General features: G+C 39.2%; 1 protein-coding gene across 2 annotated transcripts; it reads left to right on the top strand.

The window, feature by feature from the left end:
* The first annotated feature begins 8,749 nt into the window (after nt 1–8,749).
* On the top strand, nt 8,750–58,989 carry ppargc1b (peroxisome proliferator-activated receptor gamma, coactivator 1 beta). 2 transcript variants are annotated; one of them, XM_056250337.1, is made up of 12 exons: nt 8,752–9,008; nt 39,830–40,015; nt 41,519–41,713; nt 44,686–44,808; nt 49,086–49,998; nt 51,093–51,138; nt 51,531–51,595; nt 52,666–53,206; nt 54,439–54,514; nt 54,644–54,762; nt 54,864–54,994; nt 56,647–58,989. In XM_056250337.1, the coding sequence occupies exons 1-12, from the start codon at nt 8,928–8,930 to the stop codon at nt 56,736–56,738; spliced, it is 2,568 nt and encodes an 855-aa protein (XP_056106312.1). In that variant the 5' UTR covers nt 8,752–8,927; the 3' UTR covers nt 56,739–58,989. The 2 variants fall into 2 exon arrangements, with proteins under 2 accessions (XP_056106313.1, XP_056106312.1); XM_056250338.1 differs by lacking the exon at nt 44,686–44,808 and having other exon boundaries at nt 8,750–9,008.
* The last annotated feature ends 2,248 nt before the right edge of the window (nt 58,990–61,237 follow it).

Consider the following 61,237-nt stretch of genomic DNA (forward strand, 5'->3'; position numbering starts at 1 on the left):
CCATCGAAAAAAGAATGCCTCTCTCTAACCTCTCTAATTCGCTAGAGTAGTAGCGAATTATCAATCTGGTAGCTAGTAAACGATATTCTAGTTTTTGATGGTTAGCTATCGCTAGTATTCTCGTTCTGATTTGAACTTTGCAATCGATGAAATGCAAATAGCAAATGTTTGACCTAAAAAGTGTAGTCTACTCAACATGTACAAAGAAAGGAGGAAGATTATTAATAAAATCATATTTTAGGATACCTAACATGTCTGTGATATTTGTTTATTTGTCTTGCCTCAAGCTATAATGCAAATCGATTTGTAAAATTTGCAGATTCATTTATGGTAGCTTGATATTATAATATTGACGATATATGGTTATTATCAACCACTCAAACATTGCATTGAAGTATCATATAGATTCAGTAAAACGGTAACCAATAGACTAGGCTACTATAATGACGCTGGCTTGTAAACGCGATCATTTGTCGTTATAAAAAAAATAAAACACATGAAATTATATTCATATGACATGCTGAAATATATGCCACTGTACCTGGGATGAAGACATTTCACACACGCGAGAACACCTGCATGTGACCTCCTCCTACAGTGTTCAGGGCTATCATGGTTGTCAACAAATGCACGTGCATGTAGGATGACAGTTTACGACAGTAGTAGAGGACAATACTGTTTCCCAACTGTAGGGGGAGCCCGAGAGCAAAAAACGACCTGTTGTTACTTTAAGTACTGAGTAATATTAAGTAACGACATGTACTTAGTTTGGTTTAGGGTTAGTTGTAATTATGCATAATTTATAGGCTAGTTATTACTATATTAACTGCATGTAACAATGACACTGCAAAATAAAGTGTTACTAACACTTGTGGAGTGTGTAGTCTAAAAGAAACAACAGCAAAAAACATAATTGTAAATATTTTTCTGATGCAAGAATTTTATTTTGAAAGACGTGTCCTTCTGTCGTACACAGTTAAAGTAAAGTGTTGTCCTAATTCAGTATCCGCAGTCGGATGAGACGTTGTGAGGCTATATGTCAGTCTCACTCTGACTTTATTTTTATAAAGAAATAAAAAGTCTCTCACCTCAGAAAAATTTAATTCGCTATGTTGGAAAATTTAAAAAAATAACCAAATCTACGATGGAACCCAGTATGCATTCTCCAATTTGGCATAACCCTAACTTTTATTTTAACAAAAATATTCTTTATTTCTGAAAATGGAGTCAAAGGGGTATTACTCACCTTCATCATTTATTTTATTATAACAAGTTTATCTCCTTTAAAGATTTTATTTCTAAATGTGATATCCCTAAACGAGAATTCATTCATTATTTACATATAAAGAAGGTAATTGAAGATACAATAAATATTAATTATTAATACACTTCAACCGTCTTCATTTGTTACTCAGATTAAAGTTATTTCACCTTCGAAAAAACATTATCTAAGTTATATAGACTCATACTTAGCATACTTAATACTGAGGCTTTGTAAACCCTACATTATGGGATGGAATTTTTTTTTGGTTAAGCAAGTTAAGCAAACATTTCTTCATTTTAATACAAGTTACAACAACACAAAACTACATCAGAGGGCGTGTTAAAAAATACAGTACATCTTACAATCATGTGTGGTTATAAAAAGTCTACACACCCAGTTTGGTTTTGTGATGTAAAAAAATGAATGAAAGAAAGATAACTAAAATCAGAACTTTTTGCACCTTTTCAACCATAATTTTATTTGCAGTGCCAATAATTGTTTCACTTATATACATTATGTGCTGGTATTACCTTATGAACTGTACATTATAAGTTGCTACAGTGTTTTCATAATGTAATACATTTCTCATACGATAACCTATTACATTATATGAAAAATCTTTATTACATTGGAAAATCATTATTACTTTATGAGCTCAAGATTATTACATTTTGACAAAATTATTACATTATAAACATTCTTATTACATTAATAATGTAATACCTATTACTTTATGTTTAGTTATTACATTATGCTTTGTTATTACATTATGAGTTGCTACAGAGCTCTGGAGTCTAATTGGAAATAGATCCTCCTGTTTGTGAAAACCCTATTATTTCCTATTATTATTATTAATAAATAATAATTATTATTATTGAAATAAATTGTATTTCATTGCATTTCATTTTTTTTCAACCGAAGTAGATTATATATAATTTATGTATTTATAATTTAGATATAGCCTACCTGTTATATAGTAGGCATATTTTAAGGCATGACTTTATATTCATTTCTGTATTTTTGAATGTGTGCACTGTAGATACATTGAGTAATTGGCAGCATGTTTTTCTGCATTTCTCTCTCTCTTTGTTTTCTTGTCTTTTTTTCTTCTATTGTATTGTTGTAAAATAAAAATAAAAACACTTGGAACTGTTATTCAATAGCCTTAACTTATATGGTTTATTCATCAGTGTTGGTGATATTTTTACAGTTTATGTGTAAAGAGGGACAGCATTTGTGTGCCTGCTATGTCATCCATTTTTGAGAAATAAATGTGCCTGGTTAAAATTCCTAAAAATTTGGGTCGCAACTTCATGGCCATGGGAAAATGTGTGTCCCATGGCCAAACCAGTTGAGAACCACTGCACTAAAACACTATATTTTAATTGTGCTAATGAAGAGATTAATCATTTATTGGTATAAACATATGCTGTAGTAGAGGTTTTTGTGTGTGTGCGTGTGTGCGTGCGTGCCCAAGATCAATGTTTTAGGTCAATATTTCAAACATATTTCACTCACTCAACCAAGGTTCAGTTAATCAAATAATTAGTTAACATAATGGTATTTGATGCTGCTTTAAAGTCTCCAGATACATCCACCACACCAGTGCACAGTTGCTTTATTATTTCTAATATTTTGTTATAAATCCTATGAATTCTATTTATATAATTATGTTTCCCATTCAATATAATGCTTTTTTAAAATGAAGATGCATGGCAAAATAAATATTTTTACTGTTGGCAAGTAGAATATAATTCTACATATTAAAATAATTTCCTGTTTTTAGGTCACTTCATTTTGGCATGCTTTCCCTATTCCTTATATGTCTCAAATTAATATTTAGGAGGGAGACATGGCAATAGCCTGCTCAAATTGTTTGTCACCTTTGCTCCTGAGTGTTGGTGTAAGATTTGACAGTTTTCCTTTCAACTTTCACCTGTGCAATCATCCTTGTCTTTTCATCTAACCAACATGCCAAGCGTAAGCACTATGCATGGTCAGGCGCCGCAATGGAAAAAGGAGTCATGTGACAAGCAGGCACGTGTTTGTTCGTGGAAGCAAGTCTCTAGTGCAGCCTGCTTTACTCCACTCACTCCTTCTCCTACTATGCACAGAGACAGGAGGAGCCCAAGCCAATCACAGCGTGTCCTGCCTTGCATGCTTTGCATATCTGTAGTATGCCGGGCATTTCCTCCAATCACGACTTGGCTTCTTTTGAACTATGCCTTGTAGTTCAGATTGCTTGTAACTGCTGCGTACACAGTGCACATTTTGATCCGGTCGTTCTGCGAGTTAGACTTCACCCTTCAGGATATAATGAAGTCACATATTTCTGTAGTTAAATGCTCCAGTAGTTCTAAAGCAGGATCAGCTTGCTCTTCTGAGGGGCTGATAGCTTATCCTAGCAATGCTCAAGGTTAGAATGAGCATTCCCCATCAATTAGCAAAAGAACATGCATAAGTAATATACAAAACATCACAACTTTAAACAAAACGATTGTTGGTTTAACTTAAAAAAGTAAGTTACCTGGTTGCCTTAAAAGTATGAGTTCATTGAAATTATAAATTTGAGTTAATACAATGAAGGAGATTGGTTTAATCAACAGAAACTCAAAATATTATGTTATCTGAACCACCTGATTTGACAAAAGGAAAAAAGTTGTGATATCAAATCATGAAAATAATATAATAATAATAATATATAAAACAAATAATATTATAATTATATAATATATGATTAAGTCATTTGAGTTCCAGTATTATTGCAAATATGGATAATCCAAGGCTATGTGCATTAAACGATTTGAATGCGCAACATGGCACAGAACCACCCGACGTGAAGTGGATTAACGCACACCTTACAGCCAATCCGAATCGAGTATTCAGATAGACCGTGGTATAATTTTTATATATGTAATACAAATAAATGGATAATGCAATGGATCTTCAGTAGCTAACCACTAAATACTGAGCAATGGATTCTGTTGACAAGAATGAATAAACACTGCATTTTTTGTCTCTATCACTCTTGCAGTGCAAGTGAAGTGCAACATCATTTCAGCAGGATGTCTGCTGTGACATGTCTGACCAGCTGATGATCGACGTTCTCACATAAGGTGTGAGTATATGGGCCATTTGTTTACGTGGACACAACTGTTAAGATACTAAAATAGCTCAGTCTGAACAGAATTAAGCGTTTAATGTTGTCTTCAGACATTACATGCTGTCAGGTAACATGCTGACTTCAGTTGCCAGCATTTTCTTTTCCAAGGTTTTTCAAAGTATTTATTTGAATTGAAAAAACTAACTGATCCCTGAAATGCAGATTTCTTCAAGTAAACATTAATGAGATTTGGCATAAGAAGGCCAGTAAACACTGATGCAAGATGCCGTTAAAATTGAGTGTGCAGAATATACTTCACAATGAACATCTAGTACATGTATTAAGTCAATCAGTCTAAGGCTATGTTTACACGGAAACGATCTGAAGAGAAAACGCAAAAGTGGCGTTGCGTTGTCACTTTTTATTCTACGTTTAGACAAGCGTTTTGGTTGGGAAATCCGCGTGCATATGGTGACGCTAAAGTGTGTGAAATTCGATGTAGTATGCACTCCAGGCGGCTAGGTGGCAATGTGAAGCAATGCCACACAACAACACCAATATCTTAGAATATTTTGTACAACTGCTGAAAAGACTCTTGTATGTCTTTCAGAGCTGCTAGGGCAACTTAAAGGTCCGACGTATGGAAATAATCTGACATGTTGGTTGTTATTTTCCTGTACTGGCGCATGCCTGTGACGTAAATCCGTACGCGGCGAGAGCCACCGTGAGCAGATTTGCGTTTTTACCGTTTAGACGGGAACGCGACGGTGGAGCGTTTTTAAGATTTCCACTCTGGAGGGTGGTTTCACTTTTTTGCGTTTTTAAGCCCCCAAAACGCCGTTGCCGTGTAAACGAAAGGCACATCCGATAAAATATTTTTACGTTTTCACCCGGAATCGTTCTCGTGTAAACGGGGCCTAAGGCCCCGTCCACACTACTGCGTTTTCGTTTAAAAACGGAGACCTTTTGCTACGTTTGCACCTCCCGTCCACACTAAAATGGCAAAAACGGAGACCCAAAACGGAGAAGTTTAGAAACGCTGCCGATCCGTTTTTCGTTTTGAATCTCCAGAGGGCGTTTTAGTGTAGACGTGTCAAAAAGGAGGACTTTAGAAAACGATGACGTAGTAGAGGCTCACGCTCGGCTCTATGATTGGGTGTCATCAGTCATGGCGTATATCTTTGCTAGCAGCTGTTGCACAAGTAAATTCCGCATTTTACAACGCTATAACTGCCTACATGCGCCGGAGTCAAGCTATTATTCGAGCGATCTGTGACAATTCCCGTGTGCAGCGGCGGCGTTGACCGTACATGGAGCGTCGGTTTGGGGTTAACCCAGAGCATGGTGGGATAATTTTATCAATGAAGTTGTTTACACCGGCACGCGCAGGCCCAGTGTTGGTGAATGGTCACTTGATCCGCGTTTTCAGTCGTTTTAATGTGGACGGAGATCAATTCTAATACGCAGCTAAAACGCTGGTGTGGACGGAGATCGTATTCGTTTTAATTGTCCGTTTCTAAACTAAAACGCAGTAGTGTGGATGGGGCCTAATATGGATTCCCCAGCAGGGCATTTCACAACATCGGGACTCTGAAAGTGTCATTCTGAAATTGAAACCAATGTTCCAACGTGACAATCTTCATAAATTTATTGCAACAGCCCTTGGTGCATAAGCAAGTGTGCTCTTTGATTTGTCTCCTCTCAGTGCCCTGTCCATTCACACGGAGGCCCCCATTAAATCACCTTCCAGTCATAAAGCACGGTGACAGATGTCTGCAGTATGCATGCATAGACTCTAACACCAGCACCTGCAACATGCTGTCTCATTGATCAAGGCAAACAAAAAACATGAAAAAACGTCATGCATGCATGCTTCAGGATCAGAAAACAATGTGTGAATTCTATCGATTGCTGTCCTCGGACAACTGCAGCTGAAGGGACAATGTTGTTGACCTCCATACATTGGGGCATAATCAATGAAATGATATGACTGATGCAGGGCCTGAAGTTAACTTTTTTGGCCACCAGCCACTGTGGCAGGTGGATATCAAAATTCACCTGCCACAGAGACTTTTTACCAGCCTTTTTTTTTTTTTGCCTCATTTTCATAGGTGAAAAACGGGAATTTCACAAAATTGTTCTTTAACTTGTACACATTTAAGTGCTGTCAAGTTATTAACGAAATCAATATAAGTAATAATAACTCTTAGAATATACATTTAAAAAAAATCTTTTTATTCATTGATTTTGACACACACACGCACAACAGATCTATAGACCTACCGCAGCTCGTATGTAACGTTAAACAAATCACCCGCGGCTGTGTTGATGGCTGATTTAGTCACGTAGACAGCTAGGTCCTGACAGCTTTTAGTTACAGCGTTCAGGAACCGTTAAGCAGAACTAAATTAATATTATTACTGGTAAAGTTACCGGGTACCGGACATTTTCTCACCGGTTCCCAACTCCCAACATGTACTACAGTTGCACACGCACACATCTGTGCAACTGTCATTGTTCTGGAGCCTACGTCAGCGTTACATTATCTCATCCCATCTCACCAACAGTTCAATACTGGCACATCCAAACGTAGTCAGAAAAGGGCCTCATCTTCTTTCTGATCGCATGAACGTTACGAAACAACAGTCGCTGTCATAAATCAGCCGTTCACGAACCTTGCCGTTGTCGCCAATTGACCACTTTGTTTTAAAATGTCTTCTTTTACTTTTCTTTGACTCATCCTCATCTTTTTGTTGGTTGCTTGTTTCAGCTGGCCTTTTTACCCCAGTAATGTGCCGCCACATTACAGCTAAGGTCCAACGCAATGAAAATGAAAACGTAAAAAAAAAACCTAATGAATCACTCAATTCTCATTGGCTACCCGCCAATGTGGCAGGTAGATTGACAGTGTTACCCGCCAATAGCAAAATTCACCCGCATTTGGCAGGTGGTCGGGTGTTAATTTCAGGCCCTGGACTGATGAAATGAACTCTTCTCTTGACTGATAACTCCAACAGACAACAAACTCCTCCAGCCTGACAGCTGTCAGACACCTTCCAGACGCTGAGGGCTGTCAAATCCCCCCAGTGACCTTTCACACTCTTATGGAAGGTAGGCTTGTTGGCTTAAGTAACAATCTTGAAGTCCCACTCTAAATCCAGTCTCAAATGTCACTGAACGTTTGGTTTTCGTTGCCTCTGTTGTCCCATTTGTTTTCTTTTTTTGCTCTAACAATTAGCACCACCTACGTTTTGTCAATCAAGCGTCTAAGAGCATAATATGTTGTATACAGTGTGTTTTCAAAGAGGCATGGTTGGAATCAAACTTTTGCTTTGACCTCAAACATTCAAACAGCATGTGTTTGGTCGATAGCCGGCCAGTCAGCACACAGTTCAATAGACTGATGGGGCCTTGGGGTAATTTCTGATTTGACTGAGAAGTTGTAATAGTCCTTCGAGGGCTTGTCAATTCAGATTTATTAGTTTGCCTTGTAAACAGTTTATCTTAATATCTGTAAGATTTATGTGTTAGATGCAAATCATTTATATGGCAGTTGACTCTTAAACTTCTCTTGAGTAAGAGTCAACTGGTGATCTTTGGGATGTCACACTGTAAATGACTCAAGCAATTAAGTAGCTCGATTCATGATAAATAATATTGAGGTTACTTGAAGCTGTCAAAATCCCCAAATCATAGAGAAAGCTTGTGAGTGACTGTGAAACTGCACTTGACATGAGCAGCCAATCAATGAGTCTGATTACAGGGTAATTACCCTAATTGTTTACATAGATTTGAATGCTCTACTCATATATCAAACTTTATCACCTTAAACTCTGGGACCAGGCTTACAGTAGGCAGTTCAACTTCTTTTTATCTATCATTTGTATTTCATTATTTTACTTATTAGTAGGCTACTAGGGTCAAAGATAAGTGCCTCAAATATAAAGTCAAAAGACTCTCTAGTAGGCTACAGTTAAATAATAATAATGAATTTATAATAATATGAAATAATAATAATGCTAATATTTACAGTGGACCAAGGCCAATTATATAATGCAAGTGTATAATGATTAATTCAATGTAATGATGGCTAATGAGATGTACATTTTGTTAAATCAAACAAGAACTCTAAAGGCCCAAAATGTTATGTTGTGTATACTGCATTGTCTATGCGTAGGCCTATATTAAAGGATGCATACAAATACATCCTTTGGTGGGTTGTGTGGTAGCAAGCTTTATATTATATGCACAAAGCTAAAATGGACTTTGGACATAAACTAGCATCATAAATGAGTCATAGACACTGAAATGTAAGCAGCATAAGCAGCTTCAGTTGCAGTTAAGAACATGCATCCTTCTTCAGCCACCAACCTGTGTTAAACCCACCTGCACCTTCAAATAATTCAAATCTCTGCGGTTTTATTTAATCCAGCAATGTTTGGGAAGCAGCACAGTGAGCTCAGCACACTGCCCTCGGTCGGTTAGAGATCATTACTGCATGCGGGGAGGGAGAGCAGTATAGCAGTGCTCTCTGGCTCCTCTCCCTTCATTCTCTAGAAGATGGCGGACTGCGCTTCACTGTTAGATGAGGAGCTCTCTTCATTTGTCTTCAATTATTTGACTGAAAACTCCGGAAGCCAGGTAAGCCATGGACAATTTCTGGTACAACGGAATCGTGGCTGTTATTCCCCGGGTGTATTTTTGCATGTTACTGTCTGTGGCGCGATACACTTCCATCATTTCATCGATGCTGTCACAGCGTCTCAGCCGGCGTCTGGAGTCCCTGACGTCTGCGCTTCACGTGGAGTTCACAGGAAATAATGCATGCATGCGAAAAGTGTCTTATAGACGAATGATGTACAAATAAGCGCTCTTTTTAAGTCTACTTTCGAGGATTAGCGATTAGGGCAAGGTTAATGACTTCACAAGTGTAATGACACAAGTTCAAGTGTGTTCGACAGTTTGCCAAAAATCACACCAATTTCCCGGTCTCTCTGTGTGTGTGTGTGTGAGACACGTGGGAACTCTGAACTTGACTAAGTTTCTTGATGGGATCTTGTAGTTTCAATAACGAAAGCGCATTGATTCGATACGAGTTCATTGTGAGAGATGTAAAGTAAACACAGATCAGGAGAACTGTTGTTTTTTATGTTTATTGTTTTTTGTCTTTTTTGTTTAATGCATCACGTGTAATTTTTAGTCGGTACAGGTACTAATATTGATGCAGTTATTTCAGGATAAAATTGAATAATTGCACAATATCCATAACTGACCTGTTTTGCTTGAGCTAAGATAGCCTATTAAACAAACGCAGTGTGCCAGTATAAAGTTGCCAAACTAATGCAGAAGGATACAAAATGTTTACAAAAAGTTGTGATATAGTAGTATATTTGTACAATATAGTGTAGAGATCGGAACTCTTTGCTCATTTGACATTATGTATTGTTTTCGTAAGCGTTTGCGTAACTGTTACAAAACGAGCTTGGTGCCATAGTAGTCAAACGATCCGGTCACCATGTGCTAGTAGCCTATGGCTGTCGATATTAATAAATTAACGCTGTGCATTTTGCACTTTCGTGCTTGTCATGTCAAACAGGCTGTTGTCGCACTGCATAATGTTTATTTATAGATACAATACACGCAGAATAGGGAGTTACAATATAACGCTTAGAATGCTTACTTTGAAACATACGGACACTTTTACGTTACATCACTGAAATTATATACGCATAGCATAGTGATGTTTAGACATGGATGAGGCGCAGAATACGGCCATTAATTCATCTTAAATTCTGAAAGCGGCACGCGCTGATCAAGTAGGCTATGCTATGATTTTCGTATTGTGAATTAAATCGAATTGAATTGTGCATGTTTACAACAAATCGCGCGCTACGTATGCTACTGTGTGTCAGGTGTCACCGACTCGTTTTCGGACTCCTTGAAACATTTGAACGCTGTGAGAAAGCGCTCGGTGGTGTTTGTCCTTTGTCCTTGTGTCAGCGGGAATAGTGTAAGCGTTGTAAATGTGCTCATTTCGGGTTATTGGCGTGAGCGCGCAGTCTGGTCAGTGTAATAATAGTACTCCATCCTCGTGACTGGAGTTATAGAACACAGTTACTGCAGTCATGTGCTCGCTCGCCGCCTTTAGACGTAGTAGAATGAGAAAGGGGCGGGACCACTGACGCGGGTCCACGAAAGCCACACACTCCCTCCTCCGGGCGTGCACGTGACTGACTGACTGACTGCTGCCGCTGCGCAAAGTGGAGCTGTTCAGATCACGACTAATAATTCATTCACCATCCACTCTAGGAGGATCTGAAGAGCATAAGCTTCGCACCTTTTTTGATTTATAAACACTATTAGTATCCATGCAGATAAGTGATGCATGCAGGAACGTCTTCTAGGGATAAACTAAATTGGATTTACGCTTTATTTTGAATCTTCAAAATTCTCAGTCCTGTAGCCTACAATTTATAGGCTACCATGTTTTGCTCTATTTGGGAAAAAAATGTAAAAGACCTGCTCCCAATCTTTCATAGAAAAAAAATTAAATAGAGTATTATTTAAGTCGACTTAAATTATTATAGCCTATGTAATGTATCATAATTGAGTAACTATTCCAGAGAGCCACATATTAATTCGCAATAATGACCAGTTTAACTCATGTTGTCGTGCATATTACATGGCTGCTTAAAATTTTGATTAGAAAATATTTACTATGATTAAGAGTAATATGAATCGAGGGAAGCGGGGTTGAGAGACGGCATTCAAATAGGCACACATATAGGAATAATAGCTCCCAATTTGTTTTTTGATACTTCAAATTCATTCAAAATTGATGCAAAGAATTGTGCATTGTCCAAGATGAAACTTGATGATGCTGATGCTGATAATCTCAAAATGGCCCAATATCAGCTGATTTATCGGCCTGGCAGATATGTCGTTCTATCATTAATGCCATGGGAAAAAAGACCTTCAGTCCAGTTTGTTTCTCCGCCTCGCTGCATCTTTATATTCCGCTGGTGACATTTACACATTCACTGCATAAAATCTGAACATTTTAAGGTTTTGAAATACATTATACTGCACCAGTTCTCATGCAGGCGAGCTCGCAGTTGTCGTGATGTGCAGCACTGCAGTGCTATGTGTTCAGCTTCCGTGATATGGGCTGAGTCACCTAACTTGACAGAGTCAGGCAAATGTATTTATTTACACCATGAAATGACTTCCCACACCCACCAGCTTGTGTCAGTCAGCTGTGCCTCCTCTCATTTCCACTCATAATTTTATGCTCATTCGAAATCATAAATATGCAGGGTTGACATGGTCTTTACAGCGAGTTTAGACAATTGGCCCTGTGTCTGCTTGCTTACTGAAACATTTTCTCTATCATTTGCCTTATCGCTGTGAAGTTGAACCATAAAATCAAATCAGCGGCAATGAAATTATGTTTTAGATGTTCTGGTTGGAGTTTGCTGGTTCGAATTCACTTGACAACCGATTTGAAGAAACTGCACATTTTTAGTCTATTAATTTGAAATCCACTGAGAGAGAGAGAGAGTAAAATGAGATAGCATAAAACATCACAGGAATATAATTTGATTTGTTTTTTACAGAAACGCTTTAGCTCTGAATGTGGCTCAAGAAATTGGCTGCAGCTTCAAGATCGTCAGTTTATGTTTTGCTCTTTTCACTCCAATTACTTTATAGCGCTGTCTTTTGCCTTGCTCAGGGCACACTTGTATTTTTTAGAAGGGCTGTTTCCTCTCCTGAAGCCCCAGAGGTCCTTCATCTGGCTCCTCCATCTCTCTTTGGGGACGCAAGGAAGTCTGGGAATGCTCTGTAACAGATCAATGTCAATTTTGGACTGAAAGGGGATAGACTGTGGAAAGAAGGGGTCTTGATATCAGTGATGTACCCATACTAATCCATCATCAGCAAGCATCGAATGTTAAAAACCCTTTCATTGAGTTGTCTGGTAATATGGGACCAAGGATAGGATGTATGCTATTTAGAATGCTATTTTCTGTAACTATAGTCCTCAGTCTGCTGTAACATAAACTCTCTTTTATAGATTATCTGGAGGACAATCTATAGATGTACATTCACTTTAGTGTGTTCTGTAAATGACGCCTGTGTTCATTACGTTAGCAATCATTTACTGTTCTGCTGTAATATCGTTCCAAACCTGCATGACTGCATTTCTTCTGTGTAGCACACAAGGAGAAATATTGAACAATGTGCTGGTCACTCATTTCCACGAATGGGTCCTGGAGTTTTCGTTACACATCATTGACCCAGTTCATGGTCTTTTAGATGTGATGATTGAGTAACTGCCTGAGATAAGATGTTTTTTGTTGTGTCATGCTCTTAATACATGTTGGAATGTTAAAATGTTAGTTTTAGAAGAGAATGCTGTGCAACAGGACTTGAAGACAAACTCATTGTGATTTGCAGTGTTGCGTGAATAAGCGTTTGAAGAGTCTCACAGCAATTAAAAGATAGCCATGTTTGTTACTACAAAAAATCTTTCATTCACTCATAAGAGAGTAAAGGCCAATTTACACCATGAGCAACAACTAAAGATAACTATGGCCTGTTTTAGCCTACTTCACATCAAGGGAAAATATTATTCTGTTTATTATAAGCATGCTGCAGTTAAACTTATTTGCTCGACTCTTAAATTCTGATATTCTGAATGGCTGTCAATGTTTTTATCATTTGTCAGGTGGCCGTTCCTTTGCGTTTTCATTATAACTGTGATGCGGACTTCTCAATTCTCATAGAATTATTCTCAGAGAATCCCTGGAATAGAGAAATTTACACAGGTTCGAAACAACTTATAAATGATCAGATTTTTCATTTTTGGATGAACTATCCTTTTTGAAATGGAAGTGGCCATTTCGTTTTATGCTGTCCACTGTTATCACCTTGGATATGTGTTGGTTAATAGCTCTCATTTTTTAGAGACAGATTTAAGCTTTCACTAGATTTTTTTAAGGTATCCTGGAGAAATGCTTCATGCTAGCATTATCATTTTGCTGTTGTTTTATATTAAGGCATTAAGATGTAGCAGGTTGCACACACGTATTAAAGCTCATGTGTCCTAAATTGACCTCAGCAGAAAAAAGAAGTGGATGCAACCTTTGTATTCTGGGACATAGTTATATCTTAATCTCTGAAGCACTCACATGGCACAGTATAGTGTGATATGGTTGTTTGGTCTCAATTAAAGTGGTGTAAATCAATGTAGTATGCATGAGTTTAGTAGGGCAACTGCAGGAACCATTTGCATGGTTGCAGGTTGGCCTGTATATTTGCAAGCTAAACAAAGTTGCAGGTGTGTTATTCTAATATCACATCATCCCCCATAACAATAAAAGTGCAGAAAGCTCTTGGTGTTAGATTCAGCCTCTCCTCTGGCGAGTACATTTGAGGATTATATAACGCACACAGTGTACTTTAGATCGAATGTACCTGACTATAACATTTTGGATGTTCATTATTATTTGGTTCTGGTCTTTAGATCTTGTAGATGAAACACACATCCTAATTGGGAGTGAATTGGCTCAATATTTTTTAGCCTTTTGACGATGTTTGATATTTTTATGCATTCTCTGAAAATGCTCTGAAATGGGTTAAAAGTTTATGTATTTTTTTATTATTAGGTGGATCAAATGAATGAGAGTTTTGAATCAGATTCACACATAAATTGATCAATCCTACCAGCTCAAGTCTAATGATATGGTCTTGGTCTTATCAGGAAACTTACCGGCCAAAGAAAAAGGTAATTAAAATCAGTGTGATAATCACAATTTTACTTTTATATTGCAAGTAAAATAATTTCAAATATGTGACCCTGGACCACAAAACCAGTTACATGGGTAAAAAAAAATTAAATTGAGATTTATACATCATCTGAAAGCTGAATAAATATGTGGCCGAGATACAACTCTTTTCAAATCTGGCATCTGAGGGTGCAAAAAATCGAAACATTGAGAAAATCGCCTTTAAAGTTGTCCATTTATGTTCGCGATTGTGCTGCATTCACTCACAAAAATAAATGTTTTATATATTTACGGTAGGACATTTATGAAATAACTTCATGGAACATGATCTTTACTTAATATCCTAATGAATTTTGGCATAAAAGAAAAATCGATAATTTTGACCCATACAATGTATTGTTGGCTATTGCCACAAATATACCCTTGCTACTTGTGACTGGTTTTGTGATCCAGGGTCACATATATGATAGCCTATTTGATCGCTGAAATTATTTATTTATAATTAGTCATTATATTTCCGAACTAATTTCTGAAATCTCAGATTATGCAATTAGTGAGATTCTTGTTCATATTCAGCCACATTGTTGTTCTGAAACTGAGTGTTAAGTCCTTTGTCTTATATCATACACAACAGGTAAAGCAGCTGAGGGTAAGGAAAGGAAATTTCCGCATGTTTTAAATGAGAAGGGAGCGTACCAGGCTTACCATAGAAACATGACATCAGGGGAGGGCAAGCTCAGACTGGCAGGGACTTACAGTGGGCAAATGGGAACATGTAAACTAAAGCATCATAAAATACAAGTCTATGGCGCAACAGCAGGTACATAGACCGTACAAACATAGACCTGCCAAAGGTGTGCCCTATAGCTTCCAGCCTATACATTTTAAATATGGCATATACTCTGTTTCTTTATGTAGTTTTTGACTTGTTATTGTTTGACTTACTTTGGTGGACACTAATTGGTGTTCCTGTTAATTAAAATATGATAATAAATAAGATCTGTTATTAAGCGGCACCTAGTGACACGAGTAAACAAAAGAATAAGCTGGATTATTGTAACCCAGGAGAAATCTAGTGCTCTATCTTTAGATCTGTGCTCCACCTATATATTGTAAAGGCTTTTTTTCAGTTTAGATGCTTGTATTGTGGATTTAAACAGTCCATACTAGGGATGCACAATATATCTGCCACCATATCGGTATCGGCCGATACGTTAATTTTAAAGTTATCATTTTCGGCCCGATAAGAACATTTTTGCACTGTTCGACATGATGGTTTTGAATTGATTGACATATGATTGGAATCACTTTGAAAGTAAAAAATATAATTAAGTCCAACATTCTCAGCGCAAGTCTGTCATATAGGTTATAATGAAAACATCATTATAATTGTGTGCTTGGGACATGGTGAGACTTTTGTTTTTGTAATCAGGCTCTCAAAAATTCTCAAAAAATTGGATTTAGATTTATCGGCCAAAATATCGGTAATTGGCTTTCAAATATAAAGAATTATCATATAGGCCAAAATTTGCATATCAGTGCATCCTTAGTCCACACTGTATGACTTGTGTTATACATACAAATCTTATGAATGAATCCATAAGACAGTTTTGTATTAGGCACAGACCGAATTGTGATATAATTCATTTGAATCAAGGATCTTAAATATAAATGCGAAAACTGCAGTCAAGTTTTAATTACAAGTCTGGGTCAAGTGTTGTCAGTGATTACACATCAGGAATCACACCAGAATCGTATGGACTGAATTGACCCATTTCCTGGCCTTTTAAGTGTTACTGTGATGGTTGAGTAACTGTCTTGAGATTTGTCTGTGTCATACTGTAGTTACTTGTTTTATGGAATGTTACAGCAGTGTTTTTTCTAGAAGAGAATCTTGCACAACAGGACTGTAAGACAAACCCATCATGAATTGCAGAATTGCTGTGGTGTGCGTGAATAAGTATTTGACATAACAGCCGTTGGAAAATCTTCTAGCAATTCAAAAAAAAAAACTGTTACTACAAAGATCTTTTATTCAGCTGTAAGAGATGTCTGAGAAGACTATTGGCTCCTATGTCAACAACGACAATACACAGTGTTCCTGTACAGAACGTTATTGCTAGGGACAGTAACCACACCAAAAGAGACTATGAATCGACTCTATGTCTCTCTTGTAATTCAGCGAGCACCTGATTCTCTTACCCTCTCGAAAACTCCATCAGAAAACCTGAGTTTCACCAGCATCTCCAAACGTACACTCGTGTGACCTAATTCAACAATGAACCTTTGATTTGGCAAGCTTTGCCAACATTTGACTGCTGTTCTGGAGATTGTCAGTCTTGGGCAATTTCAACTGACTGTGTTAGTAGTTTGCTCTTGGACTGAATGACCTTTATACACTGTCTAATTCATTCACCTTTCCATTCTTGTTCTGTTAACTGAATTGAATCTTGAACTGGGTCTAAATCTTCTTCTGATGCCGGAGTAATTGTTAGCACTCCTCCCTGTTGTTTCACTGTATTAAAAGAACCTGTATCCAGCCTCCGCCACATTCCAGTTTCTTTTGAACGTGTCAAACGTGGGTACAAAATCTGTTTTGAAACACTAGCATTCCTTTCGCTAGTGAGAACCTGCACATGATTGGGTTGTCGACACTCCCAAATAGGTGTCGAAAATGTCTAAATAAGGAAGGAGTGTTATGATGTAATCTGGGAAATATATGTGAAAGTATATTCTTAAAGGGGTCATATAATGGCATTTTTGTACAAGCTAATATGATTCTTTAGGGTCTAAATTAAAACTTTGTAATATACTTTAATTAAAAATTCTCATTAGTATTGTAAGAAAACACTTATTTTACCTGGTCAAAAACAGCTCTGTTTTCAGCACGCCGTTTCAGTGCATATGCCTTTAAATGATCATGAGCTTCGCTCACTCCGCCCCTCTGTTCTGTGCGTACACCGTTTGTAACACAATAACACAATAATCATAACGCGTTGTTCATTATAAATGTGGGATTATGAATTATATTGAGAACGTCGTACATAGAAAACATGCCGTAATGTACCCTGAGTGTAAACCTTAGACGCATTCATCGTGAAGCGTGCAAGCGATTTGCAAAGATATGAATATTAATATAAAGGTTAATAAAACGTTACACTCACTTCAGTTCTTCTGGAGGTTCAGCAGGAACACGAATAGTTGGTACCGATCCTTTATTCAGGAGCAGCTTCTTAGCAAAACCAGCTTTATACTGAGCCTCCTTTATAAAGCAGTCTGGTGAGAAATGATTCGCGCAAACATGAACGCATTGACGTTGCTCGTGGGGAATATTACCTTCGAAAACAAAACTCAGCCACTGCGTCTTCAGCGGTTCGGATTTAGGAACATTAAAATGACTGCTGTGTTCATTATTGCACCCAAGAACAGAACACCACAATCGCTTAGACGCCATTCTGCTCATAGACAGTGCTCCAGCATATCAACAATGACCGCGCCGGTCCGCGCGGACTATGATTGACAGCTCGCTCACGAGCGAGGGCGGGTCTGTGTTGAAACGCTGCTGTCAATCAACAATCTTGGGATGGGCGTCCGACCGTGTGACGTCACACGGTCGAACAGCTCGATTTGAGGCAGGGGAAAACATATAAGGAGATTAAAACAAAAACACTGGATGGATTTTTATCATTATATGATGGTTGTGTACAGGCACTGCCAACACACATTTCAGTACAATCAACTTGAAAAAGTGCATGTACCATTATATGACCCCTTTAAGTATTTTTGTATTAAATTCCAGTTAAATAAATATCTAAAAATTCTTCAACCAAGACAAATTAACTAGAGAAACAACTGTGCATAAGGTATTGAAACTTTTCTGAGAATTTATCTTTAATACGAGTGTATTACTGTCCGACTAAACTGACTTTTTTTTCATTTCATTTATTTTAAGTATAAACAAGTGAAAAAAATCTGCCAGTGCAGAATGGGACGATCTCTTACTATTTGATGCAGTGTTGCTTCTCAGGTAAAGTTCATTTGTTATAAGAATTTTTAGACATTTATACTGGAAAACAAATCAATACTTTGGTATTATGTTACTAAATGATTACCACATTTACATGCATTTATAAAGTTTATTATTATTATTTATATGGTACTCTGAGTTACTTGGTATTACTATGGTACTGTATGTCTAAAATGTTCCACTAATGTGGTACTTAGATTAGTGATGTGATGGATGATTTTTAGAGGCCTACCAGATGATTTCCTGAAATGTTGACTTGCAGCATGGATCTCTGATATGAATTATAAATATAAAAATCATAAAAATGATCAAAATCACTCACTAGGCTATATCCCCATTTACATGCACAGTAATACTGTGATTGTCTAAGCAACAATGCAGTGTCCATCTGTGGCTTAGGTAGCCCTTCTCAAACAGAGTGAGCTAAACTGTCTAAGACAAGCTCTGGATACAGTAGTTGTTTACGGCCACAGGGCAAATTTCAGCAATCACTAAAGAACATTCCAGAGTCAGTTTTATTCTATGTCAAACACTTGAATTTGTCCCACTATACAGAATGTTTTCTCCCTCCTCCATTAGCCCTTTCATGTATTTTTGCAGAACTCTATGTGCTTTTCAGAGTCTCCCCTGATGCAGCGCAGCTGTGTGTGACCCTATTTCTAGACTCCATGCCTGGACGAAAGCAGGAGTAATCTCAATGGGTTACATTAGCATTTTCATTACAGTCATTTGAATATTTGCCTTGCATTTATGATACCACTGCACCAGATTTGTCTGTAGGATTTGGTTAGAAGACGTCTAGCAGGATCTAGCCTCTACAGGAGACAAACCCCATGTCATTTTAGGCCCTAGGTGTGAAATATCAGGTGTAAACCAGACCAAGATCTATAAATATGAAGTTTACATGTCATATTTTCACATCATGAATTACGTAGAGTCTCAGTTCTTCTCAGTGAGACCCTCGTGAGGAAGACAAACATTGCTGGAGGTTCATTGAGGAAGTTAACCTGCCCATGATGGGTTATTGATTTCTTTGAATGTATTTCCCTCAGGTTATTTCACCCAAAGAAAATAGTTCACCAGACAGTCTTTTTGTGACGGGTTTTAGTAATGTGTTTTCTTTTTCTCGTATGTACTTTCAGTCTTCAGGCTAAGCTGTGTTGAAAACTTTCTGCGGATTTCATGTTGTAAACTTTGTGTTGCAGATTCAAGCTATTCTCATAATCAAACTACATTACATCTCAGATTTTAATGGAAAACTGTGCTTTGCTTTCCACTCAAAATCCCAGCTTAAAAGCGGAAATCCGAGTTTTTAAATGCCCACAGACTCTGGCAGCCAGCATGATGGCGTACAAAAGGCCAATCACATGACACGGAACAGTTGCCAACTGGTGGTAGCTCATGTAATACTGCCTACTTAGAAGTCGGGTCATGGATAGGTTGTAGTGATGGTCTTTCATGTAGAGTGTATTGCTTTGTTTTGCTAGTGTCACAACATAATTGTCTTTTGCTCTTGGAGTGACTGGAATGTTTTTGGGGGTGTCTCTTATGAAAGAGTCATCACGATGGGTGAGGCACACTAGAGTGTTTGTTTCTTCAAGTTTGGACAAAACTCCAATAAAGCTGGGATTGTTGGGGACCTGAAGTTGTTTTCTTTCTTGCCTTCACAGAGTTGCCCACACATCGACACTGGTTGTCTTTACAGACTTAAATACAATACTAAAATAATTCTAATGAGTTTCTGTTTAAAAATATACAAGTATAAAAGTGTAGGTCTAATTGCATAGGCAGGAAGTGTCTGTGTGCAAATTAATGCTAAAAACGCCACTCTGTTTTCCCATTGCAGAGCTCTTGACATGTATAAGTGCATCCTACAATTCCTGACGCCCACTAATTCACAATGACAGAAAGCCTAAAGATGTAAACTCCCACTCGCTTCCACAAATACATCAAACCACAAATACGTTGCTCTTAAGGTGACACAGAGCTTTCCCGATTTAAGCGGCACCTTTCGGCGGAGCATCCATGGCGCTGGAGGGGCTGTTTTGCTTTCATTACAGTGTATAACACACATTAATATGTAAAGCCTTATGCAGGGGTTTGGTATCAGATACTGCTTTTCTTGCATTGAGAGCACATAGGGAGCAGAGAATAGACATATAGAGTTCACTGATATCAGTGGAAGGTGCCTGAGGGAGCCATTAGTAGAATGGCTTGGCTGTTAGTGCCAGAGAAGATGCGCCCCTAAGAGGTCCACCTCAGTTGGGCCCAACCGGAACGCGGGTTATACACAGAGGATGACTAGTCTGTGTGGTGTGACCTACGGCTGGGTGTGGTATTCTGCTGATGAGTGGGGTGATATAGTAAAGAGGTCTTGGAGATGAATTACTCACGGGCCATAGGGCTTTCACAACACGGCACTGCTTTGGAACCGCTCCTTATCTCTTATATGGACACGGGAAAGAGTTCTTATTGTTACTATATTAGGTATGTCCCGATACCACTTTTTCTCTTCCGATACCGATGCCGCAGCTTTGGCTATTTGCCGATACCGATATCAATCCGAAATGTTTTATATTTTTTTCTTGAACTAATGCCGCGTTCCAGGCAACCTGTGACCCGTGTTTTTCCAACCTTATACCCGTGAAAGTGCACTGGAACGGCAGTCAAACCCGTGACTTCCCACCCGTGAACTCGTACTAGATCGATGTACTCCCAGTTACGAGCTCTGACATCACATAGCCCACGAAACCATACAAAACAACAATGGCAGCCCCTACGAATGCAGTGTTTCTGCAGGCGGTACACGGTGAGAATACACTTTAGGACAATATAACGTTAACTAGTTTTCAGTCCATTGAGTGCAAGGATAAATTAATACCAAATACATTTCCAAATATACAAATAAAGTAAAATAAAAGGTATAACAGCTTATCTTGCCTTATGCGCCGTTAATCCTCCACCGTTTCACTCAAATAAACAAGGAGTAAGCACCTTTGGCGACAGAAATTATTACAAATGTGCATAAGCCCCGTAAGGTCCGCCATGTTGGTTTGTTTACATCTAGCTACCACAATTCCTTGCGCTCAGGTAGTTTGGCGTGACTGACCTGGAATGCTACAAAGTCGTGAGTCGTGGTTTGAAGTCGTGATTTACGTGCTCAAAAACCTGCCTGGAACGCAGCATAATATTAATACTAATAAAATATATGGAAGCACTTTGCTCAATTAGCAACCTAAAAACATCTCACTCAAATGGAGAACAAATAATTCTCTAGTATATAGTCCACAACAACAGTTGATTATGAAAGACTGCCACCCTTTATTCAAACACTACAAAAAAGAAAGAAAAAAAAATACAGGTAGGGTACTTAAAGCTACCAACAGGTTTAAAGTTAATCATTAACAAGCTTTAAATTTACCCATTGATCCGTGTACTTTTGCGTCCATTCGTTTTTCCTTTTTAACCCATAAAAAGAAAAATGAACGGTAGTGTTTTTAAAACGCAAAGTTGAACACCAAAATTTTAATTTGAACTATAGGCACGTCAAATGCAGCCCAAAAAAATAAATATTGACGTATTTTCAGATTTTTGTTAATGACTTTTTGCCCCTTTATTAAACATTTAAAATATTCACAAATTAATATGGAATGTCTAATGTCTTCGTTTTCTAAGGCCAAACCCAGAAATGATAGTTTTCCCGCAGTGCTGAATGAGAAGAGCCATGTCTCTGGAACGTTTGCCTTCGATTTGAATTTGGACATTTCAAGCTTTAGCCTACATATATATGCTATATTTTGTTTCAGTTCATTATTGAGATGCGACCCAGTTCACGGAGACCATGAAAGCGCGCCTGATTGTTTTCTTTTATTATACAAAAGCACAACGTTTTCTTGTTATTGTGAGTTTACACAAATAAAAGTAGTTGCGAATGATGTATTGTTATTTTCTGTATGACCAGAAATGATAGAGTATTTTAAGTTGTTTCCACTGTTGAAAGGAAAACGCAAGTGTTTGCGCCCGCGCCTCCGTGCCATGCAGTGCTTGCGCACGCCGCACAAACCCTTGCTTGGATATGCATCAAAATCTTGTGTCTACAGTTTATAGCCTACGGTTTATAAACTGAGGAGACGGATTGCAAAACCGTGTTTTTAGTACACCGAAGGTAGTGGGAGGGAATGTCTGTTGTGAGTTGAGGGGGCACATTCAGCCAGAGATGTGTGTGTATGTGAGTGAGTGAGTGAGTGAGTGAGTGAGTGAGAGAGTGAGAGAGTGAGAGAGTGAGAGAGTGAGAGAGTGAGAGAGTGAGAGAGTGAGAGAGTGAGAGAGTGAGAGAGTGAGAGAGTGAGAGAGTGAGAGAGTGAGAGAGTGAGAGAGTGAGAGAGAGAGAGAGTGAGAGAGAGAGAGAGAGAGAGAGAGAGAGAGAGAGAGAGAGAGAGACTACCGCCTGCTGAACAGAGGGTCGCCGAAAGAAGGATCTGAAGTGCCGGTGTTTCGGCTACAAAAACCCGCCGAACTGATCCGAAACCAGCCCAATTTTTTATCCACACGCCCAAACTCATTTTTGCCCGCAAAATAGATTGCAAAACCGCCCACTCTGCTGGCTGCGCCGCTTAACTGGATGTCGCTGCAAGGGATTTGCCAATATTCAAGGATTGTTGGATATGGTATTGGATCATATTTTTTCCCCCCTCCGATCTCCGATCTAGAGTTCTGGGCCAGTATCGGCACGATACCGATGCTGTGGATCAGATCGGGACATCCCTATACTATATGTTCAAACTCAAGCTGTGAGCTGTAAACGATGTAGAATAGATTTTTAAATGAAGAAACATGGAATGGAAGTTGGAAAATTCCATTTTCTTGGGTCATTCAGACGTTGACGCTCACTGGTGCTCTAGTTATCGCAGCGTGAGCAGACGACAGCATATTTAGGCTTGTGTGGAATAAAACACCCACTGGATGTCCAATCAGGTGAACATGAGGACAGTCAGTCCTTAGACGGAAGGGATGCACCTCACGGCCATCTTGTATTATTTACTGCGAGCTTTACGGGCGTTTGCAGCTTTCGTCGCAAAGCCTGATCCAGTTTTAACCTGCCTGTCAGAGATTTGCTGCAGTGCTCTTCAAAATGGCAGAGTTTTACACAGTTTAATGGCTATAAGAAGTGGGAGATGGACATTTCCCTTTCTCTCCAGGGTCAGGCCAAATTATCATCATTTTTCAAATGCGAGCTTGGGATAAAAAGGGACGTCACAGAATGAGGGGGGCAGATCCATCAAAAAGAACAGGTGTTTCATAGCCCTTAGACTTTTGTCTGGCAGATTATATTTACATGTGTTATGGCTCCTTATAGCAGGATGTAATCTGGCTTGATTGAATTTGAAGGCGTGGATTGAGACAACAGATCAGGGAATTGGTTGTTTGTGGAAACTCAAAAGACCGTCCCCTTTGATCAGACAGCTGTGAAGTTCAAAGTGCCCCTGCTCGTACGAAAGAGCACATGTGCTTTTGCACATGATTAGATGGCAGATGCATCGATAGAACATAAAGCTTATCATCAACATCTGATTTTGAAGCCCATTGATACAACATTTCTTAGATTTCACCTTGTCCCTTGAGGCTATGGAGTTGTTGCTTTGAGAAACAAATGTTCTTTGTCTCTATTTGACTCAATCCAGCACTTATTCCTAATATGGTACTGTGTGAACTCCAAGTCGTATGCACAGCGACCACACAGATCAGTGACATTGCTGTTTCAACAACACTGTTTGACTGTATAAACAAGTTTTCGGCACTGATCTCTTCCCCTCAGGCATTTCCCTCTACTTGTAACACTAACTTAATCGATAGTTTCCTTTTGCAGACAGAAGTGTATTTTTTACTAGATTAATGATTTTACTTAACCTTTAGCCTGTAGTAATGGTCTAAACGGATTTTTAAAAAACTATTTGGGAGTCATTTTGAGGATAACAGCACTGAAGAGGCCAGGTTAGGCAAAGACTAGTGTAATACCTAGTGCTTCTAACCCTGTGAACTGCCAGAGCTTAACCACTAAGCACTGGTTATCTCCTCATATTTGGTTAATCTTCCTTTACAACATCTATTTTGATTGATTCATCTTGACCCTTTGCCCACTTTGCAAAGTAAGCCAAATAAGCATGCTTAAAGTCCATCCACTTTGTTTTTATACATTAATTGCATTGCATTCTATGCTGCGTTCACTTTGCTCCTCTGAAAAACCTCCTCGGTGGATGTGTCGTCTGACGTAAAGATGGGTTAGGCAGCCCTCCTCCCCTTCTCTTTCCCCAGGCGTCCGTGGTGCCGTTAGCCTTAGGGAGCGCATCTCTCCGCATTTCTCTTTAATGAAAAGCACCCAAATGTCAGCTGCAGCCACTGAAAATAAACGAATGCTGGTCGATCGCCATCGAGAATGGCACAACGGCCTCCTGAAACAGGCAGATTGTCAACCGTCGTGCTTCATTTCATCCGTTATCACTTAGATACAGACACTGCAAGCTGTGGCCAGGAATCATTGTGGCTGGGCTGGGCTGGGAATCTTAGGGTTGTAACTCAAGTCGCAAGTGTGTAAATTATGTGTGAATTTGTTTACAAGTTGACCACATCCCCTGACCATTGAGGGTCTTAGGGCGAGCAGGCGGAAAACTGTATTGTGGGCAGGTGGTGATTTACTAGGTTGAGATGATGAGTGCAGTACTAGCAGAGGTGAGTAATGACTTGGCGGCTCGTTGAAGATGTGTCACAGATTCATTCCTCAAGTTGTGTTTGGCTCCCAAGGACATCTCTGCTGATTGTGCTGGCAGAAGCCCAGCTAGACGTCGGCAAGTAGATGGGGGGCTTGTGTTTGAGGGCTTGTCATTTGAGCACACTTTCAATTGAAACTGCACAGTTTCAAGCTCAAATGACACAACAGTACATTGTGATTCATGTTTGCGCCCAGCTAGCATTTAAATAAAGTAAAATAGGGAAAAGATTCAACATGGTTGTTTATTGAAAACTATGAGAAGTTCCCACACAATGTGTCTTTATATCATATATGAATTGTGGTCAGTAATTACAGCTCCAGATCAAAAAAAAAAAATACTGGTTTAAAACATGCTAGAATCTTCTAAAATGGCAGTTACAGGTTGTTTAGGATTAACTATGAGTTTGCTATAGTGTGTGAGTGACAGGATTCATTGTGGACAGGGGGTGTGAGTGTGGGCAGAGTCATAGCTTCTGTTGCGTGTCAGCGGACTAGACCTTGACAGGAATAAATAGCATGCGCTCAGGAGGAAAAAGCGGCATCTTTTATGACCTCATGGTATTCATTGAACATGGCAGCCGCTGTATTTACTGCAGTGCACACAAAGTATTTAACACTGTTTTTTGACTTAAACTTTTAAATGATCTCATGATCTCAAAGAAATTTCATATTGCCAAATATTTATTTATTTCAAATACTAAAAGAATAGTTAATGGAACCGCGAAGAAACTGAAATCAAGAAGAGGAATCTGAACCAGTTCCTATCCCTACTTTTGTGTCTTGTGTTTCAGTCTGTGTTATCTGCATCTTAAGCCTCAAAGCCAGCCTTGTATTGTTAGAAAAAAACTGCTGACTTGTTTCAGAATTATTGCTCCAGACTTTGAAGATATGGATACGATAGTGGCCAAAGGTCCCTAAGATAACATGAACAAGGGTTAGAAAGTGAAAGCAAATGAATACTCTATGCTAACAGTGCTGATTTTTGCATTTTTATTAAAGGATGTGTGAACCTCCTTAGATGACTGTTGACAGGTCCATCACTTAACTGAGTGAATTACAGCTTGAGAACTGATGAAGTAATGAAGATCACCAGTGGCTTTTTAAGGGAAGGGGTCGTATGGCTGCAAGGGGATAGCGGCAGGCCTCAGATGTCTGGAAGTGCACTTTGTTTAATTAAATGCGTCTATAATGAAATGACCATTCAGCATTACAACTGTGATGGGTGTTCAAACCAACACAGAGGATATCTTGAGTAATTTGATCATAGCTTAATGTTTTATGCAGTTCATATTTCTACATTTCAGTCATTTATGGTTACGGTAATTATAGAGTCATTTGGTGCATTACCAGCTGCTCTAATGCATTTTCTGGCCTTAAGTTCTGTTTTCTTCTGTTAAGGGCTGTCCATGCACTCTCCATCCATTTCACTGTCCAATTAACATAATTTTTCGGGTGTAACAATGTGTTAATTCATTAAGTGACTTCCAATGGAGTAATTGATAATCATGATTGAGGACGAGATTAAAGAATGGCATCAACAAGGGATTTGTTTTGGCTTATATCCAGAGAAAGATTGGAAGAGGAGATGACGTGTTTGTGAGCTCCTCATAAAGGGAATCTGGGCCGTACAAGTGCAATAGGTCTTTGGAGAAGAGGAACACTTTCTCAAGGCCTCTTTCCAGATTGCGGAAGTACAGGTAATGCAGATCTGGCTGCCACACGACGGAGCACATAGCGTCCTTGCACTGAGTTTGCCCTCGTTGCTTTGCGAGCATCAGCAGAATTTCGGTAGGTGATGTCCCACTTTGGGCTAGGTGCCCAAAAGGGAATCTGGAGTCACCTCAGGCGACAGCTGTCTGTTAGACACAAGTGCCGCAGATAGCAACTCACAGACAGCTGCTGTGGTGCAGAAGAGTGAATAGGATTGGAGATGTGGGGAAATAAGGAAAAGCAAGAGAGCAAGAGCAGTGAGCTGTGAAAGAACAAACGTGATGCACCTTGTAATGGTGCCTGGATATAGTGAAAGGCTGAGAAGTGAAGGAAGAAAAAAAATGTCCATTGAAAGCATCCAACTTTTGCTTTAGCCTACTTGCTTCGTTGTTTGCTGATGCTCTGATTTCTGTTTCCTTTTAACATTTGCTCTTTTAGCAATTCCCTCTGCCCCTCACTCCCTTGTACTTCTGCCTCACGCAGCTCTCACTTCAGTCACGTGTACATGGGTCGGTTAAGGACACGAGCGCCTCTAGCCTTTTTTATTCTCTTACATTGACACCAAAGCAGCTGAATCGAGGGGCCTGGTAAGATGCAAAGGCAGGAACTGATCACTAAAGGGATTAATCAGTCATTCTACAAATCAGTTGGTCAGATGGCAGTGGAAGGACTTGTACTCCTGTAGTCACTTCCTCCACCTGTGACAGAAAAGCTGTAGAGACATGGCCGAATAGTGTTTCACTTAGTTGCATGTACTCGACAGCACTCAAATGATGTGAAGTGTGATCACTGCTCTGTGACAGCTAGGTATTTTTAGTTTGTTTTATAACCTGTGTGACATAACCTTTATTTTATCATGTAACAGGTCTTGCACTTTTTTCATATGTAAAAGCCCATTCCGATTTCTGTTGTGAATTGAATGTTGAAGGACTGAATGGGTTGACATTAATCACCTCCAAGAAACATTGTGGATTTGTTTGTAAATCTGTTACCAGGCTTGGCCTTGTCCCACTTCAGTTTCTCAGCAACAGGTTTAGGCATCAGTAGCTAAACACACCAAACCTTATTGAATTACTAAGAGACAATGAATGGGTCAGAGCATTTTGGCACGATGAGCAAATCTCATAGTCAGTACCTCATCACACTACAACACGGCAAAGCCATCCAAACTGAAAAGCTACCAAGGAAGTTCAAAGACCACAGTCAAAGCCAATTAAAGGTTTTCCTTTTACATTTGGTGGCCTTTGAGTGCTTGCTCCCTGACTTCACTGATGTCAGATCCTCAAAGATGAACAAGTTCCCTGTGTGTTTTCATGTTTCTTATCACAGCAGCACAACAAAAGCTATGGAGGATTCTGGGGGAGAAAGTGAGGCCATGGATTACACTGTACAAACTAGTCTGTGCTGATTTAAAGCTCTTTGTTTTCCATTTGAGAGCCCAGCCTGAGATCAGCTGAGCATTAGGAGCTATTAAAGGCTTTTATTATGTGGCTCAAGTGGTGCACAATACATTGTAGATTGTGCTGTTTGAAATAAAACTTGCATTCAGTGCCTGCTCTTCTAGTCTTTATTATTAATGCGTACTGCCAGAGGAGGAAATCACATTAATCTGATACTGCCAAAGGTGTGGTTGGTGGGGTTTTGAGCTTGAAGTCAGGTATTGTAACCCTAATACTGGAATTTTTCTCCTTTCCGTGCCAACAGATTTGGAGAGATCTGTTACTCATGTCATCCCAAGCTAGAGATCCTGATATTTGCACCAATAAGACCTGACCTTATCCAGGAGGAATGCTGAGACTAACACTGCAGGTTGTCAAGGGATATGGAGTACAAATCCGATGTACTCGCACTCACACTGAGGAAAGAGTGCAGGTGGCAGACCGGCAGTCTGGCTTCAGAATGAGACCTGGCAGCTTTTGATAAACTAACAAACACCTAAAGCATTTAGCACATGAATCAGAGACTGAGGAACTGTAAAATTATACTCATTAACATAGTGTGTTGTTGATATGTCTATCCAAAAGATTTGGGTTTCCTGATTTGAAACAAATCTGGTCACTAAAGGATCGAATTGGAAACAAGGAAGATAACATGAACTGCACAATGCTACACAAATGTCCCTAGAAATGTGTTGGGAAGGTTTGTCTTGGTGGGCTGCCAAAAGGGGAATTAATAACAATTTGTCAAAGGGAGCAATTTATTCACTCGGAATTAGTGTGGCTTTGAACAGTCATGGTTGAGTGCACGTAGTGTAAATGCATGAGGGGGCCTCAGACCATGCGCTACTCACATAGCTGCTCTTCCAAATAATGAGTTTTAAGGAATGAAAGGAAACAATATTGATACACTTCATATACAGCACTTCATATACATTAAAAAAAATGCTTTTCTCTGGTGTTTCCATAATAAGATGTTGGACACGTCATAGTATATTTTCAGGCTAATTTTAGCCGTCACAAACATTCAATACCTGTTTAGAAATGTTTCCGTAACTCTTGTCTTCAGGATGGAAAACAATGAAAGAGATGAAATTGCTCCCCTGAATCTTTCCATCCTGTGTAGTACAGTATAGGGTTTGGAAAGCTTTTGGGAAACCAATTAACCTTGGACCACCAAATGGGTGTGGATAGTGAAATGCCAATACACCTTGTAGGAATGCATCTAAAAACAGGAAGGAGCAAGTGGTATTTCTATGGTATGATTCCTAGCGCTGCAGCCAATCTGTCACAACCTTGAGTCCCCCCTCTGTTTGAGGGTTGAGCATAGCACATGTGTTATGCTGTTGTAATGTCCTTGACATGAAAGCTCCCTCACATTATCACAGAGGAAACCTGAAGTGGAAGAATCACCCCACCATTACCCTTAATAACCTTAATACATAAAGTCTGAATGCAGCACCGCTATACCTTTCCACCAGTTAAACACCTGCAATGATGTGAGCATCACTATCGGTTAGTTGGCAAGTGGTAAGCTCTGTTAAATTTTTTCATCACTATTTAATATTTGCTCAGATTCTGAGACGAGCAGCACGTAAAGGCCAGGAGACGACACACTTAGCTTACAATTCATGTCAGAACATCGCACAGTAACGAACTCTGCTTGCTGCTAAAGCAATGGCTTAAAGATGAGGGCTGGCAGATGGCTTTGCCTTCTGTTTGAGCATTAGGAATTCAGGGTGAGTCATCTTCCCGCTTCAGAGCTCACCCAGAAAGCCAGCGCAGAGATGTCCTGTGGACCACTCAATATTTGCCTGAAGACCACATGCAGCAGTGCTGACTCAGAAAGTCAGCGGCGAGTATTTGGGGAGAAGGTTAAGCCAGCTAAACTGGCTCATTGGATAGAAAAGTAAGAGCACATGCAGTTGCCAGTCAGGTTTTCAATGGATGATCTTTTCTCAAAGGCCACTTGTTGATACGGCACGGCAGGTATATTTTGCCTTTCTACGGCAGTGGTAGCCAACCTGATGAGATTAGCTAATCAAGTTGTTCAGAATTACTTGGAAAATAACAAGCATGTGTGTTGGAGCAGAGTTGGAACTGAAGTTTGCAGGAAGGTAGCCCTCGAGGGGCAAGTTTGGCTACCCCTTGTCTACATCTTGTTTTGCTAACCTCCATCTCTTTCATATTTGAAGTCTAGGTGTACTTTAAAATACGAATTGCAAAATGGTACCTTGTTTAGGCAGATGTTTGTACTGCACATTCACATTCTCTTCAAAACATGACTTTTTTACTTGAATAGCCCAAACATTACTTTTCTATCATATATATATATATATGATATACATTTTGTCATTTTACTTCTAACTATATCTCACATCAGGGCACTGCCGCATAGTTGTGTGCGCGACTTGAACAGTTGTCTGAGCACTGTCCTTTCAACCATTGAATGGAAGAAGCAAATGTCATCTCTGCTTTTCGGTCTATTCTTGGATTTCAAAACAAACTCTGTGCTTGCTGAGTGACCCCCTAAAATAGAGATGGGAATATTCTTTACCTTGATTTCTTGGCCAGTAGCGAGAGAAACTGAAGATCAAGATTAATAGCTATAGCCATGACATTCTGCACGACAGTGTTTTTAGCACGAATGCTCTTAGCCTTGTTCTTTTGTCCCCTTTGAATAACCACCATGCTGTGCTTAGCCTGGTGGAATTCAGGAACTAATGTTTAACTCTCTCGCCTTTTTTCATGTCGCTGCATTGGAACATTCTCCTTAGGGACAGCTTGAGAGCAACCACTGGACCACAGCAGAGGATTTTTTTCTCTCCATATTTAGTCTTGGAGATGCACACTCAGTTATTGGTGCAGTCGAATGAAGAATCGGTGGTTCTAAATCTGAGGCAAAGACCTACGGCTGAGTGCCACTTACTATGAGCCATGGTTCTCTCCTTGACACTGCATGCAGGTTTATGTGCATGCTCTAAAATAGATACCAGGCATCTATATATAACTGCTATAAAGTGTTCTCAATCATGTCAAGGCACATGCTGTCTACATGGTTATGTGGAGGGACTGCTTACAGTGGCCTTAGAGGTTTCGCCTGGCCCCTAGTGGTGGTCATGAGCTGTTATTGTTTGACCCAGACTCATGACCTTCGCAACAGATGGAAACAAGGGACTTGTAATCCTATTATCCCAATCTCTCTGCAAAACACCTATCAATGCAACATGCATTATCTATATTGTGTACGGTCACTGCTGAACTGCTTGAAATGCTGCAGTAGTGTGTGCAATAAGGCTTTCCCACTGTGATTCCCAAATGGGGTTGGTGTTTTCTGGAGCAAACCTGTCTGGGAACAAAGTGGAATATGAAACATGCATCATGGAGAACAATGCCAAGGGGACATCACAGCTTTAGGTTCCCGGCTTGCAGGGAATGGTCACTCTAGACGGCCCCTTATCCCGAACTGTGTCTTCTGCCCTTATGCTCAAGCAGAATGAGCAAAAAAAGCATTTTGATTTAATTACAGCCATGCACATCGACTAAGAGCTCAGACACTGACTGCTCCCAGTGAATTAGAAACAAGTTGGGTTGATGCCATCTTCCTCAGGCATCATGATCTGTCTGTGGCCACCCAAGTCTGAAAAGACTCATTTTGCATCTAAGTCTCCCTGCATCTTCCTTCTGTTAACTTTCTCTCTCAGGTGTAATTGAACATATTCCCTTCATCCCGTCTGTGTCAGCTGGACAGATTGAACGCATTAGACACAATGAGAGCAGCTCTACCCGTAATCCAATGAGAGCATTTTACTTATTTTACTTTCACATCTTTATCAAACTCAGCTGGTAATTTGTAGTCAAGGTGAGTCTGATATTTCCCTCTGGCTGTTTAAATGACCTAAGATACTGCTGACTGGTTTCTGCCTGGAAACAGTGCTTGTATTGTCCTGCAGCCCCCCTCACCCACAGTCGTGACTGCAGGTAAACCTCAGTCTGAGGAGCGACGGACCCCCAGTGTAGATAATGAGGGGTTGCTCACCTTCAGTCTTGTGACAAAGTCTCTGCATTGCGTTACACAGTTGTGCAGGAAAATGTGACACCAGTCAACAACCTTATACAAGGCTCTGAAACCTGAGACTAGTGCTCTCATTGTGTCAGTGAAATTGATCCAGGTTGGAAGCAGAGGAGAGAATTGCTGACTACCTTTTGGATCTCCTGATGATTTCTGTTTTTTTTTTGTACTGCAGGCCTGCATTGACTTCTAATGCATGCGCTGGTGCCTATATTTACATCAGTGCTGGGTATGCTTTCATGTTTGCTGTGGTATGCATATTGAACTGTGGGTGACCTTGAGAGCTTTGGTTTCACAGTGACTGAATGTCAAATATTTAAGCTGGAGATTGTCGCTATTAGCAGCCATAGTTAAGACAAGAATATTATGTGTGCATATGTACAGTTTAATGTATACTTATTAGATGTATATAATTCTATTACATGAACTGAGGCAGAGAGGTGGATTTTCAGGCATGTGTTGCAGTAGATTATCAGTACCATAGTCTTTTTGATGGCATGTTATAAATAGCTTTCATGTATGATATAAACAAGAGTTATAAAACTTACTTTTGCCTTTCAAGTTTTCTCACAGTGTTTTTCACCACAGCTACAAACAAATGGGTATTTTGGATATAATTTTGGAGTCTTGGAATTTCTTTTAAACTGCATTTTTTTTCTGCATCTTGGCCTAAGGTATCTTCTTGTCCTCTGTCTTTTTAGTTAACATGTATAATAGGGATTTATGTCTTTGGCTATTGTTGCATCTTGTTTTGTTTTTTGTTTTGTTTTGTTTTTTTCTTGATCCCTGCAGAAGAACAAATTCTGTGTTGTCTAGCTGTTTTTAAACACAAGGACTGTGGGTGAGATGAACCCAAATCCAGCCAAATTATGCAGGTCTTCCTTAAGACCGTTTAGTCAACTTGGCATTTACTCATCTTGTTGTTTTTATATGTAGTTTTGCAAATCCCTAATCTATTTTCTAGTCCCTAATCATGACTAGAGAACAGATTTCTTCCTTGGAATCTGACAAACATTGAGACACAATGATGATCTGACATGATAAGAATAGCAAATTTCCTGAGCATGAGAGTAACTGCAAATTAATAACAGTTGCTGCGATTTTCTATTAAGTGCACAAGCATCCCTGTACCCCCTCCCCATGGTCGCCCACTCTCTGAGATGACTTAATGGAAGAACGAAAGCTGGCAGCAGCCTGTCCTATTAGGATCGTCTTCTAACCAAAACAACTATTTTTAGAACAGTGGGCTTGGATGAATTAGACATCAGCGCTGATATCAAGGCAGAAAATACCAATAAGTTATGAACTTATGGCCCCTTTACCAACAAGCAAATATATTATTTTTCACCATTTCCCCACACACACATTATGCAATGTAGTGCTAAATGTAGTGCCATTTTCCAGTCATATGATTGTCTTTAAAAGAGACAGTGGACATTTTTTAATACCTCTTCTCAGAGGATCATATTAAGAGTGTTATGAATGATATGTTATCAATATATGATAGATGTAGACCTGTCATTCAACTAAAGTACATAACACCTGAGACCCTCACGGACCAAACTTTTTTCTTGACTTACAGGGGTAACACTTATCTTGACCAACCTTATATACTGTAAGCCAGAGTGGCCTTATTAAATATTTCTAAAGAATAGGGTTTTATGTACTACTGCCAAAAATCCCATTTTCTTGTTGTTGTTTTTTTTAAATTAACCCTTGTGATGTTTGACCTCTCTTAACTTCTAACTACGTTCCTTGATTATTACACCTCTTAATCTGGTTAAGGACTTACAAACATGCCTTTAGTGTCTATGGGTTATCAAGTGATGTCAGTTAAGAATAATCAGGCTGAAATAATGACTGTCATGCCTTAGACATCTCATGTGACAGGAAGAACATATAGATCTGTGATAAGTTCAGATGAAAAAAATAAAAAGAAGGTCCAAAGGATATAAACTTAATCCAATGCAATACATCTTGACTGCCATGAACCATTGCTTGAATAATTTGTTTACGAGGAAGTTATTTCAAATTATACATAGATGCATTTATCTATAGTAATGCTGGAACTGGGCTTGGACATAAAGCTTTAAAAGATTTAAGCCCATTTTCCATTTCCCATGTGAATCCAATGTCACAACTCAACTGGCAGTCTATCAAAGTCCTGTCTCTAAGCACAGAATCCGCTTTCTAATCAGATCTCATTACTGTCCTACTGGCTGAAGTGGGGTTGCGTTCGAGGGCACTAGCTCTCAGACATTCTGCATAATAGCGTCTCACTCGGACCAGTGTAATGTCCTTGGTTCGCACTTGATACCTGTCTCAGCCTAGAAGAGGCTAGTTTGACGGCTAATCTGAAAACAATTAAGTCGGATTAAAATTGGGCTCAATGGCTGTTAGGTTGCCTCTCAGAAAACTTCCAGTACACAGCCTCAGACTTGTCAAAGTTAATGTTGAAATGTTTTTTAGAGAATAACAGCTCAAGATGAAGGCTATACAGCGAGTGTTGATGCAGACTTACTGCAGATGTCTCCAATGAAAGTGGGCGGTTAATATGCCTAAGCCAGTTATGAGAAGTGGAATGTCTGACAAGTCAGAAGGGAAATTTAGAAGATCCATGGCCACGGCCATGAATTGTCTAATACTGAATTCAATTCATTAGACAAACGCCAGATAAACGCCTGTGAAGAGACGACTCAACGCCGGCGATATGTTATGCCCTAAATTAATACATGATTAACTAACTGTTTTTTTCTATGTACATTTCTGAAATGCACTTTCTGTAAAGCTGCTTTGAAACAATATGTATTGTGAAAAGCGCTATACAAAAAAATTTGTATTAGAATTATCTAATACATTCACTCAATAAATTTAAGGGTGATAACATGGTTAAATTGTGGTAAAATGAGGCATAAATTGAATTTTGCCATTTTTATTTACATCGAGCAATGTTTCAACTATTGATTGCGAAACTTCTTGAGAATTCTTGAGAGAGTGTGTGAGGAAATTTACTACATGGGAATTGTTAGCAAAGGTCTGAGGGATGAATGGGTTCAATAAGCACTATATTTAAAGGGCTAGGCTGGTTTGAGAACAGACAAGATAAAGGTGGCCTGCTGGGATAGCAAGGTTGTGTGCGCTGCAGACAGTTAATTCCTAAAGGGATAGAAAAGAAAGGTTCCTGCCAAACCTGAGACTTGGCCAATGAGGTGTCATGAATCTGTCTTTTATCGGTCTCATTCAACTGTACACGAGTGGCCCAGATCTTCCTTTAACTGCCCTACTTCTATCGGTCCGCTGTTAATTTGAGTTTGCAGTAAAGGCCTTGGCGGAAATCTCCTCTAAAGACTATATGCAAAGAGCTAATTTAATTGCTCCTGTTTCAGTTTAGCCACCAATTTGGGGTTTAGGAGAGTTGCGGTTTTACATCTTTCTTTAATTTACCATCACATGAGCAAAAGTCAAACAGTAAGTGAGGATGGTCGACAAGATGTACTGTGCACTTCGGGAACCCGTTGCTTCTGGAGAAATGGTGCTACAAAATCCTTCCTGTTTGAGGCTGGCTAGCTATTACACCCAAGTTTTTCATGGATTGAGTCGTGAGGGAATCCATTTAACAGCCCAGGCAGGATGTGTCTCAAAGGGCTGCATATGTGCATGTCTGTGTCTTTGTTTCTGGGGAGGGAGGCTTAGGAGAGAGCCACTAGTTCCATCTGCGTTTGGCATGGGCAGCATTTAAAGCCTGGCCCGTCACAAGCAGCTTGTGTAAGAGCCAGTCATGAGACTGAGGATAACAGCTATATATAACACATCTTAGATAGGAGTAGGCTCAGAGGGGACAGGGCACCCAGATAAGAGCCTATTAGCTCGTAAATGCAAGGATTGAATGAGTAACCTGCAGCTTTACTACAATAGCTGTGTAACTGACTTGCGCTCAGATCAATCAGCCAATCAATCGGTCTATCTATACATCCATAACAGAAATCCCAGGTAACCCGTTCTGTCTTAGATGCTGCATTTGATCGCCCTGCAGTAGGAAATGACAAACAAAGTAAAGGTCACACTTTGTGTCTTTTCTCTTTTTTTGCATACTTTGCCTCTAATTATCCTTAAATGTATTCATAAAATTCCCCAGATACCGTGAAAAGATGCCCAGGGACTGACAGTACACTGTCAACAGTGGGTCAACCTTGTATGGTTGTGTTTTGAGGATCAAGTACTCCTGCACCACATGGCTAGAGCTTTCGTAACATGCAGGGGGATGCTGTAAACCTATATGCTGTTACGTGCTTGTTTTTGAGTTATCTTGGTGTGCCCTTGGACTCGGGCTTGCTATGCATATTCTTATATGCCAGATATGTCCGTAAATCACCCCTCGCTGCCTGATTTTTATGTGTAATGACCTTTTTTGTTATGAGATTCATGGAAAAGTTATATTTTTTTAAAGGAGAGTGAATAGAAAGGTCATTCTTGACTACACAGATCACTGATTAGTCCTTATCGCTTTTGCCTTGAGTAGGTCAGCTACGCTCATTAACTTTTGCTCATTTAATAGCATCAGTCCAGCACTAGCTGGTGGGACTTTTTTCGTGCATTAGAAATGTGACTGCATTTTGTCGCCTCGTAATAGCATGATCATGCTGTTAATGGGGTGAACCGGAGGTTTTATCAGCGTGTGAGTTATGCAGACGATTCCAGCACGTGTGAACAGCACCTCTGCTACTCTTTTTCATAGAACGTTTGCATCTGATAAGAGGTCACGCATGCTGCTTCTCTGGAACATCAGCAGCCATGGAGCTTTTCTGTTTGCTCTTGCATAGGGATGGGTGATATGACCCCGATTTTGATGGTATAGATATCACAATATGTGTAATTTTATATCACTGTAACACATGTTGTTTGCATACTTGAAATTGATATGTAAATGTATATATTGATGGTTAAATGGATAAACCGACAGTATATCCGGAATAGCAAAGTCACTTCTACTGTTTCGTGGTATATACCATCATACCGCCCAGCCCTACCGTTGCAGCATTCACACTCGCGCTTGTGACCTTAAACCTTCAGAGCCCAAGGAGATTTTTATTGATTGATATTGAGACTCTCCATAACACAGAAAAAGAGAGCAAGAGAGAATAAAAAGGTTGGGGAAAAAAAAAGATTGATTAGCTGGAGCTCTTGTGCTCCTGGGGAGGGGGTCTCAAAGGACGGAGATGAGTCAGTGGCATCATGTGAGGGGGATGCGAAGAGAGTGCTAAGTGTGTGTGTTTGCATGTTCTGTGTGTGTGAGTTGGATGATGGGCGAACACCTTCATTACACTTGCATTCGTGCACATGCACATGCACATGCACAACACCTTCAGGGCATCTCAAGTAGTCCCTTTAAAATGCTGCAAGTAGGAATGGATTTCCTGTTTTTTTAATTTTTCGCATTTGCAGAAGCCTTACTGCTGTGATTCCTTTTGACATTGATGTAAACATGCATTCATTTTATAACCACATCTCACTGTATTATTAGAGACAGACAAATAATAGGCTTGGAGATATTCAAACTTTTCTGCTAATCTAATCAGTTTTCTAATTACTAAAATTAAAATATATTTGTGACCATTCAGATAGCGAAACAACTTATAATGGCATATTGTTATTATTATACACTACCGTTCAAAATGTTTGCGCTCAGACAAATGTTTGATAATGTTACAAAAGATTTATATTTCAAATAAATGCTGTTCTTTTGAACTTTCTATTCATCAGAGAATCCTGGAAAAAAAAATGTCATGGTTTCCACAAAATTATTATAGGCTAGTTATATTATATAGTTTTCAACATTGATAATAATAAGAAATGCAAAATGTCCTTTAAAAATTTAATAAAAATAATATATATATATATATATATATATATAATGAGAAGCAAATCAGCATATTAGAATGATTTCTGAAGGATCATGTGACACTGAAGACTGGAGTAAAGATGCTGAAAATCTTGATTTACCATCACATTCACAGGAATAAATTACATTTTAAAATGTATTAAAACAGAAAACGATTATTTTAAATTGTAATAATATTTCACAATATTACTGTTTTTAACTGTGTTTTTGATCAAATAAATGCGGCTTTGGTGAGCATAATGTTTCAAAAACATTAAAAACTCGTACCAACCCCAACATTTGGAACGGTAGTCTAAAATATATTAATGACTAATCACTTGAATAAAAATGCTATTAAATAAAAAAGATTCAAATCAATATCATTATAAATCACTTAAACTCATAAATGGGACAGTAGGTGAATGTATTGGTATCATTCTCTCTCATTGTTTTCAACACCAGATTTCATCTGAAGAATTTTTCAACAATAGCTTAGTGTGAAGGAGATTAAAATGCTGCAGATATAATAAGATTGGGCTAAAACAGTCCAGAGGTATGGGCTACAGTATGTGACCTCATTTCATAAGAGCTCAGCAGCTGGTAATACAGTAGGTGCTTTAGAGACTCTGTAGAAAATCTTTGCTGTCTGATTCTACGTGATTTGCTGCATTTTAAAACAGCATTTGGGTGAACAGACATAAATGGCACCCGCTTGACCAGGCCTAGTGTAAGAAAATAAAGGGAACTGAATAAGTGCAATCATCAGCTCTGTGAAACAGAGAGGGGAGAAATTGTGCAAGCAGTCATCAAAAATGCATCGCAGCGGCCCTGTAGAATATTCATGCTACGGCCTCCTGTAAACCGAGGCAGCATCACACCAGGTGTCCTCCAGGTATCCTCTCTACAAACAGACAGAAACAAGCCAAATGATCCGAGTGCAAAATGCACAGCTCCATCGCTCACATGGAGATATTAAGGCATGTGTGGTTTTCTGCTGTACCCCTGGGGTTTAGACCACTTCCCTTCTCACAGTACTTATTGACACAGACACACACTCACATTTTTTTGTATCTTTCTCCCTCTCACACACACATTTTCTCTCTCTTCACACATGTTGTGAATGTGCGAAACTGCGTAAAAATCAACTAGCCTGTAAGTTGCCTGAACAATTAGTTAACTAATCTATTTTAAAGAAGCCCTATTATTAAACTGGTTTGGGTTCACCTGACCCCAATGAGATGCATGTTCAAAAGCGGTTTGACGGAGTGCAGCATCATGGAACAGAAAGCAGGGGTCTTGAGAAAAGTGATTTCTAAACTATTTTTAGCATGAAACACTGGCTAAGAGCACAACTCCTGAGAGAAGGTTTTACCGTGAAAACTGTCTAACAGCTAAAGTCAGCTGGTTAAATAAAGCGCAGCCACTCTAAAAATCAAAAACTTATTGGTGACTTATTCCTAACGTATGCACATTTAAAACATATATCTTAGCAGTTCCCTCTCACAGCAAACCCCAAAAACCCATAGCTGTGGTTTTTAATTCAAGGATGTGCAACCACTGTTAAATCCAGGGTCAGCTTTTCGTCTTCTTTCAACTCTCAGTTCATTAGCCTTAATAAAGTTGTGCTGAAGGTTAGTACTAATTCAGATGACTGTTACGAGCTCAGGATATCCAGTCACGGCATGTCTATTGATTTCCCAGCGTTTACAGCGGAGTGCATTCTTTTCAGATGTCCTCTGATGTTGGCCTTTTGACCTATCATTTTTTTCTTTTTTTCATTCTCAGTATGGGGAAGAGGAGGTCTGCTCAGACCGCCTTGATGCTGACTTCCCTGACTTTGACCTCTCGCAGCTGGACGCCAGTGATTTTGACTCAGTGAACTGCCTCAGTGAGCTGCATTGGTGCAACGAGCACTCGGATCACTCTCCTGCATCCATACAGTACAGTGCTGGAGACCCAGAGCTATTTGAGGTGGGAACCATCATCTGTACTTAGTTTATTGTGTTCTGATAAGTGGTAAAACAGCACTATTACTATTGCTTATACATAAAGTTAGGGGATATTACAAATCTAGTTCGCTCTATGTTTTTTTGTCCCAAATTTTGCACTTGATTTTGCAGGCTCATGGCGTTTGTGTGTTCACTACCCTGACAAAAACAAACGATTCAGAATTTCAAGTTTGGACTTGAAAGGTTGAGGGCGCAATTTGGGAAAGATTATAGGGAAAACAGTCTTAAAGGCTTAATTCACCCCAAAATGAAATTTAAAATATTATTTACCCTCATGTTTTTCCAAACCGATAAGACTATTTTTGATATTTTCTCATCATTTTTGTCCATACATTAAAAGTCCACACAACCAAAACTTTCATGCTTCAAAAAGTTCAAAAAGACATCGTTCAAGTAAAGAGTTGAGATGTTTAATACAAGGCTTCAGAAGAGACACAGTTGCTTTATATGGAGATTAACAGATTTAATTATTTCAATTTATTCACATATAAACATTGATCTATGTACATACATAGTTCACATATAGTAAATGGAAGCTTAACCCGCACATCCTGATTTTACCGAGTTAATATATTTTTTTGATCCTGGAACAACATTCCTGTCCGAAAATATAATCCCAACAATATCCCTACCGCTAATCCTGACCCTACCCATAAATTATCCCTAAAATCAGAGGGAAATTATATGTGAATAACTCTGATGTAGAAGCACCAAACCCTGATTGTTGACATTGACTTAAACTGTAAACTTGTCCCTCAAATCTGATTGGTTGTTTAGAATGTTCTTCCAGGACCAACAAAGATGTTGATCCAGGAACAATTTGCACTTGGTGAAATCAGGTTCCGCCTTGCTTGACACAAGAACAAACCTCATTTCTTCTCAGGCATCAAGCAAGCAGGTTTGAGCTTCTGTTAACCATATTTGTTGTGCGATCAATGTTTATATGTGAATAAAAGCCTTTTACTTTTACGATGCCTTTTTGTACTTTTTGATACATGAACGTTTTGTTTGCGTAGAACTTCAATCAAGGGAAACAATTATATTTAAAATATCTTCATTTGTGTTTCGTAGATGAAGGATGAGTAAATGACAGAATTGATTTGTTTTTTGGCGAATTAATCCTTTAAAAGTAAACCTTTTACTGAATGACAATGTTGTAAGATTGAAATATCACTGCTAGCCACATAGCCACAGCATAGTGGTTTGTGCATATATACATTGTGATGATATTTTGAGCAATGATGCTCATGTGAGAGTTGCAGGTTTGAGTCTAGCCTGCAACATGTCCCAATCCTGATTTCCCCTCTTTTATGAATAACCTCTGTCATTCTTTACTTTTTCTGTCTTAAACAGAGGTATAAAAAAAAGAAGACATATACTAGACATATGCAAGTTGTGTACATGTAGGTTCTCCTGATCTTTGCGTTGCAGAGCATTTGCCTTAATTTCTTTCTTGTTATTTCAGGAAGAAAATGCGGCACTGCTCGCTGCCCTCACAGACAGCCTGGACGGCATTGTTGAGGACGGAGTCGGGGGTCTGTCTGTGTTCCCTTCCCTAGGGGACGACCCTGAGGAGGGCGAGGAGGAGGAAGATGATCTCCCTTTGGACAGTGAGCACTTCCCTGGCTCACTGAGCCCAGAGACGGAAGAACCATCTCTAGTAAGAACCCTTCCTTCCTGTTTAAGGTGGATTTGGATGGGCCTCTGACTACCCCACAGCATGGGTATGATAGGCAACACAGGTCTGAATTTTTCTCATTTTGGGCTTTTTGTTTCTTTTTTAAGCAACCAATCTAACAAAGAATCCTCTTCACAGGCAGGGATGAGGAACATGGACACAGTTTATATGGACTTTTTGTCTTTGACTTTTTTCTAGCCTTTCATTTCCCCACACATTCCACTTCTCTTATCTTCCTCTCAGCCTTATAAGAAAGTACTGTGGTGGTATCAGGTGGCAATAAAATGGATACCTGGCAACATATATATATATACATTGATACTAACAAGAAATGTTTCTTGAGCTCCAAATCAGCATATTAGAATGATTTCTGTAGGATCATGTGTCACTGAAGACTAGAGTAATGGAGTCATGAGTGGTTCTTATTTCACAATATCACTGTTTTTGCAATATTTTTGATAAAAAATTGCAGTCTTGGTGAGCATAAGAGCGTTATTTCAAAAACAGTTAACTTTTGAACTATAGTGTACTTCAACAAATCCCATGACATTACCATCATGATAGTGTCCAAAGACATGGCAATACCATGGTACTTTTTAGGGGAATGCTTATGTCTACTTCCCAGATCTCTTAATCCTTCAGGAGACAAAATGGACTTCTACAGCAGCGCTCTTTCCTGCCTTTTCCCACCTTTTGTGAGATGACCCTACTCTCTCTTGCTCATCTCTTTCTTAAGACGCCACTTCCTGGAATAAGATGCTGTTGTTATCTGTTCTTCTCAGCTCAAAAACCCCAGCAATTTAATCTGTGTACGTTGTGAAACCAGTTATAAAAGTTATTACCCGTTTGACTGCTTTTCTTTTCTACTCTCTTTTCCCCTCCTTCTTTCACTTCTTTTTCCTGTAATGCTGAACAATTGGTTGGCATGGCCTGTATTGTAATATAGCTTTTTTTCCAGTTTGTCAAGTGTGTTTTGTGATTTTTACCATAGAGATTGGTAGTACTTACAGTAATGACCGTTTTACATTTCACTCAATACCTTTCACAATTCACATTGTTCTAGGATCACATTGTTTGGTTTCCATGAAAGGGAACCATCTGATTACTGAGATAATCATTGCCTCCTTTTGGACTTGTTACAGAGTTACCAAAAAAAGGATAACTTACCAAATTATATAAGAGATGTCTGAAGGAGGGACAAATTATTCCTAAATTGAGGAAAATTATGTGCATTTATCTGGGAATAAGACTAGCACTTTTATGGTGCCACTAGGACAAAACATACCAGTAGCCTAATACAACCTGCTGCTTAAAAGTTTGAGGTCAATATGATTTTTTTTTGTTTTAAGAAATCAAGACTTATTAGCAAGGGTGCATTAAATTGGATCAAACTTTTGTATTGTTACAAAACATTATTTCAAATATATGCTGTTCTTGTGAACTTTGATCATAATAAGAAATCAGCATATTAGCATATGTATATATATATATATATATATATATATATATATATATATATATATATAGTAGTGCTGTCAAATCTATGTCGCGATTCATTTCAAATAAAAAAATAAGAGTTTTGTGTTTATATAAGTCTCTCTCTCTCTCTCTCTCTCTCTCTCTCTCTCTCTCTCTCTCTCTCTCTCTCTCTCTCTCTATATATATATATATATATATATATATTAGTGCTGTCAAATCGATTCATCGCGATTACACACAATATAAGAAGTAATATATGCTGCAAATTCAGCTTTGCCATCACAGAAAAAAATTACTTTTTAAAATATATTAAAATAGAAAACAGTGCGGCATTTCTGTTGTTAATATGTTTTTGATCAAATAAATGCAACCCAGACTTATGCACAATTGAAACATATCTTAGCAGTTCCCTCTCACAGCAAAGCCAAAAAACCCATAGCTGTGGTATTTAATTCAAGGATGTGCAACCACTGTTCAATCCAGGGTCAGGTTTTTGTCTTCTTTCAACTCTCAGTTCATTAGTCGTAATGAATAAGATTAAAAATCGTATCGACCCCAAACATTTTTTTAACAGTAGTGTATGTAACAAAATGATCATTAAACCAAGAGGTATTGTTATAGTTATTTTATGTAATCATTTGTATTACAACAAGGTTCAATTTGTTAACATTACAATATTTTGTAACTAAAGTTCTTGTCAGTTATTTAGTCTTTTTGCAAACTTTTCAGACACGTTTGATTCTAGCATCCTTATTAAAAATGCCTGAAATGTACAAGTCTAAACAGACGGATTTCCATGTAAGATGATTCAGTAACAATGGAATTGTTCCAGTATAGTTTAGCTTCCTTCCTCCTGAAGTCCTAAGTTTAGTCTGGGTGTTAGTGTCTTACCCAAGAGCTGAGAGCCCCCTCTGCTGGCAATGGTCACAGTTACACCTCAACCCCTAAATGAGGCCAGTCTGTGTGGGAAACAAGGGGTGCATTGAAGCACCAGGCACAGGGACAGTGGAGCACATGTTTTCATGGCATAGATGGCCATCGCATGCCAAAACAGTTTGGTACACAGAAGCTGAAACCCTCAGCGCCCCTTCAGTTTCCTCAATGGACACTGAGAGCCATGGACAGACCTGCCAAGTTGGCACATTAACAATCGCTTAAGGGACTAAACAACACAGTGCTGCTGCTTCTTACTTTGCTTTCTCTGGTTGCGCTGGTCATTTAGGACTGGCAGACTTCCATTTCAGATTTTCTTGAATATCCAGTAACTGTCTTTGTTCTTTCAGTGGCTAGAGCACAGAACTGCTTTAAATGTAATATACAGGAGCTTTTGGTGTTGTGTTTGAGTGCTGAAAGACAAAATGCAAACCTTTTTTTGATAAGCAGACATCAGAGATTGATTCGGTTTGTACTATCTGTGTTTTAAATGCATCGTGTGCCATCAAATTTTAATCCCTCACCTCTCATTCCCTCCACAGCTAAAAAAGCTCCTGTTGTCGCCCCCTAATGTGCCTGCGGGCCTCGAGTCGCACAAAGACGGCAGCGTGCATCGCCATAGCAGCAGGAACCAGCACGTCAAGCCCGTGAGGCCCGTGCTGAAGGTGAGAGGAAGTTCCAGCCACTGTGATTGCAGGATAAACTCAAAACATGTGGAGAAAACAGAAGACTTCACATAATAGGAAATAGAGTTAACAACCTCAGTGTAAGCGCGCATACCATTCACTACCTGTTTACGCTGCGGAGTATTCCCACCGCAATGCTAATGCCTAATTAGCTTATGCCAGCCTTTAGAAACCACACTGAGGATTTGCGCTTCAAAGTTCTAAAGCCTGTGAAGCCTGTGGTTCCTCATTCACTCGCTACGCTTTGGCACATTGCACCATGGCTAAGGCCGCCGTCGCATTAGAGTTGAGTGCAGCCATCTGTCATGCCAAAGCCACAGCCTAAAGGGCAATGTTCACTGAGTTTGAGATTACTTAAAAAGAAACAGGCATAGTTCCTCAGATACCAAGAGAATATCTCGAAACCTCGGCACATTTGTCACAGTAACCTTAGAGCAAAATACACTCTGAAATAGCCTCTAGGGGTTTCAGCTGCCCTGCGTAGCTCGCATGTTTGGTCATTTCGTAAGGGTGTTACAAAAGACAGCTCGTTACATTCCACATAGATGAGCAAATGCCTATCACTATAATGGTTTCGATTTATTACCTCTGTCATTATAGTACTGTTTTGGCACATGTGGTTTGTTTTATTTTATGACAGCAAAACTGTGTAAAACAAATTCAAATCTGAATAGATTTCTGTAAAATCTGATTGAAGTCGATTTGTTGTTGTGGTCAAAAGAATTAGCAGTGATATAAATTCTCTGTTTTGCAAAGTTTGCTGCTTCAGTATTTGTAGAATATTTGATAATAGACAATGATAAGCTTTTATCAAAACAATAAGTTTTAAAGGGTTTTATTGGTAAAAACATTCAATATATGCAGAGAGTCAATATATTTACAGTGTTGACCCTTCATCTTCATAACCTCTGCAATTCGCTCTGGCTTGCTGGATAACTGCTTCCAGGCCAAATCCTGACTTGTCGCAACATTCTTGCCTTTTTATTGCTGATCCCAATTTGTGGGCTTCTGCTTTTCCACTCGCCTTTTGAGGATTAACCTCAGCTCCTCAATGGGATTAAGATCCGGTGAGTTGCCTGGGCACAGTGTAATAATCTCCGTGCCACTTCATTGTCTTCTTTGCTTTGTGACATAGTGCTCCATCATGCTGGAGAATGCATGGATCCTCACCAAATTGCTCCTAGGTCGGTGGAAGAAGTACAGGACGTTTTGATACCATTCTTTATTCACGGCAGTGTTTTTGGGCAGAATTGCGAGAGAGCCACTACCTTGGATGAAAAGCAACCCCACATATGGATGGTCTCTCAGGATGCTTCACTGTTGGCACGACAGGCCTCATGGTAGTGTTCACCTTTTCTTCTCCAGACAATCGATTTGCCAGATGTCCCAATCAGTCGGAAGAGGGCTTCATCAGAAAATAACTTTGCACATTCCAAATCCTTGTACTTCCTTCAGAATTGAAGTCTGTCCTTGATGTTTTTCTTGGAAATAAATGGCTTCTTTGCTGCCCTTCTGTACACTAGGCCATTGTCCAAAAGTTTTCTGCTCACTGTGCGTGCAGATGCGCTCACACCCTTCTGCTGCCAATATTGAGCAAGCTCTGCACTGGTGGTGACATGATTTCATAGCCGACTCCTGAGGAGGAGATAGTCCTGGCGCTTGCTGGACACTCTGGGATGTCCTGAAGCCTTCTTCACTGCAGTTGAGCCTCTCTTCTTGAAGTTCTTGATAATCTGGTAAATGGTTCTTTCAGGTGCAATATTCTTTGCAGCAATTTCCTTTGTTTGGAGGCCAGAATCAGAATGATAGAGTGATTTCACCTACTTGTTCACACTTTCCCATGTGCTGATGATATGATTAGTGAAATGATGTTAGTTGGTCATTTTGGGCCAAACAACTGTATATTCTATCCCCTAATGCATTATGTATGCTTAAACATAGTCGTCACAGAAAACTTTCAGCATTTTTACATTTTCAAAAAACATCACTTAGTATGATTTATAAGCTGTTTTCCTCATGGGGACCAAAAGATGTCCCCACAAGAACAAGGATTTCAGATATTGCCATCTATGTAGGGTATACCTGAACCACACACACACACACGCACACAAAATAAAATATAAAAAGATAAATAGTACACAATTATAATGTATGTAAAATATCGAATTTATACATTTATTTCAAAAGTTTTTGCAAATAAATCTCTTATGTGCACCAAGGATGCATATATTTGATAACAAAAATACAGTAAAACAGTAATATTGTGAAATATTAGGACAATTTAAACAAACTGTTTCTATTTTAATATATTTTAAAATGTAATCTATACCTGTGATGTCAAAGCTGAATTTTCAGCATCATTACTCCAGTCTTCAGTGTCACATGATCCTTCAGAAATCATTCTAATATGATGATTTGCTGCTTAAGAAACATATCTTATAATCAATGTTGTGCTGCTTAATATTTTTGTGGAAACCGTGAGACATTTTTCCAGGATTCTTTGATTAATAGAAAGTTCAAAAGAACAGCATGTATTTGACCTTTTTCTTTTTATTATGTATATAAGTTGTAATCCACCAATCAGCATCACGCACTGAAAAACAGAATCTCTCAAGCATAATAAAATAATGTAATGTCGACAATTACAACCCCAAATCAGAAAAAGTTGGGACATTTTGTAAAATGCAATACAATCAAGAATCTGTGATTTGTTCATTCTTTTTAACCTTTTTTTTAACTGGCAAAAGTACAAAGAAAAGTTTTCCAATGTTTTCACTGACCAACATAATTGTATTTTGTAAATATGAACAAATTTTGATTTTGATGGCTGAAACGCACCCCATAAAAGTTGGGACAGAGACATGTTTACCACTGTGTCACATCACCTTTCCTTTTAATTACACTTTTTAATCATTTAGGAGTTGAGGATACTAGTGGAATATTTGCCCAATCTGGTCTGATACAAGACAGCCGCTCAACAGATTCTCCTTTTCATGATGGGTCATACATTTTCCATAAGAGACATATCTGGACTGCAGTAAACAGGCAGGCATATCCCTTCCATGGTGCAGAGTGTCTAGAAACCACTCAGTTGTAGTACATGCAAAATGAGGCCTGGCATTGTCTTGCTTCCCCGGAAAGATGTCATCTTGATGGCAGTTTATGTCTCTGTACAATCCAAATATATGCCTCCATGTCAATGGTACCTTCACAATAATGCAAGTTACCCATACCGTTTGCAATGATGCACCTCAATACCAGGACAGATGTTTGCTTTTGCACCTGTTGCTGGTGAAAGTCTGGTTGGTCCCTTTTGTCTTTGGGACTGAGAACTCGATTCCATTTTCTCCCAAAAACAAGCTGAAACATGGATTCATCTGACCACAGCAGACATTTCCACTTTCTTCTAGACCATCTGAGATGAGCTCAGGCCCAGAGAACTCGCCGGCATCTCCACATAGAACTGATGTAAAGCTTTCTCCTTGCGTAACAAGTGGGATTTCTTGATGCAGCATCAGACTGTGTTCAGTGAAAATGGTTTTTCAAATTACTCCTGAGCACATGTGGCTGTATTTGACAGAGTAGCATGATGGTATCTTGTGCAATGCCATCTAAGGGCTCAAAGGTCACGCACATTCAACAGAGGTCTACTGCCTTGCCCTACACAGACTGAGATTTCTCTGTATTCCCTAAATCTTGTGACAATATTATGTATGGAAGATAATGAAAGGCATAAATGCTTTGCAATCTTGCATTGAGAAATGTGATTTTTTAATTGTTTGACAATTCTCTCAAGATATTTGGCACAAAGTGATGAGCCATGACCCAGCTTTGCTTAAAAAGACTGAGAAGCACTTTTACACCCAAACATGATACCCTCAACTATTACCAATTCACCTGCTCATTGTGGACTGTTTCAAAATAGTTGGATAATCTAATTTGGATAATCTTTTCATTTTTATTTGGTCTCTATCCCAACTTTTTTGGGGTGTGTTGCAGCCATCAAAATCAAAATTTGTTCATATTTACAAAATGCAATTAAGTTGGTCAGTGCAAACATTGGAAAACGTTTCTTTGTACTTTTGTCAGCTAATAAAAGGTTAAATAGAATGAACAAATCACAGATTCTTGATTTTATTGCATTTTACAAAACTTTTTCCGATTTGGGGTTGTATAATGTAAACAGACTCTTGAGGCTCTTTGCTTTATTATATTTCTATTGTATTTAATATCAATGTCGTCTCCTCCCTCCACAGAAGGGCAAATCAAGCACACAGGAGCGTAAGCCACGACCAGTGAGGCCCACCGGCCGTCTTTGCACTGAACTCCACCGCCACCTCACCACCGCACGGGAGGCCGAGGACACAGAGGAAGAGGAAGAGGAGGATGAAGAGGACAGTGACTCGGAGGAGGAAGAGGAGGAGTCATCCAGCAGCGAGAGTGAGAGCATGGTGTGCATTGAGCCACCGAAGCCTCAGTTCTCCTCAGAGAAGGAACTGCACTCAGTAGTGGAGCTCATCAAATACATGCACACATACTGCCTGCCGATACGCAAACAGGCCAGCTGGGATCGCAAAGAGCGTGAGGCTTTGGCACGAAAGACCAAGCCCGAGAGCTCGCAGGTCCCACGTGGCCTTCCTCAAAGCTCTCAGAGACCGGCTCCCCAGACCAGCAGTGGGACCAGGCCGAGGGTGCCCTTCACTCGCCGCAGGGAAACCAAAGCCCACTCCCTGCTCAAGGAGATGCTAGAGGCAGTCAGTTCCTTTGACGTAAGCAAGCCTTACAGAATGCACAGCCCCCCTTATATCCACTGCAGAGGGGCTGCGACTCGGCCCGGCGCTGACGTTTCTTCCTCCCCTGCACGTCAGCCCAAAGCTGAAGCTAAAGACTCAGACTGTGAGAGCTTGCATAAGGCCACAAAGCGCCCCAAAAGCCCAGAGCCAGAGGAAGGCTCCTTTTCAGTCAGGCGTTCTCGCCGGCTAGCCTCCTTCCCCAGCCGATTCGCTAAGAAAGTCCGTGAGAACTGTGGGCGGTTGGAGCCTATTGCTGGGCAATCCAGGGAAGAGGAGAACGTGGTCAAACATCCTCCCACTGAGCCTCCTTCTGATAGCAGCCAGAAGACCAACTCCCACAAGGCTTTTGAAGGCCATTACCCATCCAGCAGGGACGGTAAGACATTAGTCAAAAAGTCTAAAGAGTTTATAACTAGCCTATGTGTGAGAGAGAAAGAGACAGTATGTGTGTGTGTGTGTGTGTGTGTGAGAGAAAGAGTCATTAAAACATTTTTTGTCATTAAAATAATAATATCATAGAGAATGTTTAAATACTAATATCAGCTTACGAGGGAAACGGAGGCGGAGTAGTGGTGCTTCGGAGTGCTGGAGATGATTCGGAGGTCCTTTACCGATCAGAGCGCGCGCTGACACGGAGTAAATAAAGCCTTTATACTCGACGCGTCCGCACGAGTGCGGCAAAAATGACAAGTTGATCGTTTCGCCACAGCTTTTTTGTAACAGCGCGCGCGGCGCCGCATCCGAGGATGGATGACTTCAAACCGAATATGTCCGAGCTTGCTCTGACCGTCGCAACTCTGCCGTCATTGTGTTAAGCCCGCCCACCAACTCTATACACGATGTGATTGGCCTGACCAGTTTTTGGTTTTTCCAGCTAAAACGTCTATGGAGAGTTGCTAGACCACACTGGCAGCGAAATGATTTTTGCTGCCGCTAGGGTGCGTCTAGATTTCTAGGCTATGAGAAAAGAAAATAATCAAATATACATAAATACAAAAATATAACTTTTGTCCACACTGTCAGTGTGGTGTAGCGTGCAGGAATTTATATTTTGTTGTCACATGCAAGAAAAATAATAAAATAAATAAGATAATATTAAATAATATTACAAATAAATAAATAAAACGTGTATATATAATATATAATTTAAAAAAAAAAGAAGATAATAAATAGGTTAGTTAGGTCAATATAACACCCCAAAAACCTTGATATGTTTGAAACGTTTGAAAAGAAAAATATGGTATGGTTTTTCCTTTATCCTTTTAAATTCCTCAATGAATGTTTTTGATCTGTAGTTCTTTAGAAAACCATCTATTTACTGGTGCTTTAAAGAATCCAGAAACCAAACGCTTATCTGAAGAACCTATAATGTACCATTAAGCACATTTTTCATCTTCAGAGAGCCAGTTCAGGTACTCTGCTGTGTGTGCTGATCTCTAACAATGACACTGTCTGTTGTTCTGATTGTAGAGAAACGGTCCTGCCTCTGTCTGCCGCTGGCATCCAAATCCAATGGGTATGTGTTCCATTCATATCTAATCTATTCTGGAGTCCTGGAACACTTCCAGGCCTGAAGTTTAAGACCACCGTTGGACTCCCTCCATCTTTAAAATTGCCTAGAGGAGGCTTATAGAGTCGCTGTTTTTAACGTAACAAAACACTCACAGTAAAACTTTTATATAAATAGCCCTGAGGTTCTTCTACCAATTACAGTTATTTGTTGTTATATGTATATACATAGCTCAGACGTGATGTGGAGTAAAACAACCCAGATCAATCAAACCCTGCTACAAATAGAAAACTCTAAAGCAGTATATCTGATGCATTGTGTTGTTGAGACTCTATCCCTTTTCTTGTCCATGTAAGTTTAATAGATTCCATATTCTCTCTCCATATTTTCCTGATCAGAGACACGCAGTATGCCAACAAACCCTTTGAGCAGACTCTCTGTGTGGAATTGTGTGGCACAGCAGGTAATATTACGCACTTAGTCAGGGGTATTTTTATAAGTGTGCCATTTTTGCCATTGTGTGAGTAATTAGCTCTTGATTCACCTCATATGTTCTCACGCATGCTAGTAGCTTGCCAGTATTTGCACAGGATTTAGAATGTAGGTAATGACGTTTGTAGATTAGGCTAGTGAATATCTAAATTAACTGAATGGTAAAGGGCTTAGCGCTATTACTGAACCCTGTCAAATCAAATGTTCAAGTCTGTACCTGTACCATCTACATAGCAAATAATGAGTATTCTCTATATTTACGCTACCTTTCAAAACTTTGTGGTCAGTAGGATTTTTAAAAATGTTTTGGAGCATTTACCAAGGCTGCATTTATTTGATCAAAAATACAGTGACATTGTGAAATATTATTACAATTTAAAATAACTGTTTTCTATTTGAATATATTTTAAAATGTAATTTATTCCTGTGATGGCAAAGCTGAATTTTCAGCATCATCATTACTCTAGTCTTCAGTGTCACATGATCCTTCAGAAATCATTCTAATATGCTGATTTGCTGCTATCAATGTTAAAACCAGTTGTGCTGCTTAATATTTTTGTGGAAACCGTTATGCAGTATTATTTTTTTTCAGGATTCTTTGATGAATAGAAAGTTTAAAATAACACCATTTATTTGAAATAGAAATCTTTTGTAACATTAAAAATGTCTTTACTGTAAATTTAGATCAATTCAATGTGTCTTTGCTGAATAAAAGTTTTAATTTCTTTCAAAAAAATGGTACTGACTCCAAACTTTAAACATTTTATATACATTGCTGAACTTAGTTTTAGAGGTTTGTATGAGCAATAGCAATGGTGATAATTGCCTGAGATACCACTAAAAACAAGAACTGATTCAAGTTAATTTGTCATTGTTATATATTACATATGCATTATATTGTGTATGACTCTTCATTAATTATGTTCATTGAATGTCTGCTGTGCACTGTGACTAATAATAGAATGTTTGGTGATATTCTAGAGCATTTGGTTGTGGCGCTCATGTGCGTGTCGTAGTGATTAATGAGCGTGTGTTTTCCAGGCCTGACTCCCCCCACCACACCCCCTCATAAACCAGTGGAGGATGAGCTCTTCAAACCAGACGGAAAAGCTGAGCTCACCACCAAGAGCTCGTGCCTGGCGCGGGCGCACATACGCAAGCTCCCAGAGCAGACAGAACTGTACGCCCAGCTGCGTAGGATGGGCCAAACGGGCGACACAGACTCTAAAGGTGGGATGCAACGTGGGTACGGGGACCACGATTACTGCCTATTGGGCCTGGGAGAGAGTCGCAAGAGAATGGCTGCGGCACTCGGCTCTCAGTGCCATGTGGAAGTGGGGGAGAAGGAGGAGGATGAGATGGATGTGAAGAACTGGGAGATTGAGGGACAGGAGGAGAGGCTCCTAACGAACGTCCCTGACTACCAGCCAACGACTGAGGATGAATCGACCACTGCGTTGTTCACGCCCAGTCCAGAGCAGACCAGTGAACCCTCACCTGTCCGTTCTCCCACCCCAGACCTGGACGCCCAGTCCCCAGTTTCCTGTTCGCCCCCGTCACCCAGCTGCAAACTCCCCTTCAGGTACTGAATACTCTGGTGGCTTTTCTATTGCTGTGTTTTGTTGAACTTTCTGACTTCCGACTTCGAAAAGTGCAATATATCGCCAGTTGAAGTCCAAATGCATGTGTATGATGTCACACAAACGTAGCAGCACTCTGGGAAATAAAATGCCTTGATGAAGGTGCGTTCATGCCATGTCGAAATTTTTAATGATGGGATTTCGACTTCTAAAAAGTATTCACGACCATGTAGAAGAGTTGAGAGTTCTGAAGACTCAGAAACACTCAAAATGGCAGAGGCTGCAGTAAAATGTAGTTAAGCTGTTATCTAGTAATAATTTAATAATTCCTATAACTGACTGTTGTTAGTGTCTTAATGATGCAAGATTAATCTAAAAATTAACAAAAGACATACCATACATGTAGCTAGCACAGAGTTGGGTAACTGGTGTCTAATGTCCTGTTAAATAAACTTTTATTAACAAGCATTTATTGATTAACAAGGCATTTACATAATGACTGTTTATTTATTAATAAGGTATTTGCATAAAGAGTGTTACTTGTTTCAAGACACGTTCACAGCAAGGACAATAACTATACATTTTTAATAATTATTCTAATTTCTAATAGGGATAATAGGGAAATCCACATCACAGCTATAACCGTAACAACACAGAGGAACGATATCGATGGAATCCCTGTCAGAACCAGCATTATATAAGAAAACATGTTTTTGTAAGAAAACAAAAAAGCTGCAGCAGAACATCATTTATCATTTGCTAAGACGGTTTGTTGACAGTCAAACAACTGCTAAGCTAATGTTAGCATTTCCATTTTGTTTCTTTATATGTCATCATTTGAGTGTCAGGGAGTAAAACACCTTTATGTTTGGAAGTCAGGTATCCCTTACGAAAATGAACAATGGTTTCACTACAAATAGAACCAAACAACCATGGTTACTGTAGTTCCACCATGGTAACCACAAATTAACCATGTTTTTGCAACACTAACCATAGTTTAACCGTGATATTTGTAGTAAAACTATGGTTATACAAATGGTAATCAATCCGCCAAAAATCATGAACTTTTACTATATTAAAACCATGATTAATTTTCATAATATCAGGGAGGAATATCCTACATCAGTCTTTAAATGAAATGCTGCATAAATCCCAGCGCAGCTTGCTATTAGCAAGACGCTAGCTACTTTCTTTTGCCATTTTGAATAACTCAGCCCTGTTATCCTTCTTTCAGCGATGAGAGCTCAGAGACATGCCACGAAGCAACTGAAAAAAGGAGCAAGACAAAGTGTGGACAAGAGAATGATGTGGTAGGTTGAGTTTTCAAGCCAACTTGCAGCACTAACCTTATTATCAAAGGCATACATCCATCTGAAATCTTGTTCATTTCCTTTAAGTGCTGTGGAGCGTATTTGTTCTAATAAGCTGTGCATTTCCAGAACAAGTGCCAAGTGATCTACATTCACAACCTTCCGAGCAGCGTCACTCAGTCCATGCTGCGTAAGCGCTTCGAGGCCTTCGGCCTTCCAGAGGACTGTAAAGTGGTCATCAAAACCGAGTGGGTTCCATTTCCGTCTAGTTGCCTGACCTTCTCATGCCCTCAGCAGTGAGTGGGAGAAAGGAGTGCTGATGTTTCTCTGTGTTTGTGTGCCTGTGTAGCGAGCGTTGTGGAGTGATCACACTGAGGCCCACTCAGAACGGCCAGACCTCACGGCACAGGTGGGACTCGCTTGGTCCGAGCGGAGGGAACGGCAGCCGGCGGTTTGGCAGGAAGCGTTATATAGATCTGGGTAAGCGAACAGAGAGCTTTCTGTCTCTTTGATGTTCTCTTTACATCAGGGTGCTCTGTTTTGAGTCAGAGGAAGGTGTCTTTTCATTTCTAAGCTAATAAACGGCCTAATTCAACTTCATTTGCATTTAAATAGGAAAAAAAAGACTTTTGGATTCTTGGTTGGCCCACTTGAAAAAGCAGGGTGCCGTTTTAATTATAGTCAGGCCGGTACACTGCAGTGCTTTGCTATACCATCAAATCGAGGGACTAAAACAACGTGTGAAGTCAGTTCCAGACAATGACAATGATAATGAAAAAGCAGCTTGCTTGATTTGTTCAATTTTAAATTGAACTCATCCAATCTAATGTGCTGAGTCACATTATAACTAGCCTATATCAAAGTTTGGTGGGGTATAAAGATTACAAAAATGCTGTCCTCGTAGTGGTCAATATATATGAGATAGATGGATGGATGGATGGATGGATGGATGGATGGATGGATGGATAAAAAACACTGGGACAAATATTGTATAAATAATAATAACCTTATTATCAAGCAGTGTTGTTATTATCTAAAACTAAAACTATAAAAGAAATTGTTTTATGAGGAAAAACTTAAATTACTACTAAAATCACTACACTAACATTTAAATAAACATTAAATTAAGGTACATAGAAAAAAAGTTTTAGAAAAGTTTTAAAAAGCTCATAAAACTATGGAAGCTATGAAAGCTCATAAAACTATGAAAAAGGTAATTGCGACTTTTTATCTCAAAATTCTGACTTTTTTTCTCACAATTATTCTGACTTTATTTCTCAGAATTGCGAGATATAAAGTCAGATTTGCGTGATATAAAATCGCAATTGCATGTTATAAAGTCAGAATTGCGTGATATAAAGTCAGAATTGATTGGTATAAAGTCGCAGTTGCGTGTTATAAAGTCAGAATTGCGTGATATAAAGTCGAAATTGCGTGTTGTAAAGTCAGAATTGTGAGATATAAACTATTCTGAGGGGAAAAAAGTTAGTCTTTTTTTCCCCTTAGAATTGGACTGATAACTCGCAATTGCGAGTTTATATCTCACAATTCTGAGAAAAGATGCGTTATAAAGTCAGAATTGCGATCGCAATTGTGAGAAAAAAGTCAGAATTGTGAGATAAAAAGTCGCAATTCTGACTTTTTTTCTCGCAATTGCGACTTTTTTTCTCATAATTGCGACTTTATATCTCGCAATTGCGACTTTATTTATCAGAATTGCGACTATATCTCGGAATTGCGACTTTATTTCTCACAATTCTGACTTCATATCTCGCAATTGTGAGATAAAAAGTAGCTTTTTTTTTTTTTTTTTTCAGTGGCGGAAACAAGCTTCCATATAAAACACTAACTAAAACAAACTAAAATTAAACAAAAAATGTGAAAATAAAAACTAATTCAAACACCAACCAAAAAATACGGGAAGCATTTTCTCCTTTTTTAAAGTTACCTTGCTATTCTGTCTATGCACAATTGTAGTATTTGTTGTATTTTATTACTTAATATAATAAATATAATATAATAATATGTAGAATTAATTTAATATATATATTTTTTTTTATTTGTAACCAAATATAATTTTAATTTGATGTTCTTTAGTGTTACAAACTAACTGTGAGTGTTTTGCTGTTCAGATGAGGCGGGTCCAGGTCCGGTGAAGAGCAAGTATGATGCACTGGACTTTGACGCTCTGCTGAAAGAGGCCCAGAGAAGCCTGCATCGCTGACACAGCTTACCACGCCTCCAGCGTCACGCCTCGTCCGAGACTCGCCTCAGCACCTCAACCAAGGCACTTCTTCATGTTTACATTTTGAACATTGGATTAAAAAAATAGACCTTGTCACTTCTAACTGAGGAATCGGAGGACATTGGGGCGGGAGGATTACAAATGAACAGAAACGGCTCTGAGACACCGGACACAAGTGCTGCTTCTCGTGTGTGTTTGATGCCATTCATGACGTCGCGAGCGGCTCGGGCTTCGTAGCAAACCGCACTCTTTTCCATTGGTAGTTGTGACGTGCGTGTGGTTTTTCTTTTTTTTTTTTTTTTCGTACCCCTTTTGTCTTCTCTTCATAGACCTGCAAGGTGCTTTCACCATTTTGTCGTACAAATATATAAACAATAACTGCTTTGTATTAGCAAAACTTTGTGGATGTTCAACTCTGTGTGCGTGTGTGTGCGTGTGTGTGTTATGATGAAAAGTGGAAAAAACGACAAACAAAAAAATCCTACAAGGTAGAGTTTACAAATCAAAAAGTCAAGAAAAAAGTAGTCTTTTTGTAATTTTAGTGCTTCCTTGATTTCATCTATGCACTCAAACGAGGTAGTGCTTCTTTGGTCTGGCCTCTACCCTCCTCTGCTGTGGGAGGGGCTTTTGCTGCTGGAGTCCAAGCCCGACTGTACTACCTTAAAGCTCATTTTTTGACAATAAAATACTCTCTCCTATCCAATGAAGAGATTCAAGTAATCACAAATCCTGCAAAGTGTATCAAAATATCGCTCTGTTTGTTTGAGCAGCCTGACACAGCCAATGGTGTGAGTTTGGGGGCGGGGCTATCTATCTGGTTGACCAATTGTTAACCGGTTTCCATTTTTTGACGCAGAAATTACTCTTCACCTTCAACTTACCCGTTTCCATTACTGTTTTATTTGCCAGAACGCGACCCAATCCAGTGGGTGACAGAAAGGTTTTGATTGTTTCCCGAGAAATGGAATGTACCCATCACAAATGCGATTGTAATGCCCATCCTATTGGTCTTGATTTGAAAGTACAGTTGAGTGGTTGGACTCTGCCAGTAGCATAGCCCTGACCGGCATCCAGGCGGTCGACTCATTGGAGCGCTCCTGTCATCGGTTGAGAGAAGGGTAGCGGTAAACTAGGAGGAAGATCTTTCCAGAGCTCAATCTCATTAGAGATACGGTCGTATCTCTGCTTTGTTTACATGTCACTCTCTCATACTCTTTCTCTCTCTAAGCTCAAACACTCTTTTTTTACTCTCTCCTTTCTGACAGGGGAAGATCTGCGGGTTTTTTCTAGCTCTTACCTTGTGGCTACTTCTCTATTTGTCCTTTGTGTGTATTTTTTGAAGTCTAAACGTGTACCAGTGTATAACTGCGTGTCGTCCGTGTCTTTTATGGGGTCTAGGGATGGGTCTCTGTCCCTTATTATATGCTGGGACCCGTTGCTTTTATTCTGTGGGGGTCTCCTCGAACCCTCGGCCTGTGGATTTAGTGCAGTTGTGAGCGAGTGAGCGCATGTATGCGCGTGCTGGTTTAGGGAGGGCCGTCCATCGGCTCTTTGCTCCCTGCCTCTCCCCTTTATCCCGAAACACACCCCCACCCCCCAAACCTGAATGTTTACATGACTGAATTCTCTTTCGACTTTTACTAGAGCGCACACTAAGTACAGAACGCCTTATTCAGTGTTAAAGTACCCTATCAGGACGTGCCTTTCGGCTTTCCCTTTTACGGTACTGGGCTTGTTACTTGGACACGGCCTCTGAATATTACAGACCATTTCGCCCAATAAGATCTTGAGAAAACAAACTGAATGAGTGTTTGTGCTTAGTATGTATACTAAGTGAGAGATGTGCTGGTTTACATGATTATATATATAAATAGAAGTATATAATGTGTATATAGCACTGTGTCTTGTGTAAACATGAGATGTATGGTTATGTGCTGTACAGCGATGTGGTAAACGTGTGGTTTTAAATGGTGAGTCTGATTGGTTGTTGGTGAACCCGATGATGCGGCGTTAAGCAATACAGGGAGATCCAGAAGGGAATTTTCATTGATATGGCTTCATAAGTCAAACACTGTTGTATAAAGTGTCCCTTTAGAAATGGTTCTTGTTAATTACTTTAACATGTTTTTCTTTTTTATGCAATTGAGATGCAATATCGCTAGGAGAGCCTTTCTCATTGAAGAGATTGGTTGTTTTAGGGTTATAGGGGAAATCGGATCTTGTACTGTATGTTGTACAAAGAAGGTCGGCGTTTAAGGACTTTTTTCAAGGAAAATACAGACAGCCCAATCTCACAAGGAGAGCCTTAAACCTTAGGGGAAAACAAAGCTATCAGTCCTATCTGATCTCCTTTACAATCCATTGTGTTTTCTTTACTAAAGTAAGTAAACTTTTTCAATACAGCCATATTAAAAGGTATATACATATATATAATTATATATACATATATATATATATATTTGTGTGTTTGTGTAGATAAATATATAGATGATATAATTTGTTATAGATCATTTTATTCAGTGTTTCAGAACACTTCAATACATTTCAACACTGTCAATCTAGAATGTACAGATCCAAATTAAAAATAAAAGAAAAAAGATTAAAAAAAAAAAAAACTTCCAAAGGGAACCTTCTTCAATGCAATACATTTTTTCCAGCCCTCATTTTAGCAATCGCTAGACAAGTTGACCAAAAAGTACATTTGATGTTTGGATACAGGAGAAGTGCGGTATCACATCAAATCCATTTCACGAATGTCATGATCGTTGGCTTGGCCCTGTGTGTGTGTGTGTGTGTGTGTGTGTGTGTGTGTGCACATCTGATTTCTTCCACTTTTTTTTTTTTTAGTTCATACAAAACGTCACTTTTAATTCACTACATCTATGGCCCTGCAATTTGTTGTTCACAAAGTACATGCTCTTGCAAGATTGGAGATAATTTTCCAATTGAGTCGGCAGATTATATTTGGGGAAAGTTTATATTGTCTGTGTTAAACCTTTGATAATTTTTATCAAGAAGGGGATCTAAAGTTTGTCATTACGGTGCCAGAGCATCAGATAATGAATCGCACATCCATGTCGCATTGTTTTGCTGCTTCAAGACCTAGTCTTTTGTGGAAACAAAATTTTAGTCAAAAGGGCATTTTTTTTCATTGTATTATTTTAATGATTTTTTTTGTGTGACTATTTACATCTAATGACTATCAAATTCACTATGATTTTTCTTTTTTAACGTAGGTTTTGGTAAATACTGCTAGTAAGATTTTATATTTTTACACATTTGTTTCATTTTGAGGTTTTTTATTTATATGCCACTCCAGGTTGCATATTTGTCCAGGTTTGGGTGTCTTGAAATGATGTTGGTTTTAGTTTCAACTTTTTTTTCTCTCGGTATTGTGTGATTTTCATACACATCTTGAGAATGTGGAGACAAATGCATTTCAGTATTTTTAAATGGTTAAAATCTAGTTTCCTAGATCAAATCTATATAGTGGAATTATTTGATGTCATAAATTTATATTTTAATTCATGTAAATAGTTTTAAAAAAGCAAATGATGGCTTCCTTTTAAACTGAACACATTTCTCTTCCGAGATTGTTTACATTATTAAACTGTAGAAAGAAATTGATCCTCATATACTGTAAAAAAAAAAGTACATATATTCATTGTTTTGCCTCCAAAAAAATAAAATCCATAATGAACAACATTCAGCTTTGTAATTCATTCATGTACATGATGTACTGCATTACTATCTGTAAGCCAGAAAATTGAATGCTGCAGTAAACCGCAATAATACCTTCCACAGAAATCAACACTATTCTTAGAACGAGTGCTGAACGGCAACTTCAAAAAGAGGATTTTGAAAAACCCAGCAGCACTTGCTTTAAGACCGTCACTCCCCCCCCCATGTTCCAAACGACATTACAATGCATTTATTGCGTAAACAGAATAGCTCAGCTGGAAACAGTCTGATTGGTTACTGCATTGAAATGGCAGCCAATAGCAAATGGTGTTCTGTGTTGTATCCATGCAGACTGCCTATAATTGAAGCTAATTGTGGCGGTTCCTTTCACGGAGGGTATGTAGCAGAACATGCTGAATGAGACCACTGTTAATGCAGCCATTCGGAGAGCTGGTGGCAATTTGCCGCTCTGCTGGTTTGTGATTCGGATGTCAGTCAGAATAATCATTCCCTAAGGCATTGCGTGTGTGTATGTGGGGGGTGCACATCTATCTGAAAAGGCGTGTGTATTTGCTGTCACGTCAGAGCTTATTTTGGCTTTTGCAGTGGTTGCAGATTTTCTTGACTCCACCTCTTTGCTGTGGGAGTGGGGTAAATGTAGCAGAAGACGTGACATCATAGTCGTTGACGTGCAGTGACTGCGTCTGACATGACGTAAATGCTAGCATTGAGTCCGCCTCTATTTGCTGTCCTGCCAATCGGCTCTCATCCTTCTCAGTCGATTAGGCCAACACCCC

Source organism: Rhinichthys klamathensis, unplaced genomic scaffold, assembly GCF_029890125.1.
Source record: "Rhinichthys klamathensis goyatoka isolate OS25496 unplaced genomic scaffold, OSU_Roscu_1.1 h1tg000068l_1, whole genome shotgun sequence".
NCBI lineage: Eukaryota > Metazoa > Chordata > Actinopteri > Cypriniformes > Leuciscidae > Rhinichthys > Rhinichthys klamathensis.

Bases quoted from the DNA above. Each gene is read 5' to 3' on its own strand.
- ppargc1b (XM_056250337.1), top strand. From the start codon at position 8,928: ATGGCGGACTGCGCTTCACTGTTAGATGAGGAGCTCTCTTCATTTGTC. The intron at 51,139-51,530 runs GTATGTGTTCCA...TTTCCTGATCAG, and splicing joins CTGGCATCCAAATCCAATGG to AGACACGCAGTATGCCAACA. The intron at 54,995-56,646 runs GTAAGCGAACAG...TTTGCTGTTCAG, and splicing joins GAAGCGTTATATAGATCTGG to ATGAGGCGGGTCCAGGTCCG.